Source organism: Diadema antillarum, unplaced genomic scaffold, assembly GCF_040938485.1.
Source record: "Diadema antillarum isolate AM-2024a unplaced genomic scaffold, OU_Dant_1.0 seq00000765_RagTag, whole genome shotgun sequence".
NCBI lineage: Eukaryota > Metazoa > Echinodermata > Echinoidea > Diadematoida > Diadematidae > Diadema > Diadema antillarum.
This window is the reverse complement of record NW_027271655.1, coordinates 644533-716621: the sequence shown is the minus strand read 5'-3', so window position 1 is coordinate 716621 and position 72089 is coordinate 644533. Positions and strand designations below refer to the sequence as shown.

At 39.0% G+C, this 72089-nt stretch overlaps 1 protein-coding gene across 1 annotated transcript; it reads left to right on the top strand.

Annotated features, from left to right (window-relative positions):
• Positions 1 to 36196: 36196 nt before the first annotated feature.
• On the top strand, positions 36197 to 48926 carry LOC139738704 (transcriptional repressor scratch 2-like). The gene is made up of 2 exons (XM_071649339.1): positions 36197 to 36411; positions 48052 to 48926. The coding sequence occupies exons 1-2, from the start codon at positions 36270 to 36272 to the stop codon at positions 48924 to 48926; spliced, it is 1017 nt and encodes a 338-aa protein (XP_071505440.1). The 5' UTR covers positions 36197 to 36269.
• The last annotated feature ends 23163 nt before the right edge of the window (positions 48927 to 72089 follow it).

The following is a 72089-nucleotide window of genomic DNA, read 5'->3' as shown; positions in this document are numbered from 1 at the left end:
AGTAGTGCCAAATTACGCCAATTTCGGGATTTTACATCGCCGGTGCCAAGCTCCCCCCCCCCCCCCCCCCCTAAAAAAAAATAATAATAAAAAATGATAATGATAATGAAATAAAAAAGGAGACACTTTATTCTTTTGTTGCCATTTCCGTGTTACATCAACTAACATGCAAAAAAAAAAAATAATAGTAATAATCAAAAGGCCTTCAGCGGAGAAAAAAAAAGACTTATCACGCTCATACTTTGAGTTTCATCTTTTTTCTAGTTCCACTACCGTGGTAAAAAGAAAAAGAAAAAAAAAGAAGAAAAAAAGTAGGGGCATAGTTGTGACACCCTATGTACATGTATTCCTATGCATCGTCCAAATAAAAAAATAATAATAATGATAAAAGTGGAGTGGCATTTTTTTTTCTTAAAGAACAATTAGAAAATTTCCTAAAATTAGAAAAAACAAAACACGTATAATACTTACAAGTTATGGTGAGCATTCAGTTGCCACACCATTTACTTCATCTTTTAAGTGATCTCTTGTACGTTATCACTGCTAACAGTATGGAAAAATTGATAGAGACAACATAAAAGCAAACTCACTTTTTTTTACATTCAAAATCAATTCACATTAAACATGTATAGTGGTCAAGATATTTACTTGATCTCATCTTTAAAACAAGATGGTGTCTCTGACAAATCAAGATTTACAACCAGTTTGCAATACTGAAACTGTCTTATTGTTTATCTAGCAATCTGGATATTAGTGAATTAAAATGAGAATAAAATCTCCACATGACAACATGTGCGCTCATCCATCACACACATCTTTACACATGAAACACTGTACAATTTTTGTCTATTTTTTTTTTTATGAACACTTTTATTAACAGTAGCCGGTAGATACTAATACAAAGTTGTATACATAGTACAAATTGTGTGTCAACAATATTACTTAGGACTTACTATCATCAGAAAATACAATACAGAAACATGACTGACCTTCAATTGTAATTAAAATATAAGTGGGTAGATGAAGTACATGTATGAACAGAATTTCGTTAGAGGACACTACTATGAGCTTACAGCACAAATACATGACAAATTAATTTGTACAAACAAGAGTGATGATATAACGTGATTATGTTCCTAATCTAAAAACATTACCATTAACATGGGATAGCAATAGTGTGAGCAGCATGTATCTACTGTTACAGTAGCTAAAACGAATACAGTAGCAAAGAGTATGACAAGCAGAGTAGAAAAATGGAGAAAATCACAACTGCATTTAAAATAAGAAAAATGTGCGATAAATCTGTCAAGCAGTAGAAATCCAGCAAATGCAGCATCATTGCATTGCAAAAGCAAGTCTTAGCCACAGTACAACAGCATGTCACAACAAAAGCATGCAGTAGAGTCAAATAGAAGTGTCCATTTCAGCATGTGGTATCATGGCATATTTTGACTAAAAAAATAAAAAGGCAAATGCCAAGCAACATCTCACCTGCATGCTGCAGTTTGTGAGTTGAGTACATTTCAGCATAAGTTTATGGACCTTTGACCTTTAATGAGTTGACGATGATGACAACAACTACAGTGACACCTATGTCTTGCTTCCGCTGCGCAGGCAAGACAAAAACAACAACAACCACCACCACTTCTGGGCCCCATTGCATAAAAGTTACTATTATGGTAACTTTGCCATCCAGTGGAAACTCCCATGGAATTCTTGATTTTGATTGGCTGTTGAGCATTGTTGCCATGGTAGTTACCATTGGATGGCAAAGTTACCACAATAGTAACTTTTATGCAACGGGCCCCTGGTAATTAGTACATTCATGTCCAGGGAGCAAAAACACACTAGCTTCCCTTCCAGAATGAATTTTATAACACACAAATCTTTCAAGAGAACATAATGCACTCAACTGAAATCCACCAGTGGAATGTATTCCTTGATGGCCACAGAGTCACAAGAAATGAATTACTAAAGCTTCTAATTCCTACATGGATTTCTTAGAAATTTTTACAGTACTGAGCTGCAATGCATTTTACGTGTGTTCTTAGCCTTACTAGTATTTGGCTGTGTGCATGTTGGGAATAGGGAAATTTCACACACACAAAAAAATGAATAAAAAAAAACATGACGAGCCACAATAAGTTCAACAAGGCAAGGGTAGGGAAAGGAAAAGAAAGCAAGAATGTTGGGTTATATTGTATCTTAGCAACATTGACATTTGTACAATAGCACAGCCGTCAACATGAACCAATCAAAACAACACTGTACCAAATTCTAGGTAGAAATCCACTTGTACACTTTCAATTACAACGTACATTTCCTATTTAAAACAACATTATGATATTTACAGTAAAGGAGAAGCAGAATTATGTTTCCAGGCTCAACACTACTAATTAAAGAAAATTCTGGAAAGCTGGCAGCTATGCAGCAAATGAGAAATTAAAAGCATGGATGAAATTTTGGGGAAAAAAGTCAGGTGTGTTATGCTGAAATGGTAAATTGACAGGCATGGAATAGATGAAGATGAGAATCATTAAAGACAACTCAAGGGCTGGTTTGATATTCTCAACTTATTTTTTGGTTTCTGAGATTTATGGCAGATAAACAAAATGCTTATGCTGTGAGGGAAATACAAAATACAAAAATTTGAATGAAGAATAAGGCTAATAAAAATGTCACTGCATTGATCATAAGAATATTGACATGGATTCATGATGAGTGCATTCTTGTGAATTTGCCAATTAAGCCCTGCTGTTCACATCTGCTACACATCATATCTTGGCAATGTCATATTTGTCCATTCTCACTATAATTGCAATTGACCTATAACATGAAAAAAAAAAGTGAATGCAGGAACAGATGACACCTGACAATGTGGTATCCTTGGGTAGAGTGGTACCCTTGCAGTTCCTTTGGAGGGACAATTAAACTGTACAGCCACTTTATTAACATGGGGAGCAGTGATCAAAAAGAAATGCTCATTTTTTTTTGCTATTATCGCACATGTATGGTTTATTTGTGTCACGAAACCCCTTAGCAACAAAAGTTTTGCAACAAAACCACAAACAGGAGATAGTACTAATTTTCTCATTAAACTGCCACAGTGACGGTTTATTCTAGAAACGGTTTTTATTCAACTATTGTTAACTGTTTGTTTATCTTACAATACCCTGTACTTAACACTGATTGAATAGAGATTAATATTTTCATTCAACTCATAGTTAGAAACTACTTTGAGGCACGACAACAGTTTGTTTTCTTCATCTGCAAATGTTAGCAAGGTGTTTTAAGTGTTGCTGTAAGTGCCATTGAAGAGGTGCTCTGCACTTGAAAAAACAGTACCTGGGTGGATACCAAGTGGTACTGTTCCTGCCATTGAAGGGGTGCTCTGCCCTTGCAGACCAGTGCCGTGGTGGGGACCAAGTGGTGCTGTAGCTGCCATTGAAGGGGTTCTCTCCACATGAAGACCAGTACCTTGAGTGGGACAATCAAAGTCACTTTTTAACATTGGGCGCAGTGATTAAAAATATGCTAAAATCATCACATTTGATGCACATGTATGCTTCAGTTGCATTGCAAAACACCCTAGCATTTAAATAGTTTGCAAGATTGTCCCAGTGATGGTTTATTCTAGTAACAATTTTGATAAAACTATGGTCCACATTTTTTACATTTTACAATACCCAATACTTACCATGAAATAAATACAGATAAACATTTAATGTTCATGATTTTCATCCCTAGCTCACATTTAAGAATTCTTTTGAAGCACTAAACCATTTTTTTTTTCTTATCTGCAGTTGTTGCCATAGAATCTGGGTGGATACCTTTTGTGGTACTATTCCTGAAATTGAAGGGGTGCTCTGCCCTTGTAGACTAGTGCCATAGTAGAAATTACATGATGATGCTGTTGCTGTCATTGAAGGGGTGCTCTGCCTTTGAAGACTAATTGCTTGGGAACAAGTGGCATTGTCACTGCCAGTGGAGGGGTGCTGTGCCCTTGCAGAGTACCATGGTAGGGAGCAAGTGGCACTGTTCCTGCCATTGACGGGGTGCTGTGCCCTTGCAGACAAGTATCATGGTGGGGACCAAGTGTTGGTATTGAAGGAGCACTGTGGTCTTGAAAACCAGTGCCATGGCAGTTGCCGATTGGTGCTGTTGTTGCCTCTGACTGGCTGCTCTGCCCCTGGTCTGTTCGGCTTGCACAAGCTGTACAAATAGTATAATCCCATGCAGAAGAGCCTGAATGTTATACATGTACATGTAATTTATGATGTACGTGGATAACAATATCAAGAAAATATAAAGGGATTACTACAAAAAAATCATTTAAAAAATGAAAATAACACATTCCATCAACTTGACTGACATATGTTATGGGTAGCAATTATTCCCCCTGCTTTCTAAAAGTGGTTAGTCAAGTGGTCTTTCATTTTGATAGAAAAGTTGATTTTTGGCTCTAAGGCCCAAATTCACTAAGGTGGTTTAAATTTAGACCATGGTACAAAATAAGCGTAAAATGGGTGTACCTTTGACAAGTGCCGATCAACGAACGATTGTTAATGTTATTGAGCATCTGCCAGTGTATGCAAGCTGTCACATGCATTTACGCAGAGGGAATTGCATAAACCATGGTCTAAATTTAAACCACCTTCGTGAATTCATGCCTAAGAGTACAAGTTTTGTAATAATCTATATCCATTTATGTAAGTATACTGACACTAGAACAGCTCAAGATATCTAAAGATAAATACCTAACATCATCATCAAGATAAAACTCATTACTAAATCAAATTCTGATCGCTGATATTTGCTTCCTACATAAATTATTTGACTGTATGAACTACAAGGACACTGAAGTTGTAATCTACATATTTCTTATTCAAATGGACCTCTGTATTAAAAAAAATGTATGATCTTGAATGCAAACAAGTTAAATGACAATACCCTGATTGATTTTAAGGTCCAACCAGACCATCTATCTTTTCATACAACTTGATAACTCTAGAATCTGAACAATCTCAAGTCATGGTGAGTGGTTTTTTGCAATAACCACTCACCATGACTAGAGATACATTTCTTTTACACGCACTATTCTCTCTCTCTCTCTCTCTCTCTCCCGCTCTTGTTAGTATAGTAATGCACACACCAGATATCAGCTTCGCAAAAATCACTCTACCATAGACTTTGCACGTTTTCAAATGCCTCCATCAGATTTCCACGTGACAGCGAACAGCATTTCTTTGTATTGCTTGTTGAGGCAAGGTCCCAAGAAGAGCCATTTCAGTTCTAAAATCTGATTAATATGAGTGGATTTTTTTTTTTTTTTTTTGGGGGGGGGGGGGGCTTGGACTTGGAGGAAAAAAAACCAAAAAACAACATAGCCATAACATAGGCGTAGTACAAGTACTAGGCTCCTACCAACCTAGTAGAACTACTGCTACTACTACTATAGCCTAGGCTAGGCTGGACAGTGTTTTGATATCTAGAGTAGACGCCTATATCCTACATTGATACAAATAGAAAGTACAATTAAAATAATTGTATGTGTCTTTTGTAGATATCTACATGAACGGAAAATTTCTCTAACGCAATTAATAGGGGAGTTTTAGGGAATTCTGAAGCGAAAATAAGTTTTTAGTGAGAGGTGTTCAGATACAGAATCTTTTAGATAAAGGTTACAATGAACACAAAGAATTAAACTCGTGCTGATTGTTCTTACACGGTTACTAATGAATGGGACTACAATAATTGAGACGGCAACTAGGTTACATAAAACTATGAAAATTACAAACTTAGTTATATTTCCACGACATAGGCCTCCAAAAACAAATGTGAATGTGAAATAGGCTGTGATATACACCTCATAAGTGAATTTTAACAGAAATGTATTCTTCTTTACCTGTTTGTCATCTTGATCACTGACAATACGCCACTTCATCCATTCACTGAGGATTCGATGAAGAGCAGAAGACCGGCGTTTCACCCCGAAGTTACAACGTGCGATCCTATGCGATGCGTCGGTTCATTCACTCACATGCAAAATACGCGCTAGTTCATGAACAGACGCATGCGGATGCGTCACTTCATGCAGTCAGTGCGACAACAGCAGTGACAAAATAATGTACGGCGTGTGCGTAAATCATAGCTTTGGGCTGTAATTTGAAGTCCACAACTTGCTACGATGATAGATGCAAGTGAGAACAGTGGAATAAGGCAAAAATCTAATTTTCGATAAAATTGAAAAAATTTCTCAGATACGTCGGTTCATCTTTTCACCGACGATATATACAAGATACATAAAATGCTTCCATGACTTTCCTCTCGAAATTATTTGTCTTTTTTCATGATGATGAAATACGCCGACAGGTTGTTGTTCGTTATCATTCTTATGCTATCCCACATGAACCTGACCAAAAAACAGAGTTATCGTTTATTTGCGCTGTAATACGCCCTCGATCGTAATGCCACACAAACCGCTCACATGCAACCCAGCGGGCACAAAATTCTCCTACCGCCCAGTCGAAAATGGTATCGCCTAAGGCACGGCGTGTGCCGAGAGAGCAGCTCTGCGCGCGTACTTCCGCACGACGCGCTGTGTGGACTAAAGAGCACGACGCTATTCGTTGATTAACCCGCGTTGGAAGAACTTTGGTTCGGTCATCACATAAAAGTGAACGCTGAACCAAATTAAATCCAAAGTGGGATTCATCCTCTGCGGAAGAAAACATCTTCAGAACTCGACGTTTCATTTGGACAAGAAACCGCAACCAGAAATGAGCGCCAGTTGATTGAAATTATTGAATTGCCAAGGCACTGCAGAAAAGAAGCTAAAACCAGAGGTTGACGAAGAGCCATGTCCTTTCGTTATACTCTACGTCATTGATGGACTCGTGTGGCCATCTTGATTGTGCTTTATTTCGTTTGCTCAATCGCTTATCTAATTTTGCAGCATACGGTACAACTACCATTAGTTCCACTTCGAAGCCACACGATAATGACGCAAAACCTTTGTGATAACTTTAGACTCCTGTAAAAAAAAAATACAGGGGCAAGTAAAAAAAAAAAAACAACAACAACAACAACAAACAAACCCAAATGATATAGCAAAGTGAACAGTTCCACGGGCAAGCTCTGATTCGGCAGTGGATAATGAGAATATTTCATGAATCTTTCTCCTATGCTTTTTTTTTTTCATTCAAATTAATCAAACCATAGAGTAGAAGCTCATCTGTTTTTGGTCCTTTATCTGAACATGGTGTCATGAAGGCTGTGGTATATAGCTAAAGATTCCGGTGGTAAATAGAGTGTATTGAGAGATAAAGTTTTACACCAATATCAGTGTTTATGTTTTTTTGAGATAGCCTACCACTATCGTTACCTCCTGGATTGCCAGTTATCCATAAAATAATGATAATGATAATAATAATCATGATGATAATAGTAATAGTGATAATAATAATAATGATAATGATAATAATAATAATAATAATAATAATAATGATAATAATAATAATAATAATGACAATAATGATAACAATAATAATGATAATAATAATTAACAATTATTATTAACAATAATTACATAAACAATTACAATTACAATTAGCCTCAACAATTACATAAACAACAGTGAGGAAAAACTCCTTCGAGCCGTTCTGGTTGAAAGTGGAAATAATGTAAACGCCATTGATCCACTTACTTTCAAAAGCCAGAAACGAACAGAAAGATCTGCAAAGTGGAGAGAAAAGCAGCTGCACGGGCAGTTTTGCAGAGAGACGGAGAACATCAGCAGTAATGACACATGGTTATGGCTGAAGAAAGGAGAACTGAAGAAGGAGACAGAAGGACTGATCATCGCTGCCCAAGAGCAAGCACTGTCAACCAATGCTCTGAAAGCCAAGATACAGAAGAGAGATGTGGATGCCACATGCAGGATATGCCGAGAAAGAGACGAGACAGTGCAACATATCGTATGTGGCTGTAGTAAATTGGCGCAAAAGGAGTACAAAAGACGACATGACAAACTGGCACAAGTCCTTCACTGGGAGCTTTGCAGAAAACATGAAATACCATGTGAGAGCAAATGGTATATGCACGAACCACAGAAAGTTTCTGAAAATCCTGTGGGATTTCGATGTTCAAACTGACAATGTCATCCAGCACAGGCGCCCGGATATCATCGTCGTAGAAAGGGCTCGACAGATGTGCACAATCGTCGATGTCGCGGTACCGGGAGACAGCAGAGTAGCCGAGAAGGAGAAGGAAAAGATAGAGAAGTACCAAGACCTTGCCAGAGAGCTTCGCCGCCTGTGGAATATGAGAACGAAGGTGATCCCTATTGTCGTTGGAGCACTCGGAACATCGCCAAAGCAGCTGCGACGGCACTTGGACGATGTTGGTGTGCCAAATCGAGTGCAAACGCTCCAAAAAGCAGCATTGCTGGGGACGGCACGAATCCTGAGAAAAGTACTGGAAGTCTAAGGTTCCAGGATGGAACTTGACGTGATATTAATCTCCAAGAGATATCTTGTGAAGATAGAGATAACAATAATAATAATAATAATGTAGTTTTCGTTATTAAGAATACCTTCTTCAGTGTTGCTACTGCTCTATCACAAACCACGTAATGTGACGTCACAACTTACCAAATTCCTTTTTTCACGCATCATGGCTCTTTGGGAATGGAAATATCATTGCCGAAGTTTGTTTGGTTGTTTGTTTGTTTGTTTCATTTTCATCTGAGAAGATGGCTGGATAGCCCATATTCAGGTGCAATAGATGATATCTTCCATGGGGTCCAATTGGATGTGAGGCGGGACCACTTCCCCGGGTTGAATACCCTTCTCTTTGCGATGAATAAATGAAGCGGGGTCTTTTACTTGGATGAGTTGTGACTCTCTCGCAAACGGGACCTCCATTTTTATGTCCTATCCGAGGGACATAGTACTTTGACTTTTATTATAGAGGGGATGGTATGATTACACACAACATTCCTCAGTGGGACCCGGAGATCGAACCGGGGTCCTTCGGATCGTGAGGCAGATGCGCTACCGACAGAGCTTACACACCTCCCAAAAGTAAAACCAAAAGAATTGGAACGTGTATGGGGAAAAAAGAGGTATAGAAATTGATACAACTGGCCGAGTATAGTTTTGTGCTGAGACGACATTTTCAGTGAGAAACTTCTCGATCTTGTTTGAATGGATTGGCACGGGCTTGTGGAGGAAAGTCAACATCTTGCTCTTAATGTTGTCCTTAAAGAAGTTTCCTATACGAATGTCATTCGTCTTCTTTAAGATAATATGAAAAAAATACGAATCAGTAGCATATTCTAATTTCTTTTATAGTTTTCAACGCACAACACCAAGGTATATACTCCTAATTTTTTTTTTTTTTTTGTAATGGCAGACTAGAACTGTTTTCAACTCGATTAAGACAACTCTTAGCACGTACTATTTACAAAGTAATATTGTCACAGTAGGATTTGGGGGATACGTTTTTGCGTCATTGAAGGGGAACAGAAAATGCATTTTCTGCCTCGGTGAAGTCCTTCAGCCTTGACAAGTTAACAAATTTCCGATAATTCATTCAGGAGTTTACGTGTCAGCTTCGCTTAATATACAGTTTTCATCGAAAACATTGCATTTTTCGCCGCTTTACTTGTACGTGTAAAATGAGTGCTTCACACAAGTACATCCATGGTATCAGTAATTTATTAATGAATTGAAGATGCGAATACAACATGATCATTGTTCTAATGTCGGTTCATGAGGTCTACATTTTTGTTCCCCTTTCTAAGAGCTGCAAACGAGGACCTTAGGATCTATCTTAACTGGAATGGTCTGGGGAATCAGTCTATGACAATCGATGATAAATTGACAGATACTACCCTTCCACCACATGTTACAAGTTGATCCAACAGGTGGCCAGGAATCGATTGGCACGGGTAATTAATTGCTTGCATGTATTTCTGTCCGGCTTCTGCTTCTCGAGCACCGTTGAAATCGATTTCACGGCACAGAAACTAATGCTATCGATTACTTCGATTGCGATCGTGGTGAGGGTCGCGTGCCCATTGTGGCCGCGGTTTAGGGTTGGCGCACGCGTGCGTATGAAGTCATCGACAACAACGAATCCTGAAAGTGCCACATGTTAACTGTTTCGTACACGAGAACAATGCGTGGCTTTAACTAGCTACACTGTCTCTAAATTATGCTGCTTTGCCTCTCAAGTCAATGCCCAGCGAAAAGAAAACAAATTGGAGCAATCGTTGTGTCTTGAATAAATTTTCGAAATAGGAGGTGACCAAACTCTTTCTGTTAGGTTTTAAAACAAATTTCATGTCCCAATTCACCACCGCGGTTCGCTTTACTTGAGCCTCGCGGTTGATGTTCCTTGTCGTCTAGCAGTTTACAATCTTCTTGTGATGTAGAATTAAACATCTTTGAAAGTCCTATTAAATGAAAAAAAAGTCAAGCTTGCATTAATGATGAGGCATCAGGTACTCAGTTTATGTTAAAACATTGTCGTGTCTTGTATTTACTGCGTCGAGAATGGCGAGGAATATAAAGCTAGGATGTAAGCATGACCCTTACAGGTTTTGCCGTACAGTTCTCGTTCAAAAATACTCAGTCTAAATCAACAGGCAAGGGAATACAAAAATTGCTGTTAGATAATTGAAATCATGTCAAAACTGGTTTCCTTTTACCATCTACATTATTATGGTAATTGTCACTCCATTATAACTGCTGTTCTAACAAAAATTGACACACACAAAAAAAAAACTGCATTTGTATGCATTCTCCGGCTACCGCTTCCATCGTGGAGGAAAAAATATAAAATAATCCCTCCTGAATACATTCTTTGACATTCTGTTCTTTCTCTCCCTTACTCCCCCTTCCCTCTCCCACCTCTCTCTGTCTGTCTCTCTCCCTCTCTGTCTCTCTCTTGAACGATGTCTCGGCTTTGTTGCGTGGATAATTGCGTTTGCACGCCAAAATTTGAGCATAAGGTTAAAGAGGATTAACGATATACCGACAAACAATTATGATGGATTCCGCCGTGGAGAGACGCGTTAGTTAAGTATTCAACATGCGTCAGCATGGCAAATAGCTCGGTAGTGGGAGAACTCTCCGAGAGAATGAGACGGGTGAGGGAAGAAGATGAGGGAGGGAGAGAGATGGAGAAAGAGAGAAAGACGCAGAAAGGGAGAGATACAGAATATAGAGGAATATATATAGATAAATACACATACTTACATTATATTATAAGATAAAGATTGAAAGATAAACATGTTTAGGTGTATTGATAGTTAAATAGATAGATAGATAGATAGATAGATAGATAGATAGATAGATAAACAGATATATATATATATATATAGATAGATACATACATGCTACATATATACATACATACATACATACATATACATACATACTTACATACATATACATACATAGATTGATAGACAGATTCTATAGATAGAGAGATATATATAAACAGAAAGAGAGATATAGAGATTAGATACATAGATAAAGAGGTACACACATACTAACAATGTAAGCGAGAAGTGAGATAGAACGCTGGAGAAAATGAGAGAATGAGAGAATGGAGAAATGATAAAAAGATACTTTATCTGCAAGTGTTACAATAGACAGGAAAAAGAAAGAAATGGAAGCTGCACTCAGGTTAATAGAAAAAAATGAATTTGATTAATGTTATTAATCAAAATGGAGATCAGATATGTTCACTTTTGTTTGGACGAGTGTTACTTCGAACGCTATATGTGTCTTTTCTTAACACACGAAGTAGAAAAGTGGAAACATCTGCTCTCAGAAGCCTCTTCGGTGTTTATTAAATTTGGGAAACTGTTCATGGAGGAGGTATTTGCTAAATTCCACGTTGACATTCTGTAGTATTTGTTGTGTGATAAACGGTGTTCAAGATTGTTCCTCATTTAACTATTGGTTTCTAAGCAGGAGCTGCCCTGTGTACATTTCAGTGGATACACACAACATCACAGGTAAGGGGAGATGCTAAAAGAATGATGATTAAGTATATCAGTGCATGAGATTACGGATTTCAGAAATATGATAGAAGATGTGCCAGATATCGGTGATCAATTATCATGTCTTCAGAGGTGTACAGACAAAGTTTGGATATCTTGTTCTTAGCTCATCGTGTCAGTTACAAAGATTTCACTCCAAAGCAAAAAAAAAAAAACGAAACAAAAAGAAGCAAAGAAGTATCAAGAAGACATGAAAATACGAAAACCTTAGAATATGAGATTAAACGAAAAGAAGTTGGAAGGGATGTGACATTAAGATATAACTAAGTTGTATATATCTCACGGCATTTCCTTAATTTAATTTCATGATCATCGAGATAATTGCTCAAAATAACCCCCCTTGGACCCCTTTGTCTACGAGCGACTGAAAGATGTCACAGCCATTCAGACAAAACTATAAAGGAACACATAAAAGGATTTTAAGGAGAAACTCATCTGTCTCACTGCTTAAACCTAGTGTTGTTAATTGAGCTGAAAACTAATACATCTTATTTGCAGGCGAGAAATTTGCTGAAGAAGAATTTTTCGAGGTTGAATAACTTGACCTGATACAATGCCGCTTAAATTCACAGTACGCAGCTTCGAAGGTCTCCCTCAAGAGAGCTAACATTATTCTGATTGGTCAGTGAGATCGCTTACGCGTATAATCCTCGACCAATTGGGTATTGTAGAGTGCGGTGACCTTTACATCAAAACTTTTGCAAATTATATTTTAGGTGTGTCTTAAAATGTGAACAGGGTTGCCTCTCCTAGCAGTCCTGACTACAGCGACGTTTAAAAAAAGAGAACACTTTCGTATTTTCGTATTTTCTATCAAAGAGAGTCATTTTCATAAAACCAGTGCTGGAAAGAACACCAAATAAGGGGGGGGGGGGTGGAATAAGATTTAGAAGAAAAAAAAAGAAACCCTCTGGTGTAACACAAGTCAATCTGCAAAAATAGTATTGATGATGACAATGGAGATTGTGTATGCATTGTTTTCATTCATTTGTTGATATACACTGTACAAAAGATATGGTCCGCATTGCTTACAAATTGTAAACAATAATATGAATTATTAATGTATATACGTTGTATTTGTATTACCTTTCTGTTGGATGTAAAAAAAAACATTTGAATTAAACTGAATCGAATTGAATTGTACTGTTGTCGATGTTGACATTGTTGATTATCAGTTCTATACTCTGACAATCTCTACTGTCGCCGTCATATTTATTGCTCTATCATTAATTTGATTCTGCAAAGAACGTCTTGATTTTTTTTTTCAAATAATGAAAGCTCTTTGTCACGCTCTTAATAAGCTTGTTTTTTGTTCTGATTGATTTGATGCTCTATGTTTTGAAATGTCTTCGATAAGAAGAGAAGAAATATATAACACTTTACTGTTCTGCAAGATAAAAAGATTACTACAGAAGGATATATAGATCTTTGTAAATTTAGACACACATTATGGCGTGGCAGGGGCGAAGGGTTAGAATGGTGTACTTTTCTGAAAAGCAAAACAAAACAAAAAGCTCAATGGAGGGTTTCATGAAAGGTGCGTCGTAATCTTCCATTTTAACAAATCTCTCGCTCATTCTGTACCGAGTCAATGGGCCGGCACTCGCTCTTATGAGAAGAGAAGAAGGAATAAAAGTGTCGCAACGATCCTAAATGAGATAATGCGATTGATTTGTGGTTGACTGAAGATTCCCGAGCCCCAGAGCACTTAGCGCTAAAGAGTTTTCGCTTCTTCGCAGATTAGTAGAAACGGAGAAACAGCGCAAAATTTCGAAGATTGGAGAACAAATTGGGATATATTTCTGAGCTGAGAAAGGACGAGGAAAAATTGCTTGCGGCTTCGCTTGTAATCCAGACGCAAGACGGCAAGAAATTCAACAAATTAAATCAAAACGAAACGGTTGGTATTGAATCGTTTTTATTAATTTAATTGTGAGCATATGGGAATATGAGTAATTATGTCATATACACGTCTTTGTTGCTCGGAAAGAACACCGTGTTTTCCACAATTAACTCATTACGCGACGTAAGGTAGCTATAGCTCGCAGGTCGTGAGATTGCTGATTGCGAAGTAGAGTTTTTAGTAATTTTCTTATAGAAAATAATGCAGATTAGAAAGAAAGCATAGATATCATTCGGGCTAGACGCATACGACTTGTGGTAAGCAGATATAAATCAATGGGCATAATATCAACAATTTGGGGTTGATTAATGTTCATAAATAAAATTAATGGTAATGTATAAAATAAAGGAGAAAGTACATGATTTGACTGTTTTTGATGACGCATCTACTCACTTACGTTATATCTTGTTTTGCCTCTATGCCTACTTATGAAGTCAATATGGAGAGAAAAGCAAGAAATTGAACCCTCAAAATTGAAATCTCAAGTATACGATTTAAAGAAACTGAGAAACTTTGGATTCACAACACGATTGTGTCTTGACATGACTGTGATGTTCTTCGAAAAACATCAACAACAAAACCCTTTCACTGACATTATTGTTATTAAGTAAAATCCCCAGTTTTGATTGATAACAATATTTGAGTAGCGTCTTTATACGTATGATGTTAATGTCCCCATACTATATATATATGTATGTATATATATATATATATATATATATATATATATATATATAATGGTCACTGTATTTAGTGCATAACACGCTCACATATTACGTTCGCACACTTTTTTTTCAATAATCTTTATTTGATTTCTATAATTTCACATGATAAAACATTCATCTTGAATGTATGCACACAATACACAATCAAAAATGTTTGATCAACAAACAAAAAACACGCACACACACGCATACGCTCGACTTCAGTCAATTAAGTCAATAGACAGTATGCAAAATTATTGCATGAGTTAGATAGTATAGTTTCTGTAAATTGCATATCATGAGATAAGAGCCTGTTATGTGAATCAAAAAGTGTAAGATGTCCTTGAATTCAATTTAATCTAACCATTTCTTTAGACAGATTTTTATCCTGCCTGCGTCGAAAAATAATTCCTCATCGACTACTACTGATTTTGTTTAACTCGATAAACAATCAGTGATTGACAATGTAGGTTTACAATCCTCTGCATCTTCTGACCAACTTCCAAACCCCATTCATGAAACATGGTCTGTTATAAAATCCCTGAAGCTGTCCCTATGTACCAGTTTTGTTGCTCCGTTCATTTTTCACTGGTGACAAGGATCGGATTAGGGCCGATCAATACAGAACGCACGCGTATAATCGCTTCAGTTTATTGTGTTCAGTGTCGACCACTTTTTTTTCCCCCTCTCCTCATATCTTTCTTCTTTCATTTTACTCTTCTTTTCGAGGACACTTTGAGTCAAACAGTTGGTCATCGCATCTGTTCATGTTTCTGGTCTCAGAGAAGTACAGCAAAAAGTAGAGCTAAATTCTGGAATCATCCAGGGCCGAGCAAAATCTTGATTGGGCATGCATTCAGCGAGGAATTCGACAACATTGACGTTGTGTAAATGTATAATGCCAAGTGGTTGCATTCTCTCTGATACAATAGATGCAACGCCATGTATCACAGCTGTAAGTACCTATCAGCTCCTTGTGAACAAAGTGCATCCTCCTCCCCCCCCCCAAAAAAAAAAAGGTAGAAAGAAGTGAAAGTGCAAACAGGCTGAACTACGTAGAAGAAAGTGTGAAAAGACGATAACAAAGAAGTATCGGCAAACAAATTTTATATAGAATGAAAGGTCATGGCTAAACGATATTTAGCACGACCTTCAAAGATCTGCGTTGTTTACATAGTATGGCGCTATGGTTGTATCATTGTTTGAGTGACATGTTGTGTGCACTCATGTACAAAAAGGAGAAAAAGCAGGCGTCCTTTCTGTCCTGCTTTGAATCACTTTTTACTTTACTTTTGTAATTGAGACAGTCGGAGTTTTTACGTGATTACGTGAGTTGTCAACAGTATACAAGCACTGCTTTTAGTGATCCGTCATTTTTTTTTTCAGAACATAGATACTGCAACAAGTTTTGTTTGAAACTATGCACATATGCTTTCAATTCCTTGATCATTATTTATTTTTCACTGTGCAGTCAATCAATGTATTCCCAAGATCATTTGTAATTCTGTTGCATTATGTTTCGTGGAAGAAGAAAAAATGAACATAAATTGAATTGAATTGGATTGGATTTAATTGAAATGAATTGAATTAAATTAATAAGTTAAATTGAATTAAATTGAATTGAATTGAATTGAATTGAATGAAATTGAATCGAATTGAAAATCGAATTGAACTGAATTGAATTGAATTAGATTAAATTGAAAGATAGAGATAATGACAAAACAAGAATAACGAAAGAAAACGTATCGAAGCGGAAGAATAAGAAGTCAAGGAAGAGGAAGAGATGATGAATGGGGATGATAAAAAGTAGAAAGAGTTAAGAAGTGGAGGAGAAGAGAAGAACAACAACAATAACGACATGGTGCAAAGTCATGTTTGAATGGCAGAAGACATAGAACTAAAAGAGACAAAAGATCAACATGATGACGATTTTTATAATGACCCCCCCCCCAAAAAAAAAAGAAAAAAAAAGAAAAAAGAGGGAGAGATGGAGAGAGAAAGACACATCGAATTTACAGAGCCTCATGAAGAGGACAGGTGATAAAAGTTTAAAACGTAACAGCAAAACAAAGCACGATTGGTTAGAAGGGGACACTCAGGGGAGCATCCTATCCCCTATTGTGCCCAGTCCAGCTTCTCCATCGTGTCAAAATATTAGCGAGTGCTTAACAAACAAAGAATTCGATATCTCATCACCTAGCCAGCACATCGGCTCCATCCCCGACGAGATTTCTCTCGCGAGCGAGCGAGTGTTGAGGGAGCTAAAACAGAAAGGACCAAACCTGTCGATCAAAAGTGGCCAAAAGAGACCCCCCCCCCCCAAAAAAAAAAAAAATGGAGAGACGTTGAGAAAGCAAAGTGGAGGAAATACACACACATACACACACACACAGAGACACACAAACTGAAATCATGTCCGTGTTTGGGGAGTCACAACTCGGTCGAGATCGTATTACGTCTTAGCGATGGCCATCGACCAGGGTCCTGTTTGATGATAGACTTCTTTCTCCGTTGTCCCCTCTTTTCCCTGCAGTCTCACTCCGCGCTCTCCCCCCGCCATCGCTTCAGCTGAGCACTCGGTTCGACCCGAGGGGGGTTACCCGTCATCGCTCCGGTCACAGAGGGGGAAAAAGTGCACCTGTTCTCTTACAATTTTTCGCGCCCTCTCTCTCCCTAGTTTTCTCTCCCTCTCTCTTTCTATCTCTGTCGCTCACCATTCTCTCTAACATAGTATTTAAGTTATATATATATATATATATATATATATATATATATACATATATATATATATTATACATATATATTATATATATATATATATATATATATATATTATACATATGTATTTTAGTGAAATATATATATATATATATACTTCTAAGGAGAGTGTACCATCTTGTATCTTGTTTAGTGCTACATTCTGTCTACAAAGTATATAGATATAGATGTATGTATTTAAATTACATATATACGAAATGTTAACATTTCTGGATCTCGTTGATTTGATTTTTCTGTGTACGCCATAATGCATTAGAAAAAAAACGTAGTGTGATGAAGAAAACTGCGCTGTTTGTAATCTGGCGTTGACTATATTTCATGTAATTGATATAATGCATTCAGTTTCTCACAAAGTGATCGTTAATTTGCGCGCGTAATTGATGAAGCAAGCTGGGACAATTCGATTATGCACGAGAGGTAAATTCCACACAGATGGGTGAGAGGGCAGTACATATAAATTGAAATACAAAGACAAAGAAAAAAAGGAGAGAAAAAGTTCATGTAATTTAGCTCTGCTCAGCCAGGTAGGGATGAATCAGCGAGCGATGCATGTCCCTTTGTTGTAACATCTTAGATAAACAAAGGAAAATGTTTTGCGATCTTTTTTTTCCCTTTAGCTCACGCTGTTTCCTCCTCACAATAAACGCGTTGTCCAGTCTGCCATTAGAACAAAGACTTGATGCGCTTACAATATCAAATTAATAAAGTACCACCGCTCTTGCGCCCAGCTCACCAAGATTTATAATGGTTGTTCTGGAAGGAGAAAAAAAAAGTGAAGCCAACTAAAGCGAAAGAAGGTGAACGCCTCTTGTTTACTGCCCATCTTTCTCAGATCGTGCGGATACACTACAAGATTGATGAAATAATGAATGAATCATTTCAAAATCGCGTCGTTTTGCCCAATTTGGGGTTTATCCCTGTAAGTGGGGATGGAGCCCCGCACCCTAAGCCCACCTGAGGCTACGAAGAGAAGGTGAGGTTTAGCGCGATTCGTGAGTCACCCTACGCCTGAACTTCTCCGAGCTCTTTTGTCTGAGAGCGGCCACATCCACGCAAAATGTCTTCAAGGGGGTTTGTAGTTGACATGGCAACAAGAAGAACAGAAAATATCATGACAGTGTACGTCCCGTGCCATACGATGTAAATAAGATCACCCTAAAGTCAAGGGTTCCATTCATTTGTTATATTATTGTTTATTGTGAACGTCTGTAGTACGTCCTTGGTCAAATATAATCATAGTGCAAATATTGTCCCATCTCTCCATGTCGCTCCATGTGTAAACATTTTGAGTAGAAACATCCAAGAAACAATAGGAAAGTGTTTTGCTATTTCCTCTTCTTTTTTTTTCTAGGTAGAGACATATGAGGAGAGTGTGGCAGTATTGAACATGAAATTGAATGCTTTGTTGTTGTAGTTGTTTTCACACTGTCGTCTCATCATGGTTGATGTTCTGTCACGAGTAACCTTGCAGTCCTCATTCTGAAAAATCACTTATTTCATTCTCATAAAGAGGAATTCCTGACCAATCAAAAGTTAATCTGAAAGAGTAATATTTTACAAACCAACAATGAAAATTTGATCAAAATCGGATGAACGATTAGGGAAGTTATGAAATTGTGAAGTTTCTCTATTTTTTTTTTTTTTACAAAACAGATCTAGAAAAGTTGATATGAAAATGCAGATGACTTAGCTTGTAATCCTATTTCCTACAACTTTCTATTGATCGTGTATAAAACTTACGAAAATCATTTTTTCTGCTATGAGAGTGTAAAACACTTTCTTATTCCTGGCTGAATAAGTTCAAAATAATGATCAGATTTAGGCCCCCTTTGAGTACTTGAGACTGGGGCATGATTGCGTGTGAACAACCAACAAAAAAAAGAAGAAATTTCGAGATTTTGTGTACGAACTACATGGCAAGTTGTGAGGTGATGACATTACCACCTAAGGCATATTACGCATATTCATATCTATATTCATCTGAAAAGTAGCAGAACTTCACAATTAATTCTTATACGAATCTCATCAAATTGTCACTATTGTGCTTATAAGTTTTACTCTTTCTTGCAAGACTAACTTTTAACTGGTCCGGAATTCCCCTTTAATGTTCCCTGTCTCTTGTTGCACTTTAGGAATGCAGTAAAATTTAAAAAAAAAATACGTTTTTCTCATTCAAATGTCATAGAATTTTTTTCTCTCTCTCCACAGCCTGACAGTCGCTATGATGTAGACATTATGTTTCCGATGGTTCACCATTGTCCATGAGCTAATGTTTTGAAATCTTTTTTACATTGAATTTGAATTCTTCTTCAAACGTTGAGGAAGCAAACACACATTCTCATGATAACTGATTTCACGTCACGGAGCGAATATTATGCTAATTTCAGAACCATGGCGTGTAGCGCTGTCAACACATTTTATCTCCCTTGACGTTCCACGTCCAACAGATTATTATTATCTTGCCTTATTAATATAGTAACAGACTGATAAGCAATTTGCATAAGAAGGAACCAGATTTTAAAAATACTTCGTATGTCATATTTCCTTAGTCAACAACACTTACAAATGGTGTTATTAAATAGAAAAACAAAATATTAGTAATGGCTAGGAGATGAGAGCTCCGTATAGTGTCTCCCCGCTATATAATATCCGTTTCAGTCCTTAAGACAAGAGGGAAAAAAAGTACAAGAAATGAAATGAAACATGAATTAAATCAAAAGGTTTAATGATGTAGCCTCATTGCGCAATGTGTACACTATATATATCATACCATTGTGTATGTCTGCGGTGCTTAGCTGACTATTACAGTGTTTGGGTCATTGATTAATTGCATAGTGTACACATTGCGCAATGAGGCTACATCATTAAACTTTTACTTTAATTCATCTTTCATTTCATTATATATAATTATATATATGCATATGTATATAAATATATATATATATATTACATATATATTTAATACATATATATATATACTTTGTATATACATATGTACACTTTCCTTCTTCGCTTGCTCTCTTTTCAACAATCTTCCCAGTTTTATTCAATCGTCAAACTGCCTCGAAAGGTTTAAAAGACAAATTCGATCAGCAAATATAAACTCAGCTTTTTGATATGTTAAAATGATGAGCAAGTAAGAGTTTATACACATTAGTATGCATTTGTTTCTGTATCATTATGTTTCTCAATGCTCATTGTTTTTAGTACATTATGATATTATGATTTTTGACCTTTGCCTTTGGTACTATTTTTATATGCGCTACAATTTTTTATCCTTGCATCTTTAACTGTGTATGATAATGCATCTCTATTTTCTCACATTTTTCTTTTACCTTTCATATGTTTGTAATCGACTACTTTTTTCTTTTCTTTCTTTTTTTTTGCGTTGCACTGTGGTAACCTACCTGCAATATTTCATATTCTGAACAAAGTATGAAAGTGTACTTTTTATCGTTTTTTACTTATGTAGATATCACATCTTGTTTGTTTCTATGTGTTCATTTACTTTTTTTTTTGTTGCTGTTGTATTATGTGTTTTTACTCGCAATATGTATTATTTGTAACAGGGCTCACTTGAAAAGCAGGCCCTTGGGCCCTGAACGTGACTACCCTGTTCTTTTTTTAGATAAAACTGAATATAATTAGATATATATATATATATATATATATATATATATACATATATATATACATATATATATATATATATATATATATATATATATATATATATATATTCTTGTTCCAAACATTGTAGTTGCTCCGCGTATTGGCAGTACTAGAAATAGCAATGATAATGTCACAATAAAAACATGCATTAAATGCCAAATGCCTTGATTTTAATTCAAAATCCAAATTTTCGGGGGCCTCCCCCTTCGTCAGGGATGACAGTGCTAAAGCACAATTTAGCACTGTCATCCCTGACGAAGGGGGAGGCCCCTGAAAATTCGGATTTTGAATCAAAATCAAGGCAATTGGCATTTAATGCATTCCTCTATTGTGACATTATATAAATATATATATATATATATATATATATATATATATATGAAAGATAGCTTTCTTCTCTTATATACCATCGATGAACTGTACTATAGAATGAAATAATTTTAACAAAATCATAATTAGTCATTATATGTTTTAGCGTTCTTTTTACTTTGAAGACCTCACATTCTAGTTGTTTTTATAAGCTAAGACTAAGAAAATCGTAGAACGAGACTTAAAGGAATTCAAATACTAATAAATATAGCGTACATATCAAAGAGATAAAATGGAAAGATGCACATGATTGTATAGAATCAAGTTATGTAGATCATTTAAGGATAAAAACAAAACGAACGATCGAGATGATTAAACTAACACACACATACATAAAGAAAAACAAGAGACAGACGGTTTCAGGCAATACTGTACATTGACCAACGATGCCAGGGTAGCTATGGGTGCGCCTTAAGTATGGTATTCAAAGACTTAAGTGGTCAAGCGAAACATTGTAAGGATCTTATTTGGCGGCTAGGTACTGCGGCCCTCTAAAAGTTGCCTGAATCTATAGCCGCCCGCGAGAAGTGTTAGCAAGTCAGATCGCCAGAAGGCTTGAAATTCGTCACATGAAGAAAAATTTAAAGAAGAGGAAGAAGAAAAAAAGTATGATAAAAATAGTAAAATTGTTCTGAGCATTCGTCAATATGCTCCCGCCATGATGCGATTTCGATTCCTCATAATTAACCGTTTTCGACATCTTCTCACGCGCCTCTTCCTCTTAAGTCATCTTCTCATCTTGTTTCGACCACTCTTCTAACTGGTGCGGAACTGCACCAAATTAAGACCGTTTTAATATCTGTCCAATTAAATGGCAGCGCGAGGATTTCGCCCCCTTCCCGCCTGCCCTACATAGCTATAGATAGACACTTAGGCTAATAGTTCTACTGGTAACTGGATTCGCGCTGCGTCCTAAACGGATATGACCCGAAGAAAAACTTCCGTTCTGCCATGGAATAGGATTAAGCTATTTGATAATCAGATGGATTGATATTAATTTGTCAAATTTGTGGAGGGTACCTCTGCATCATGTCGCCACTTGTTTACTAAATAATTCTTTCTCTGAAGCTTTTTTTTTTCTGTCTCGAGAAAAAGCCTGGCGTTGACCTTTCAGTCACCTTTATTTAAAAAAAAAATTGCATTTTTCTTGCATTGCAACACAATATTTAAGACAAAAATATTATAAAAGTCGGGTCATTTTTTGAGGATAAGAAACTCCACACTTCTAATGTCGTTGCACAAAATTAAATCTTCATTGCACCAGATTCAAGGAGAATGCAGATAAGTCCGACGCAAGCGCACAAACCCCCGCCATAATATCGTGGATAAAGGCAAAAGTGGTAGAAGCTTGAATGTGTGAAAGAAGTAAGATAGCAAACAAAGCAAACAAAATAGGAGCAACAACTACTACCTGACTTATCATCCCAGTCGCCATTTTCCACCCCTCTCTCGTCAGCTCCATCATTGAGGGCGTTTGAACCTTTAACCGCCAAACGATCGTCCGATTGCCTCTTAGCTGTATATCGATTTTCCAGGAGCGAAAATGGAAATGGGGGAAGAATCGATGACGAGAGATGTTCAGGGTTTGGGGCTGGGAAAACAGGATGAAACCCATCAATAAAACACGAACGGCAAGGGTCCGTGAACCAGAGATAGGAGCCGCTCTACCTACAGAATGTTTTCCGTGCATTTGCCGCCAAAATATTGAGAAAAGGACGGGTTTTCAGACGGTGTTGATCCGGCGCCCACATTTAAGTTTGTTTATTTGTGTTGAGTTCGTTTCTGAGTCAATACCAGAATGAGAAGAGTGGGTTGTGCCACGCACACGGTTCGCTGTTGTGATGTGCCTACGAAAGTTAATGGAAAGACTTTATCAATACCAAGCGACTGTACGATTAAATTGCGATGCGTTTCATATGAATGGCAAAGTTCAACTGAACAAAAAAAACCGACAAAATAACATGTGAGTTTTGTTCTCCAAGATAAATCATTTGATATGGCGCGACTTCTCTCATATGAAAACAGGATTTATCGCTTTCTTCACAATAGGCCTACGTTATTCATGCTAATGACTGTTTATCCACAATGTTAATGATAATTTGTCCATTGTTTTTTTCATGTTTCAATTGTTGCTGAGTGTGATGAGCGCAGCCATGGCACAAGCACTTAGGCCTATACTCCAAATGTTATCCGGTTGAGATAGTCATGATATATCGTAAAACATGGAAGAAAATATTGCCAAAATTTCAGAAGAATATACAGATATTGCAATTCCTGTTTAAACACCACTGTCCTCATTACTATCGGCCGTGGCGTTATCGTGTTTCAGGCATAAGAAGGAAGGGGGGGGGGGGGTACGGTTAGGGGATGATGAAGAGGTAGAAAGAGAAGGATATATGTGGTTATTCTTTTACCCGATTTTGTATTTGAAATGTAATGTAAAATGAAACACTAACACGAATAATACAAACAGATTGGTGATAAACTCCACCCTTTTCAAACAATTCTCTTAGAGAATAACAAAGAACCACTGACACAACGACTAGAAGAGCGGCCACTGTACACTCGCCCAACCTTTGTTTGCATCAACTCGTCTCCGTGTGAGAACATTTCTCTTTTCTTCCCGTCACATCTACGTCAAAGGTATGAAGTCATGAATATTAATGGAAGGTGTGATACATATCTACAATGAATGAAAGTCATATCTTTATAAATGGCCAAATATGTCATTGATAAACTTATGGGACCAAGTAACACAAGCGACGGGACGAAACGCAATGCTTAAAAAGAAAACTGAAACCCTTTAAGAAATTATTTGTATTAGATTTCGTATGATATATGAATGAGACAATGTATGATTCATGATTCGAATTTGACTCGGTTTATAAAGAATGACAATAAAGGACATTTCTTTCGGCAGGTCTCGTATATTATGCATCAAATCCATTATTTTCAATTATTGGAACAAATTGAAACATATCCGTGGCTATATGAAATCACATGTACAAAATTCTCGGCGTTGAGTGGAAACATGCTCCCCTTGTTGCAAATCCTGTTATTCAATTTTCCTTTCAGGGGAAAAGAAATCAGTCCGAAACGTAACAAATGATTGCGAAACAACGGCTACAGAAAATGAGAGAAATCTCTTTTATATGCACTGAAACTGGGCTTCTGAGGAATAATAACATAATCCAACATAATCCACTTATACATCAAGCTCTTCCACGAGTACGGCAGGAAAAGAATCGCCAAGGGCGAAATAAAATGGGAGACAATCTTCGGAAACGCCGCTGACATTACATCAAAGAGGAACGCTCGCGTAAACCAAAAAAAGGTTACACACAAAAGAAGAGGAGTGCGCGCATCGAAATCATGGCTCGTCTTACAGTCCCTCCTGTTACAATTCCTGCTGGATAAGGGGGGGGGGGGATACATTTATTCTGAGCTAACAATACTATGCATTAGTCATTGCATTCATCAAAAACATTGTCATTTCAATCACAAACTCAATCTAGAAACGACGAGAAGAAGATTGTTCTTTTGATGATATTTGTCAGTGATAGATGACGAAGGATTTTATCTCTGTTTTTGCTTCGCATGTTCAGTCCCACGGGGCTTGTGCACCAGTTGCATACGAGATTGACGCGGTGCGAGGAGAGCTGCCCACGCTGAACAAACTTAAAGGCTGCTCAAATCGTGTTTTAACAGATCCTCTTCGATCGCCTTCATCCCACTCCACAGTCTTGTCGGGCTGGCGATGTCATACGATGACAAGAGACGCTAAACGCTCTCGACATTTCACGACGAATTCGTCTTTCTAGAGTACTCTCGTTCTGATGGTGTTGCTGCTGATAGTAAATGAATTTTAAATTTACCATCAAGCAGCAGAAATCCTTGTAAAAAACGCTAGCTCTCCTCAATGTTGCAAAATAATTATAATCATTTTCATGTTATTTTAAATGTGTTGGATTTCATATTCATGTATGCTTCCATGAAATCATACCTATTATTTATGTCAACGTATGCTTTTGTATAACGTGAACATCTGTGCAATTCGACCTTTGGTCGACAGTCAGATTTTGATAACTTATCTGCCTTTTCAATTTCAATTTCACAGTACAAAACCTACCTTGCATGTGCACCTAAGTTTTAAGTGTTTTCGACTTTTGTAGGAGGAATTCGTCTTACTGGTAATTTTATTCAGATGTTGCTGCGATTCCACTAAATTCCAAATTACCATCAAACTACTGAAATATATCAGACGCAATTTAAACATCTCCATGTTTGTTTGTTTGGGTTTTTTTTTTTTTTTGGGGGGGGGGGGGGGGTTGGGGGTCAAGGAAAGTACTAAACATAATGATGTTGTAAATCGATCTTAAAACAAAATAAGTTTTCAACTGGATACAGATGTGGTTGCATTAGACAAGCCAAGTCAAGGGCCACATACTAGTCATCATAATATGTAATATGAAATTACAAGATAAACCCAGGACACAAAACATTTGTCATGGTGTGACGTGATGCTTCTTTCTTTCTTCTTCTTGTTTGTCTCGAGTAGATATAGTGATACAATGAGCAAAATGTTCGCGAGGTATTGCAGCACCTGAAAGAGTGTGAAATAATCGAGATAGTCGCGGATAACAGAACCTAATAAAAGTTACTTCATGAGTCAAAAATGACAAGCAAACAAGGGAAAAGAAACACACGAACAAGAAAAAAAAAAATGGCGGGAAAATAATGAACATGCGAAATTCGGTACTGCCGAAGATTGGGTAACGCGGAGACGAATGACGGGGAGAGGCCTTTAATACCGAGCTCCACTTTCGGCTCTTTCTGAGGCGGTCCTGCGCATCTTCTTCCATCTTCTGCGACCGTGTATCTTCGACAACAATGACTTAATTGCCTCATTTTCAGCCCCCACGTGCCACGCGTGAGGGCGGAGAGAGGCTTCCGCCCCCATCAACCCAATCTTCCCCAGTTTGATCCCTTCCATCTTCTTGCCACTGTCCATTGTTTTGGTTCTTCTTCCCCCCCCCCCCAAAAAAAAAAGAGTCCAAAACTATCCTGCTCTCATTTCCCCATTTTTTTTTCTTATTCATAAAGGGAGAGGCTCATGTATGAGAAAGCACTGGTGTAGTTACTGTGACTCATTTATTATGCCTAGAGACTGCCACACTGCCACGGTCCTTAGGTGTACTACGCAGTGTAAGTCACACGAAATCTTTGTTTTGCTGTAACCCCCCCCCCCCCCCCCTTCCTCTTCCTCCTCCTCCTTTCAGTCTTGCATTATGTGTATGGGTGAAAATGGGTGTCATTAAGGAAGGGGTAAGAGAGGGTGCACGTTTGGAAGTAAATTAAAGTGAGCGGAGAGGGATCCTCGAGCGTGTGTATCCATGTTTGGTAAATTTATGGGGTAATTTTTGCCGATATCACAGACAAAGGATGTACTTGAAAGGAAACAAATACGCAACTGTAGCTTACAAGAACAGAATTTCATTGCTTATCGGAAGGGGCGTCGACCACTTATCAATTATTTCTCTGTCTATTCATTTTCTTTTTCTTTCTTTTTTTATTTCAAACAGGATATTCCACCCTCTTTTTCATAAATTTCCTCTTACGCATTCAAAACTTATGCGCTTTGTGTGTAAGCGGAATCAAACCTCATTAACCGACTTGAGACTTTGATTTCATCCGCCGAATGAAGCAAAAGCGAATGAAATAAGAGCTCATGGTAATGTTGAAAATCGTCTTTATTCATATATCTTGTTTCATGCCACGATTTTGCTCAGCAAGTGCTTAAAAAAAAGAATATTAAAGTGTACCCTTGTTACAAGTTCATAATATACAGTTGACCATAAGTCCCAAGTCGGTAAAAGAAGAATTGATGCGAATGATGTCTTGTTGTCACCTCATATTTCTATTTGCGTCTTCTTGTGCAGCACCAGGGAAATTAAAAAGCTAAAAGATTAAGAGAAAAGGAAAATATCAGTAAGCATGGTTTCAGAAAGGCTGTTACGGGAAGACGATAGTATAAAGACACTGTGAGCTGTCAGAATTTCTTAGCGGCAGATGGGTCGCGAAATGATAGCGGGTTGATTTGGCGGGAAGATACGTGATTGGCTTGTCGCTCTCAATTTGCTTTGTTCTTGTCCCTTTTCTCCTAATAAGTCTGTCGCGTTCGGATGCCCTCGAATCGCAGAGTGAGAAAAAAGAGAGAATAAACCTGAACGAAAATCATGGTTACACAAGCAAAGAGAAAATGGAGCTGTAAACCACTTTTACCATGATTGGAAATTATTCCTCTTTAATCTAACGCCTCGTAGTATAAAACAGATATGATTCTTGTAGAAATATGTAGGCTATTTGATGGGATCCTGAATATGTATATGAGTATCCGAGAAAGCGACTTCTTAATCATTGTGCAGTTTATTGCCTTTTCTAGGTGACACGTAAATGGTAGTCTTCAATCAATATCTAGGCCTGTATAGTTTAACAAATATTTGACATTCTACTTTTTTCATTTTTTACATTTTTCTTTGGTGAGGCTCAATGTCCGTGTAAAGAGTGAAGCAATTACAAAAAGACAGTAAATAACTGAACCATAGTGTATATGTATGTATGTGTATATACAGTATGTATGTATATATGTATGTAGGTATATATATATATATGTATATGTATATATATATATATATATATATATATATATATATATATATATATATATATACATACATGTATATATGAGTGAGCAACAGTTCTCCTTTACAGAGATGCGACAGTGTTTCTATCATAGTGTAGGGTTCAAACGGTCACTCATTTTGGTAATGCAGCGTTACCATGGTTACGGTGAAATGCTACGCCAACGAATAGGATGGGACCCAGTTTTAACTTGAATCGGATATAATCTAATGCAAAGCTAAAGTATGACATCTTCCCCTAACACGTTGGATGTTGTTTACATAAACATTTGCAAAGCTTTGAATTGAATTTGAATTGAAAGTGAAAGTTGATGAAGTTGTGACGTCATCGTCTCCCAAGTTGTAATTGGCATGCACACAAATGTTTTTTAGAATGTAATATTTTGAAATGAAATCTAAAAGTATAAAACTTGTCTCTATCGAGTTATCTATGTGATGAGTTGATATGACCTCGCGCTCATGTCGGTTTTCTTGGAACAGAAAGTGGTTGCAGTTGATGAATATCAGCCAGAACATGGCTCTTATTATCTATAAAAAAAAAGAGAGAGAGAAAACGGACAATTTGAAAGTAATGACGGGTTGGCTTTATTTACTGTAATTTGCGTATTACAGGTGGTTGCACTGTATGTTTAATTTCGACAAGTGAAACTTTTGATTGTCATACTATTATCTCATGACTGGCTGTTGTTGTTTTTTTAAGAAACTTATTTGCAGGGCCCCTTGGTAGAGCAGTTCCGAGTGAGCTAAAAGGGCTACCCTGCTAAAAGAAAACGGAATGAATGAATAAATAAATAAATAAATAAATATATAGATAAATAGATAAATAAATAAATAAATAAATAAATAGATAAATAAATAAACAAGTAAATAAATAAAAAAGAAATAAAGAAATAAATTTCGTTCTATTCGTTTGGTTTGTCTCTCCTTCACAAAGCCAACACGTACATGGAGTGTTGTTTGACTTAAACTTCATCTTTTTCAACTACTTAATGCTAACAATTTTAAAGTAAATCTCTTCATTATCAGGTGCTCATAATTTTCTTACAGATATTACACAGCGGACATTTCGTTCAATTCTTAAGCTCGCCAGCGTTCTTCTCCGCTTCGTCCACCCGAGGCCACGCAGCACAGCCTGATATACTGTTTTTAGAATCGCATCAACATATCATGCATTTGTTCAGTAAACACTCCTCCTTTATCTCTATCCATCCCTTTTCTTCTTCTCTCTTTTATCCTCCTACACTTTCAGCTTTCTTCCGCTCAATCATGTCATCACCCCCCCCCCCCCACCCCCTGTAGTTCCTCTTGTATTCTTCATGCTTTTTTCTCTTTGTTCTTTTTATTTTTCTTTTTTTCTTGCGTTTACCATAAGAATTACGGAATTAGCCTGGGGCGAACATATTCAGCGGGCGCTTGCACTGTGTGTGCAGGAATCATTAGGGTACGATCGGAGCGCACGAGATGCGTGTCCGCCCCGCGCGACCCGAGGGCTGCGTATAATAGACGGATTATTCCCGCGCCTGACAATAACCGTTCACACTTAACGTCTTTCTGCTAATTACGACAGCTATATCATCGCCAACATTTCTACACGGCAATGAGTATCAGTCTCATCTGTGAACAAAAGGAGTCCATGCCTAGCTATTTCCAGCCGAGGCGGTGTATGATATAGATTTCTAGAAAGATTTCCCTACACAATATACAAAAAAAAGAATCAACGTAAAAAAGGGGGGAAAATATTGAAGGGCTTTTTAGCACTACAACGTCAAGCTCGAGATCCCATTACCGAATCACGAGCAGACATTTATCAGCCAACTGTTAAGTGTGACCTTTATGTATATATTTTCCCCCGCATGATGGCGAGGTGCGGACCATGTTTTGGCATAAACTTGGGGAAGGCAATTGGTGCTACACAAGACCACTCCATCTCCACATATAAATAGTTTACACCTGCTTTACTTTATTTGCATACATTGTTCAAACATGACATATGCATGCACACGCAAAAAAACACCCAACAACCCCAAAACAATATCTATTTAGAAAGAGGGAGGGAAAAAGAGAGCAAGTGAAGAACTTGAGAGCCTTAAAATTATCATGTGAAAGGGTCATGGATAAGAAGTACTTTACTTGAACACATTCTACCATATCGTCAGACGTTTGTTAGATAGCAGACTGAGAATACGGCACAAGCAAGTATACTGGGGATTCGAGTTGTCAAAATGCAACAAAAATAAACCCATTAGATACTTTGCACAATAAAAGTAACATGAATGTGGACAAAATAATGAATTGAGGCAGCAAAGCAAACCGATTATCTTCATACTGCACATTTATGAAATTTCATTCGCAAGAGCTAGAAAGTTACATGAACATCCTGTTCTTGTTTCTAAAGCGCCCTCTGGTTTAGATACCTGATTAGGTCGAGCAATTTATAGGTAGAGCATTACGCCAATAAATGCTTGTGGGCCCAGTCCACAAAACCAAATAAATGTCCTCTCTCTTCTGATGGAAATTGTCTTTGTTTATTTATGCCTCTGCTTCCCCTTTAACGTGTCTGTATTTTTCTTCTTTCTTTTCTGGCCAATTTGCTTGTAATCGAATCGGCACAAAGATAGTATCCAAGTTTAGGTTCTCATTTTCTTTCGTCCATAGTTTTGACGACGGTGATGTTAATATAAAACAACACGCTTCACTGATATCAGTCCTTCGTACAATTATCATTGCAAAGTAATGATAGATGCATTCACCGTATTTTTTTTTAAATTCCTATTCTTAGTTGTCCTCGGCTTGCTTTTGCTGTTGTTGTTATCATAATAGTGTCGATGGTTATCTTTATTATTATATCATAGTTATATCATTATAATTTTTATCAATTTAAAAAGGTTGTTCATTAATTCAAATGCGATGTGAAGCACTATGATTATTATAGTCTTGCGCTGACTTTCGTCGACATATTCTACTATAGTGTTTACAAGCAAAAACAGACTTTCACCTAATCATCAATAGTACAGGTATATTTTCAGCTTTAAAAATGTATGATGATTACGGGTTTCCATTCTCAGGCACATACTGTATATCATCAGCACGTCTGCACACATAGACACGAACATCGTGAATGATATATATATGTGTGTGTGGGGGGGGGGGTAGAAAGAAACCTATAGGGCTGGAACCGCCATACATATTTTCCTATTTTACAAGCAATTTAGGTTTTTCGTTTGAACCTGAGAAAGATTTATAAAATGGTATGTTAACTAGTAGTCCGGATCAATATACTAGTACAAATATGTAACATAAACCCTATACAATACGACACATAACATACCTGTGTATACAGCATGTATGTGTATATTATGTATTCATTTATATAAATATATATTTATCTATATTTGCCCACATGACAGCTTAACTAGTTCAATTAAACATTTACATTTTCTCACAAGTAAGATAGAACAATACATTGTAACCAAAGCAGTTCATCTTGGTGCAATTCTTTATTTACGTAATAATGTGATATACATGAGGCAATGTGTTCTTATTGTGACGAGACATATCGAAATAATACTCACGATAATGCAGATGATTTTAATAATCACAATGAAAATAATCATAAAAACAATTTGATAATCATGAAACACTAACAATAGTATTTACACATATTTTCAATGGGTATTACAGCTGCAAGCATATCGGTCACATAACTGTAAATTCATAGTGCTACGTGTGTTTATGCCAGTGACGGACGTTATTGTGTTTAAGTACAGTTTCATTACGCGCAGAAATACAGCGTCAGCTTGCACATCACAAAGTTATGTAGACATTATCTTACACAATATATTTTAATGTCAGTGATTGAAGCAATATCATGTGAATTCAGTTCAGGTCTGCTTGTTTGAACTCGGTATGTGAATATTGTGGCTCTTTCAACTTTCAACTTTCAACTTTATTTTTCACCTCCATCAAAATGAACAAAGAAATTATGTACATTGCATATACACGGGGTATTTGTGATACAGAACAAAATTTGAAAAGGTACATAAGAAAATTATGAAAATGAAAAGTAGATGCGATTACATCTTTGTTAAATATCATGTTTATTAGCGCGTGTGTCTCTGCGTATCTCTTATGCATATTTTAATATCCATAAGTGTGACGAGATCGCGTTTCCGGCTAGAAAGCTTGCTTAGAAGAACTCTTGAAAAAAAAAGCAGCGATAACAAAATGCCGCCAAACTCGTAGGTTGTGTTAGGATAATGCCGTCTTTGACCAGTGTGAACGCGTTGCTTAAAATGTCTTAACAGTCAGGAGATGAGCGTCCCTGTCCTGAAGTAGCAGTGTTTCTCTAAATTAATTACAAGATTATTTCCCCGTGTCGGTCGCCATCTTCTCCTCCTCTGACGTATGGCTCCTGAGATACCCTCGTATGTCCCTCCCGAATGCCATTAGCGGAGGCCTACGTTGCTAATTGCCGCAATGTCTCCACTGAATTAATCAATACGTCCACCGGACCCTGTTTACACATCGGTTTTTATGATGTGCTCATTTCAAGATTTCGCCCATTGGCCAAGCCTGTTGCACATGTCGAAATAACCTCCGTCGATGTTTGCATAGAATTGCTACGCCGCCGCAGCCTCCGACACCGCCGTCTTCTGAGAAGCAGAAAACGTTCGTCGCTCGGATCCTCGTAGCGTAGGTGATCTGAGGCGGCCGTGCTAAAAAATACATCATCGATGTCATGGGAACAGCATTCTTCACATGAATAAAGCATACCTCTGGCGAATCGAGTTATGATTTTGAAAGTGGCATAAAGCTCAGGAGAGAGTCACGTAGAGCCTCAGAAGATAGGATTGATACAGGGTATTCATAGGTATGGGATTTGAGTGCAGACAGGGTCGAATCTGTGAAAAACAAACATGTTATACAGCACCAGAAATTGATGCGATCGTATTCAAAGGGTGGCATACTTTTGGCGAGCCATACCACTAGAATGCCCTATGTCTATGCATGTGGGAGGAAAGGAACTCTACGCAAATAAAGCTTAACTGAAGCGGCATACATCAACATTACTTGTTCTACCATTCCTTGTTCGAGTCCTCGCCGGGCAGTACACACGAGGACGTGGGAGGGAAGTCGTGAGATAGCTTACATGATGAGAGCTGTTGGTCATAAACACTACTTGAGTTAGGACGGCGTTTATTTCACGGGCGAAAGGTACAGTCTAATAACGCATGTAAGGCTTACCTATATGCAGTCCTTGTTTTCGCCGTAACAAACTAACGAACCCTCATTTATCTTGCATTGGACGCAAATTGACGATATCCACTGCTTGTACCTGTTGGATCGATTAATGACAGGCAGGGACGCTTTGCTCTCATCCACTACTTTGCTTTGTCGCGTGGCTTTTGGAAATGGCGGAAATTTTGACAGCAGCTAAAAGAATCATAAGGGGAAAAGTGACGGTCATTGTCCAAACATCTGGACATTATCTAGCGCGTTAAGAAAATCGATCGCAATGTGTAATACAGTAAACAGACGCCCGAGGTCTGTATCGATGTGTGATCGATAGAAGTTACGGTCGCGCAACAGTAAAATTATTCCCGCATCCGACCTACTGCATAACAGTCATTGAATTGTTGACGAAGCCGAACTGGAAAAAAAAATAGTCGTAGCTAATCGTTACTGATTGCTCTCTTTTTCTCTGTTCGAGACTAAACAAGATCAACTCGGCACGAGGCTTTGGCACTTTGGCATCGGCGTACACTACGGCCAATTCACTCTTTTAAAGATCATATTTCATAACAAACGAACGTGACATGCTATCTCCGCATATTCTGGCAAAATCATTCAACAGAAAATATCGGAGTGAAGTCATGGTTCTCAAATGTATCTCTCAGGAAAAAACAAAAATCTAAAGACAACCGAATACAAAATCACTAATTTCTCTTCCAGTGTCATCAATATGTTGTCGTTATGCCGTCTTTGATTCCATGCAGCATTACTTGGGACTTTGGGTGAAATTACGAGGTGACATGAAATACCATTATGCCGTAAACTGTCAATTAAAACGACATTCTTGTTGCTCGATGGTGTGCGTTAGCACGAAGTGCAATCATCTTCTCCTTGTGATGCTGGATGTCTTAAAAGACCTTGAAACACGTACAAAAACCAGAGAAATGTTAGGGGAAAGACATAGAAGCGACTCTATTTGCCTTATCAAGGTGATGAATGAAGCTAAAGCCACGCCTACTCAGAGGGGAAAGACAAATGGTCTTCTACCAATCAGCGACCACGAATCATCGGTACGGCGAACGGGCGCGATCGCAGGTTCTTATCGACCCGGTCTAATCTCATTAGCCGACGAAGGGGGTCTGTATTGTCGCGTGCGGTGCTCGTGCCCTAACAATGAGACAAAATGGAGTGCCTCGCCTTTGTCGTCCTGTTTCACCCTCAAGGGCTATATAAGTGATGTCATTCTCAAACAGCGCACTTACTTAAAGGTTGTGCGTGTGTACAACTCCTTCAAGCACCACTTCTCCGTCTGTTGGCCCTTCTCATCGAAGGAGCAGCGCGGCATCGCTTGAACTTGACGACTCCAAACGGTAAAGGAGAGTGTGCGCACACACGTTATAACGTTATACACCTTGTGAATCGCTCAAACGTCTTGCTTCTCGATTAGCCTACGTTACCCGTGTCATCTCGTTTCCCGCCAATTCACGCCGCGGAGTGGCCGGCCTCTTTTCAACCCCTGTTGTCTCTTTCGCTGCCCGGCACTCGCCAACAAGTGTACCACAAATTGGCTGTTCTCACCTCGCTTTGTATTAGTAGGCACCTCGGAATGAGGTAAGATATGAACAAACATCAGTTGAGACTAAGGAAATTATGAGATGATCCTCGCATTTCTGCAGTGATTTTTCGTTTTAAACGCACTATCTGTGACCCGTGGTCCATATATTTCCTCCAGCAGTCAGTTCTAGTTATCTGTCTGTGAGTGATAGCCTGTTACTGTCACCTAAAGTCAGGCGATGTATTATATTTCCTACACCTTCATCTCGATTACCTCAGTCATTTTATCTCCGTCGAATGTTCCCTTCTACGTATGAGAAAAAAAGACAGCGGCTCTGCTTACCGAGGAGACGGCCAATTTTGTCCACGCCGATGACTCGGGCTCTCCGTTCTCGCGGGACGCCGTACATCTTGATGGATTAGCGAAGACGCATTCTCATCGTCGCTCGCCACCTGCCGCTATCTTCCGCTCATCTCTACATTCCTTGGATCAACCCTCCGTCGTGTGGTGTACCTTGCACCCAACGTACACACACAGCGATCGCCCGAGTTACTGCGGCCGCAATTCATAAGCAGGCCCGTCTTTCACGTGCTTCCCATACCGGTTTGGTTGACAGTAATGGACAACCTAAGTGTGTCTGCGATACTCGGCGGTCACTCCATGTCAGTGATAATACTAGTCGTCATTAGGTAGCAATTCAAGCTCAGGTAGTCCAAATAAGCATTCTTTTCCGCGTTTATGTTCCTCATGTTCTTTCGCTCGAAATTTCTTATAATCCGTATCAGTCTCTCCTTGACGGACCGAGTGGATAGCTAGCTACGGTAGATATCAACGTACTATTCACGTGCGTATGACTTGTAACTCATTTTCTGGTGAACGGATGTCGAATGAACGGATGAACGAATTCTCGTACATCTGGTAGCTAGTAACGTAAGGGTATGTTGACACCACCAGCTAACATAGATCAGACTGACTTTTTCTTATGAAATCGAAGCTCTTCCTGAACCAGTTAACTCTCTTCACAGTGCCTCGGTGATATCCCAATTTGTCCTATTGTATCAATAACAGCGATCGATCTTATCAGTTTCTCGGAGAAGGCTTTTTACCAATCAGATAGCAGGACGAATTTCTCTCATCTAATTCGCCAGCAAAGCAGGCGTCAGAATTTTCCACCACCAAACAGCAAGACATACAAACAATCCATTCAAAGCCTGTCACTTCTTTGCTACATGATAACTCCAGCGATCATTCGTGTGGTACTGGAAACAACTGGACCGACATGCCGCGCTCTTTCCTCGTGAAGAAGACCAAATTTTCGTCCTGCACAGCCCTCTGCCCTCGGGACCTCGATGCATACTACACACCAGCCCCCGGGAGCCCCACCCTGCCCCACCATGGTGTCAGCGTTACTGTCAACAATGGTGAGTAGTGTGATCACAATATTACACCATTGGCACAATGTACCTATCTCTTATTCTAATATACTAGCACTCATCGTCTGACCATCAAGTTTATAAGATGGTATGATCTCTCCAATCTGAAAAGAACTTGAATAATTCAATTCAGCATAACCCACATCCAAGATGGGACGACGAGGAAATTTGGTGTCTTACTGGCGCGACTAAAATTTCAGCCGAAAATTTTGGGACAGTCTATATGAGAGCACAAATTTGATAAGAAGTTGACACAAAATGGCACGCATAAACTTTCAGCTCAATTTACAGACGTCCTTTGCATTGAATATGACATCATTTCTACAAAGGATGAGTATTTTTTTGTTAAAATTATTTTGGAATGCTTGAATATTCGACCAGCCATCTTAAGATGTAACGTTCACGTTATCAGATAAGTGTTATTCTGTGACAAAGTCTAAACTATCGAATGATTTAAGACATTTTAAGCGAAAAGTGGATCCATTTCTATCCAATGTACACAGGTGTAAGTGGATGCTTTGTAACCGTAGATTCATGCCTTCGTCGTCCTTTCAAAATGATATACATTGTACATCAGCCACTGATTGCAGACACGTTGGACGCAGAGATCAACGTTTATTGGTCATTGTTTCAGATCTCCCATAGTATTCATTCTTCTGATTCAAGTGTCATCGACAACCACCCCTCTCGATTTTTTTTTTAATGAATGAAAACATGAAAAAGCGCCTCTGTTTATAAGAAGATAATTACAACCGTTCCTCTGACGTGCTGATATCTGATATAATCCTCTCTGTTATCATCACCCGTCCCTTTCAAATCAAATGATGTTCAATGTTTGCGTGCCAGCAAGCGAATTTGTATGCCTTTACTATTATTTCGTCACCCAACATGAGCTTGTAAAACAGGGTATACACTTCCCTCACGGTTTTCATTCATTTAATTCTATACGCGAAGCACAAACTTAATGTGAAATTCCATTTATTCAAAATTGAATCGCTCGCAAATATCAGAATGAGACGAGCACTTTGTTGTTAGGGATATGAAACAATAATGCTTTCTTAACATTGCTTGTGAAGCATGTGAAATCTGTTATTTTGTGAAATTGGTGACAGCAAGATTTTTTTCTTGTTTCTATTGAGACGAAAACTGCATGTTATGTAGCCATTGTCGGAGTACATCAACCTTCTAGACTCTTTGGGACTTCAGACATATAGCTGGTCTTTTTCTATCAAGATAACCTTTTAACTCTCTTATATCTTCTCAGTAGTGGCAAGGAAATTGTGGTAAGATAGAATGATGATTCAGCCGCATAGATTCTTCGTGCATGATTTCCATTATCATTTTATGGAGTTTTCGCCTGTACTATTATCTCTGAAACGTAATTCTTCGTCGTCCAGAAAATTATTTCTTTCGACATTCGGCATTCATTATTTTTTATGCATTTATCTGTGAACAGAAACATTCACTTCCGAATCTGAAGACAAGCTTTTACAATTAACATAGTTTCAAACGGCACAATTATCATCATATCTATGTCATCTCTTATCATACATTATCTAAGTTTGATCACATCAGTAGTAATAATACACACTACCGCTAAAGAATCATAGCAGTGACAATGTAGCCTGCACATACATCTGTTACTTATAGCGATTCTGTAGCAGCCCTGGCATCTGGATAATGTGCGAAATGGGTTGATATGGGCAACAAGTTGTCAGTTGCGGATCAAAGTCTGGACGATGGCTCAAAATGTGAAAGATACCCTCTTTCGCCCAAACTACCTCACCTACCTACCCCACCCCATTAACATGAAAGTCTCCACTTTTGGAAGATATTCAGTCCCTTGAAAGCAGACAGACGTTCATTTTGTAGTAATTCGTAGTGAGGCTGCCGGCTTCTATTCATGTTCTTACCGAAGGAAGAAAATGTGAAAGAATGAAAAATAGCCATCGTTGTCTAACATTATGACGAAACCACCTTATACTGTCAGCAATCAAGATTAACTATGAAACAACTTCTCTTTTCTCTCCTAATCGATTTATCTCGGTGGAAATCAGGTGAACTCTCACTTGACTGCATGAATATTGAGTTTATACTTCTGTGGTTTATACATTTTGAAGTACAGCGCAACATGTTTTCACAAGTTGAGAACTACGTGCCTTGTTGATACGAGACAGGCATTGGCATTAAGCGTTAAATCGATTGACTGCTCGCTGTCCATTACGTGCCCTTCTCTTAATTACGAGCTACAAACTTATCATTACACGCTACAAAGCACTGTCTGACGGCATATAGCAGCGAGCGGTGTACAACATCCCTACTGCCGGACAAGAGAGCACACGACCATCAATCTCATTCATAATATGCACCGAATTCGTGCCAAATCGCACTATCTGGCTCTGAAACAGCGAATTAACGAAAACACAATTTGGCACGTACGATCTCTGAGCAAACATTGACAAGAATGTGTGGAGATGGAAAGGTTGCGAGCAGAGAAGGAAAAATGGAAATGCATTATTAATCAAAAATTAGCACCCAACACAATACACCTGTTCATTCGCTGGGGGAGAAAGAGGAAAGAAAAGGGGGAGGGGAGGCGAACCCAAAGAAATGCTCACTGCCCTTTGTACCTCGTGGGCAAGAGTGGTAATCAAATTTCATAATCAAGAGAAGTTTACCTGAATAGAATTTGGAGTTAGTGTACCTTGCGGGTGAGAGTAAGAGAAAGAGAGAAGGAGATGGAGAGAGGTGAGGGGGAGAGGAGGGAGCTAGTAAAGTGAGATCGCTGCCAACGATAATGACCGCCAACGCTGCCCCAGATTCGGGCCAAGTCACGATCGTTGCTCCGGCGATTAGCGACAGAACAAACACTAATCCTTTAACATTTTGACTCGATAAGACCGATTTGACCCTCGTGTAGAGCAATTCAATACATTCCGGCTTGGTTGGTGTGGCGTCCAAGTAGTGGCGCAAACAAAGTATTACAATCCAAGGAATTGCACTTTATGGAGAGAGTTAGGGTCCCCCCCCCCCACATCTTTCTGTGATGGTAAATGATGGCATTTCATACAAAAAAGTTGATTTTTTTCTGCCTTTGTCAGAATAGCATTCGCCTGTGGCTTGTTACACACTGATATCTCATATTATCCTTATCAGTAATAACTACGTGAGCACGAATCATTCTTTTTATGACGTGAAAAAGTATCAGATGCCGCGGAATACTTTCTCCAAAAAAAAAAAAAATATGGGGGGGGGGCCTGACACCCATATTTTTATGACGAAGTTCATAGAGACTGTATCGTACCCCTCCAAAAACATAACAAAAACAGGTAAAAATGGCAAAAGGGAAAATGCATTATACAATGTTATAGATCTTACGTGTTCTTATCAAACGTGGACCTTTCCTTTTACCCAAATGATGCGTCTTGATTGAGTGTAGTCAGTATACCAGACGTTAAGATATTTTTCTTCTTGTTTTGTGAGTGACCAATAGAGATTTCAATCACTGTCTTATATATCAATTCAAGTAGGTTTTATTTCTAATGTCTGAATTATATCCACATTTCCAACTCATAATCAAAATGTGCATATCTCAGAAAACCACGCGGGGGAAGATATGTTATTTCTTTCGCCAAAGTACCACTTGGAAATCGATAACGAAAACAAAGACGCTCAGGAGTGATCGGGAACCTGTACTTTGGATGTCGATGGGCCGGAAAGTGGGTCCTAGAGTGGTCAAAGAATGGATTGAGAGTGATCTACTTTTCTGGCAGTGAGAAAACACTCAGAAAACACCACGGCGCAATCAAACCCACAAACTTGTTTGTGTTCATGAATCGGGAAGGCATCTTTATGATGGTGGTGGTGATGGAGGGGGGGGGGGGGGGGGAGGGTGGGATGAGAAAGGGAGTGAATGAGATAAAGAGGGAGAGTGAGGATTCCAACGTGTGTAACACCTGAAGAATGCGTACTCGCGAAGGCCTATGACGTGTGTCAGCGAGACATTATCACTCAGATACTCAGAAGAAATGCAATGTCATACAATGAATCATACATTGTTTTATACGTGTATGTATATGATGTGAATTACATATATATATATATATATGTATATATATATATATATATATATATATATATATATATATTTGTTTTACATATAACCATTGATTAAATGAATAAAGAAATGAATAGACAGTAAATAAACACATACACGGAGATTATGTACAGTTACATTCATAATTGTAAAGTCCATGCTTATGTTTTAACATATATACAGTACATGTATATATATATATATACATACATATGTATATACATTTGTTGTGCAGACCATTGATTAAATGAATAAAAAATGAATAGACAGAAACAACACATATACACGGAGATTATGTACAGTTACATTCATGATTGTAAAGTCCATGCTTATGTTTACGTATAATTATGATTTTATATATATATGTATATATATATATATATATATATATATATATATATATATATATATATTGGATTCTGTGCGCAAAAGTATCATTATAGTATCGCGATCATATAGCAAACATACATTTTTGTTCTCTCACTGTCGCAGCCGTAGTTTTGAAGGATGTTCTCACTCTCTCTTGCAAATCCTGAGCACAGACACTGTAGACGAGATATGTCTTCAAAACGTTCAAGTGGTGCTAGTATTTTCTTCTTCTTCTTCTCCTCCTTCTTCTTGTTCTTCTTACTTTTTTTTGTTGGTCTTTTTATCTGAACCTGCCGGAAAAGCGATCCAGGCGACCCGCTTGAAGAGGGGTTGAACACACACTCGTGGGCTCGCGATTCTCGCTCTGCTGTCTGTGTGTATAACGATTCTAGTACGTCCTTCAACTTGGTGTCAAAAATGGCGCCGTTAGAGTCGTGTGTGGGGGCTAGGGTCGACCTTTCAAGAGGCTGCCTCTGGTGTTGTCGTTGTTGTTGTTTACTGACTGATGGTGAAGAGATAGAAAGAGACCTGCTTTTTCCCCCGAAAGATAGATCCGTTATTTATACAGGCAAATTGCGTCAGTATCATCTGTTTACAACCTTAAAACAAAACAGAAACAACAAAAAAAAAATGTGAAAGTGTCATGATCCTAAGAAAAAATTTCGAAGAAATGAGTGTCATTATCATTTCCATTTTTGTCATCATAATTGTGGCTGTTTTATTACAATTGCTAATATCGATCATCATTACTGTTTTATTTCAATGCTCATTTTCTTTAATTTTAATTGGGGTACTTATATAAAGAATCAGTCAGTATGCATCCCGTATGTATTGTTGTCAAGACTGAACATGGAAACTGCAATCGTTGTTACCAGAGATACTAACCATCGAATTGAATCATCTTGTTACAGATAGTTATAACTGGGGAAAAAAAGAAATGCAAAGCGGGAGCAAAGTGTGTTTGTATAGCAAATGTGATATGGCAATCTATGTGATGATTAGATTGTAGAGAATCTGTATCCGAATCAATTCCCTCTGTTTTCCTCCTTCCCCTTCACTCATATTTTTACTCCACCCCCCCCCCCCCCCCCTCTTTCTTTCCATGTTCTTCCTCCTCCTCCTCCCTTTCGACACATCTTCCTTACCGGCGCATGCAAATCATCCCCCCTCATACGCGCGGCAGCGACACGGGACGGTTGAATTCAACAAGTAGTCTGCCTTAATGGCTCTTCACTACCTTCATTTGAGCTTTCTCCTTTCCCGCCAGAAAATCGCCCCAAGTCAAATCAGTCGAGAGATATGTAACCCAAGACGAGACTTCTTTTTTCCGCCGCGCCAAAACCAGGGAAACCCTTTTGCGCACTCATCAACCACATACTCCGCCGTAAGGCGCGATTTTTATCGTGATTCCCTTCTTCTTGTTTTTGGTTACCATCTTTCTTTTCGCCTTTCCTCGGAACTTGCCCCCTACCTCCTTCTGAGAGACAGGATCGAATGACGTTGCCAAGTTCAACTGCTTCACTCGTGCGAGAACGAAAGTTGCCGCGAACAATGTCGATCGAGAAATGAAAAAGGGGGAGGGAAATGGGCGAAATGATATAAAATGGGAACCATCTGCATTCCCTCGCGGGGTTCCATCGAATGAATCGGGGAGGAATGGTATGTGGCATATTGCAAATCGAGGAGAAGAGTGTTGGGAAAAGACGACATATAATAATGGCCCTGAGAAACGGAATTGATTAGAAATGTCACATTTGCATCGCGCTCGAGATTTCTCACGCATGCTGTGGTATAGAAACAGCCCAATAATGGGATTTTAGAGAACACGTAAACAACAACGGTAAGTCATATCACTATATTGGTTTATCAAATCTGGGGCAAGCAAAAGTGTACGAAATGCCGTCCACCTGTCCGCAATGAACAACAGGTTGCTAAGTAGCCCGGTCTATATCCACCATTAGATGCCATTAAAATGGTGGAGCCGAGGAGCTGTAGACACCTTAGCAATCTTCGTTAGATCTCGCTGGAATACTTACAGTTTGATATTGCATGACACTCGGTTTATTTTTTTTTTCTGGCGGGAGAGGCACGCTTGATGGTCGTTAATCTGACGATAGATTCACACTGATATTCCGTCTGGGCAAATACAACTCTCACACGCCGGAAATTGGTTCCCAAAGAATCGCTGTATGGAAGAGCGGCAAGAACAAACGCATTCAGGATACGTGAAGGCAACACCAGCAGCACAAAGACATGTTGTCTAATATGGGTTTTTTTTTCTTCCTCGAAATGCCATTCTGCAAAAAAAAAAAAAAAAAGAAGAAGTCAGAGACAAAAACAAAAACTGATCATTAAATAAACAGGTAATTGTTCCTTTGCTCATGATAACTCACTATTTATTTTTGGAAACTTCTGAACCTTCCAATTTGATTGCTGTTGATATGAAATTGTGAAAGGAGGGGATAACTTAGTTGCCGACATTTTGCCAATGAACAGGATAGATGCGGCATGTAATTTTCTCAGTACTCCGCCATCCATCTCGTGCAATCCTCGCCCAAGTCAGCCAGACAAGGGGTACACATTAAACTAGCTGGGCACACACCTGCGTGCAAGAATGACGTCACTGAATCGCGACAATCCGTCAAGCTTTGCTTAATTCTGTCCCCGAAGAGCTAGAGTGGGATACACTCGCCAAGGGTTGAGCGGGGAAGACAGGGATAGACAGATAGGAAGACGAGGGAGAAGGACGACTCAGTACAATGTAGACCAATGAGCTTAGGTGTGAACATATCTTGTCAGATGATGATAGGGGAAAAAGGGAAAGAAGTAAATACTCGGTGAGACTGACAGACTGAAAACTAGAACAAAATGTGCATGAAAAACATTTGAAAGATGCATAGGCCCTAATGCTGTATAACATATTCGATCTATTTCTGCAGTGTATCATAAATACAAAAAGACAAACACATGTGTATACGAATTTATATATATATATATATATATATATATATATATATATATACACGTGTTTATATATGTAGGCGTATATATATGCATATATATATATACATATATATATATATATATATATATATATATATATGCGTGTGTGTGTGTGTGTGTGTGTGTGTAGAAAGAGAGATAGAAAGTGAAATGAGATAATAGGAGAGACAGAGAGAAGTGAGAGATGAAGGAAGACATGATTTGTTGTAGTTTCCCTTGCTCGTAAAGCCCATTGAACATGAACTCATATCTACAAGTCCTTGGTGTCACCCGCTGACGTAAGGCACGACCCGGGGAATTGCGGAGAATGAATAAGGGTATGTGCATGATGTCATGTCTTGGGCAAGTGTTTCTTGACCTTTGAAGTATCCATGACCTTCTTCCAATCTAAATGCAAACGAGACACTGTGAATCTCTGAATGTAGATTACCCTGCTCAGCAAACAAATGTAAATGAATAAAAACAGGAAGAAGAAGAAAAAAAATCATTTCAGCGTACCTAGGCATGACAGACAATTACTTTGAAGAAAACACATCTGCGGAATTTACTCCAATTTGCGTTTTTGCTTAGCATTTGCAGATCGAAGCATTAATCGCATCTTTTGTGGAGAGACAACATTGATGGATATCACACGAATCTATTTTCAGGGGTGTGTGACCGATTGATGGGTTGATGTGTCTCTGCGGCTACCAGAAGACATCAGGCTGCGTACATCGAGGGGCCAGATCTACGAAAGAACTGATTACCTCGATCGCATTCATTTCTTCCCTGTTCTTATTATATTTCGATATTTCTCGAACGCGTGTAAAGTGACGCGCTGCCAAATCATCCGCCCGAAACGGCGAATGGTGTCGTTTCGGAGATGACACCTGTACTTAACGAGGCCCTGGTATCGCTGTCCGAATAACCTTTTCTTAATGACAAAACGGGATATCGTTCGGGCTCATCTTAAAAGATCACTTGGCCCATATTTATAAATGGGGACACACTCTCTTGTCGCTATTTCATTTGATGAGTCGAGGAGTTTATTAGTCTGATTTCTCTTTTCTTTGTTTTCGATTTTCGATTTTTTTTTTTACATCAAGACGCAGACACAACGACTAGCTATAATCAGGCGTACTTTGTAGAGCACAACCAACTGTCGAGTAATTATACGTCCTACATGCTAGACTGATTCCAAGCCACTCGCAAAAGGTTATGGTCGTCATGATTTTGACTTGTGTCATGCCAATTACCTTATACAATTCCACAGACCATGGACTTCCTAATTGTAGCAGAGAAGAGTACGCAAACTAATAATTGACGAAAAATAATAATCACAAATCCATCGCTATTTTCATTGATGACATTAATTTAAAACACCCTATCAGTAAACAGATATGATAGTACAAAGAGAAAAAGCCACGACGATAACACGGCTCTGAGTTCATCGAATTATCTCAACCGACTTTTCGGGTTGGAGTCACCTCGCAGTAAATGCACTTTTTTTTTTTTTTTGCGAGACCAGATTAGACTCTTGTACCTGACGCCAGCCAGCAATATTTCAACATTGCCATTTTCATTTTGTCGTTAGCAGTAGGTATGCATCTGTGGGGCTGATGATGAAGACCAAAGTAGAGACACGATGCTCAGCACCATAGTCTAAGTCAATGGATATAGTACCTCCAAGGACAATTTGGAAATATGTGCCCATATGAATTAAAGTGAACATTCAGTGACCGCTTATTCAATACATCATCCAGAGAACAGCAATTGGCAATGGCTGTATTAGCTCTAATAATGAGGGTATTGGCAAACTTTGAGAGTTAAGCTCTGGTAAGCACGCTCTCTGTGAGCAGTCAGCTCGTACACCAGCTATAAACAAGAGACGGTGATTACTACCGATTACCGCTCCGACAAAGTGGCAATTAAAACATATCTTCGCTCGCTTTGCGCCATTAATTTTGAATTGCGCGCGGATGTGCGTGAATGCGCGTCTGCAGGGGCGAACGCAGAACGTTGTCTGCCGCGGGGATTAAATGTCGTCCTTGTGGCTTGAACGTGTCGTGTGGTTTCTAGTCGGCCAAAGGGCCAGTTGACTTTGCTCACGAAGAACATGAGGGGTTATCCCAGATTGTGGTCAAGAGTATCAAAAGACCACTCCTCTCACAAAGTGAACAAAAATACGCAAGGCTCAGAGACCAAACCGGGGAGCAAACGGGGGCCGAGAGGTCCTTGTTTGCAAACAATGGTGAGACCAGCAATTGCTGGAAAGCGTGACGTTTGAGAATCGCCCATGCGAAAATGTCCAACGACAACAGACGTGTTTTGCGGCTGACAAAGGAAGTGTCGTGACTACGAGGTGAATAACCTTGATGGGGAATATGCCATATTTCAATCGTGAACACATTGCATTTTGTTTTGTCATCATGGGAGAACAATTCTCGTATGTACATCAGTAATGACTTGTGACGTTCTGTTTGTCGCTGATAGAGGTATACTACTACAGTGATATTTAATACATTGCCGGCAATATGTCACGTGAATCCATCTTTGAGCATGTTTTTCATGGTTATGACGAAATCCCTCTCCCAAAAAAAGGGGGTTTAGTTATAATATTGCACCTCCTCTTCTTTTTATTCCTGGTAATGATTAGAATCAGTAAATTCTATGACCAGCACAAGCTTAATGATACAACATGATAATAAAATGCAACCTCACATATATCTATCACGTTGTGTATAAAGAGCAGGAAAACTCGAAGTCTGTGTGTAAGGCAAAATATAAGCTCCGTCGATCGCATCTCCATAATTCTCCATCCGAGCGAAACAAGCCTGGAAGGCAAGCACCATCTTAAGTTTGGTGAACATGTTTGAAGCGCGCTTCTCAAATTGGCTGGAGAAGGCATTACCCGTCCCTAACCGCACGGCAAACGCCGGGGCTTGTTTGCACGGCGCTACAAGCACGCGCAACAAGTCTGCTGAATAATAAAAGAAGGAAGTAGGCAGCTCGTTCATCAAGTCGCATGCTCGGGCGATCTCAAATTGAAGCAAAAAAGGTTACCGTCCCACTCGCATCCATCATTTCGTCTTCACATCTTTCCTCCATCGCCAACATCTTTCCCCCTATCTTCCCCGGACTCTGGTGCACCATCCGTAACTGCGCACGCAGGGAATTGATGGCGGGCCATTCTTTACCTCCAGGAGGTGAAAGTCAGAGCGCTGGCAGTGGAATGTGCTCGCGCGTGCAAAGTGAACATATGCTCTGAAAAAGGGAAAGGGAAGGGGGCTCGGATGGGACTGTAAATAACTATTCTATTCATAAATAATGCTCTCCCGTCTTTCTGCTAAGAAAAAGAGAGTGACAAGTCATTTGCAGAACACGAAGTAAACCAAAAGACACTTTCTCATATCCTCTTTGTCGTTTCCTATCCCTGGCAATCACACTTCGTTTCTCGTCTTCTTTTTTTTTTTTTTTATTTCAATGAGATGAAATAAGTTTATAGCCAGAGAAGCGCTTTAAATGGCGCCCTCTTGCGAGAGAACGTCAAAAACTGCATCATCATCTCTTAATGTATTCATCCCTGTGTTATCCTTTGCCACATGTTATCCGGAAGACGTACACAGAGTACGCCAATGTATTCGGTCATTTTGGAATGGAAATGGAAAGCGCAAACTAATCACCATTATCAGTTGTTAATTATTGTGAGCCCAAGCCACCTTAAGATCCCCAGACAATCCACTTAATCACACTAGTGAAGTAGGGTGGGTTGTTTTAATTTCAAAACATTCTGAGCAATCTTAATATCACTCTATGTGTTTGTCTTGTTTGTAATTCGCCGCTCGTCTTTAATACGAATATTTTGTGTCAATCACACTTTGGAAATGAATAAGAATTAAATCTCGGTATGCTGTTTCCTTCAACTGGAGGCAATAGTGGACAAGCGAAGAAATGATAATCAATCATCATGTGAACTGGAATCATCAAAAATCCGAATTTAATCTATAATATTACTGATAATCACTTCTGTAAGCTTTCGAATTTTACCACATTACCAATTATTTTAATCTTCTCTCTCCATGTTTTCTGTTTAGTACGTGTAGAAATAAGAAGACGTTAATATTGATTATGTTTGATGTATTGCTTGAAGAATTTCAGCCTTTTTGTTTGCTCTTCTGCAGGCTACATCCATGACATCACTCCTTCACCGTCTTCCCCGCCCAGCGAACCGCTGATGATCACCAACCTGATCAACCACCACAACGATGATAGATCCTCATCAACCGGTTCGCCCGAGCCGATCACGCTCTCCACCGAATCCAGTCCAGGCGACATCGGTGTCGAAGGAGATCTGCTGAGCCTGCAGAGCCAAAAGGGACAGCTGTTTTTGTCCTACGAGGCGTTCCTGATAACCGATGGACGGTCACGACGCCGCGCTTTGCAAGCGGGTGGCGGCGGTGGGATAAAGGGCACGAGTATTGATCAGCACAACAAACTCGGTGGCTCGCTATCTGACCTGTCCGCGGCAAACCGACCCAAGTACAAGTGTAATGAATGCGGGAAGCAGTACGCAACTTCGTCCAACCTGTCCAGACACAAGCAGACCCATCGCAGCCTCGACAGCCATTTTGCCAAGAAGTGCGAGGTCTGCGGCAAGGTGTACGTCAGCATGCCCGCCCTAGCCATGCACGTGCTCACGCACAACCTCAAACACAAGTGCACTGTCTGCCAAAAGTCCTTCAGCCGCCCATGGTTGCTCCAGGGCCATATGCGCTCGCACACGGGCGAAAAGCCCTTCGGCTGTGCGCATTGCGGCAAGGCATTCGCCGATCGTTCCAACCTCCGCGCGCATATGCAGACACACTCGGCCTACAAGAACTACAAGTGCAAGCGGTGCGACAAGTCCTTTGCCCTGAAGTCGTATCTGAACAAACATTACGAGTCGGCCTGCTTCAAACTTGACGGCGAGATCCGAGATGACGACATGATGACGAGCACGCCATCACCGTTGTCTGATGCAGAAAACATCTCTGTCGATAGCAACATATCGGCGTGAGGGATTTCAAGCCACAACTGGTGTCTGAGACAATTGACAACGCCTCAGAGAAAGAAACAGAAAGGCCTTTAACGTACACGAACTGGTAACAAAGAGGAACAAAAGTGGCCAACGAGGGAGCTTAGAACAGCAAGTATTATCATTGCGAAGAACAAAAAGACAAACATGTCGAAATACTGACTTCTTTCTTAGCCGGTCACAATTTGAGTATTAATGGAAAACATTATATCAAGGACTTCATACCATGCCAAATACTCATTCTCTGATGATAGCATATAAATGATTATATATATCAAAACAAACTGGAACTCGTTTTCCGAAACACGTTGTATTCAAGCAATAATACTAGTAGAAGTAGAAACCTATTCTATAAGTTTGAATCAAGTGCAATAAAAACAAGATTTTAGAATAAAATCATTATGAGTTATGGCATTGCTACAGAAGAACTCTTTATTCTTTGTTTCTTTACGACACAGGAGGTGTTATATTTAAGTTCGATGAAAAGTAGAGGCAAGCCTAATTATCCCCTATGTGAATTGTAACTTACTCAGGCGGTGTTATCCTAACTTGGTAGGTTTTTTGTTGTTGTTGTCGATGGTCTTGTCAGAGGCATACATTTTTGAAATTTTCACTTGGAATTATGATATGGCTTTGCTCGCTGTGACTGTACTAGGTGGAAGCAATTTCTCCCAATTGCCTTGTAGCTGAAGCTGACAAATACTTGTACGAAATTATTGCGATCCATGAGTCCTAAAGCATAAAGTCCTTTTTACACGAAGGTGCTCTTTAATAATGTCTTAGTTTAGCATTCAGTAAAGAACGAGCAAATAACGATATCTTATAAGTATGTCAAAATTATGTGTGTGTGTCTTAGGAAATGAATTAACATCTCATTCGTTCAATATCTTTCCGTAGTAGACTCAGCAAACCTCAAATGCACAAATACCTGAATTTATAAAAATAAAGAGGGAAATGTTACAAGAGCCTTAAATCAGGGAATACATTTTATGTTCGGAAAAAGGGGTTTTCATGATCACTCTTTAGAAATGAGTATCGACCATTCTTGTGTTTAGCTTTGATTCAGCAACTTAGAAGCAACACATAATAGTAAGAAGATGGAGATTAAAAACACACACCAAATAACTCTACTCACACGGAATACATCTCATGAACACAACTTCGTTTCCATAGCAACTCAATGACGCAATCTTTAAAGAAACCTATGCATTCGAAAATCTGCAATATCATTAATGTTGATCAGTGATCGTTGTTCACTTTTGATTATAATGCAATGTTAATCACTGATTTATAGTAAGTGTTATGTCTATAAAACTTTCTACATGTTTTTTTGGGCGATGTGGAAGATGAAAAAGTAAAAACTACTGCCAGTAAGTGAGAAGAAACAGAAGCAGCAAGACCATCTCGTTGAATGTGTGATGTTGTCGTATTGTTCTGAAATTTGCAAAATATTTTGTACATAATTTGTAGTATATTTGATATTTGGTACTTTTGATACAACGAAATGGCAAGGACAAAAAAAGTTCAATAATGATGTAAATAATCGTATTCGCAAACAAACATAAAAAAGATCTTGATATATTTGCTGTAGAGAAGCAAAAGTCACTATTTTATGAGACTAATTCAAAAGAGTGCAAGGGAACCACCCTCTAACTCTTCATTGTTGTTTCTTTTTTTCATCTAAAAATCTGATATCTTCCAGACGAATGTAAGTGCACGTTTTAGGGACCATAGAAAAAATACAGACACTTCAAGAACAAACATGTGCAATACAGCTATTACCTGATGTGTAATATATTTCGAAAGTTTGCGGAGCATAAAGCTTAATGTTTCGAAAGAAATCTTGAAAATTGCGTCCTCTCTTTCTCTTCTTCTCGGCTTCTTTTTGTTCGTTTGTTTGTTTGTTTTCAGCAGAATCAATTGTATTGACCTGTTAAGGCGTGATCGGATTGGTTGAAAAAGTGTGATCACTGAGCCTGAGTGTGTGTGCGTGTGTGTGTGTGTGTGTGAAGGTGTGTGCATGTGCTTGCGTGTGTGCGTGTGTGTGTTTGTGTGTGTGAAGGTGTGTGCATGCACTTACCCATGGTGTACAACGAGGACACACATACGAACTTTACATTTAAACCGAGGACACACAGAACCGAGGACGTCCTCGGTACGCAGACCATTCCAAACGGTCTGCTTTTGCATGTTTTTGCATGTAGGGGTACATGTTAGTAGGTCCTCGATTAGCATTATTGTAATAAATCCTCGGTTGGATGGTAATATACGAATGAGTCCTCGGTTGACAAAGTCCTACTGACACACAGGTCCTCGGTTATGTGGTAAAATTCTTATGGGTAAAACAGGTCCTCGGTTTCCACCATAGACGCGTATGTGTGTGCTTGCGTGTGTGCGTGCGTCTGTTTAGATCACTACTTAAACCTCATTATGAATACTCGATCCCGAGTTCTGAACCTTGTTGACCTATTGTTATATTTCTCCTTTTCCCCTATATTTGTCCATCCTTTTTGGATTCCAATCTAGTCAAAGTTCGAGATTATTTGTTTGTTTGTTTGTGTGCGTGTTTGTGCGCGCGCGTGTGTGTGTGTTTTGCCCTGTTAAAGCTCAGGATACCTAACGTGAAATGAATGAATTCATTCATTCTGGCCTGAAAGTTAAATGAGCAAAACACTTGACATGATGTAGAAAAGAAAGATGGGAAAAACGAAAAAGAAATTCAGAAATCAAATCAAAATCAAATCACTCAAAGAGATCAAAAACAAACAAAATGAACAAAGAAATTGAGAAATCAACAAAATCCTACGAAACAAAGGCTTAAATTTGTACACACACACACACACACACACACACATACACACAAACACATACGCACACTCACACACACACACACATACACACACACACACACACACACACACACACACACACACACACACACACAAACAGAGCAAATGACGAGTCCTGTTTTCTAGGCAGTTACATACCAAGTATATGATAATGTATATGTGAAACAAGGAGAAAGAGAATGACACTAAGACTGAGCATAAAACAACCGGCAGGAATGAATGACACAGACATTGAAAAGTAACAGCAAATGAATAAAGAAGGGTGATCCGAAGAAAACTACTTCAATGTCCTTTTTTAAGTAATTCTCTGTCTTATCAATTCAATTCAATTCAATTCAATTCAATTCAGTTCTATTTACATCAGTAAAAGGAAAGGCGGATAAAGGTGATAAATTTATCAATTCAACAGTTAAACAATTTGAAAGGACAAATTATTGAGTATAATACAAAATATATGTATGTTCAATAAGCGTGGAAGTATTGTTAGTAGACGAGGCCTTAGATTCTAGGAAGGGGAAATATCGGTTCGAATCCTTTCCGGTATGTTCATTAACTACACAAAGTATGTAGAGACAATACTGGTAACCTTGATAACGCTGGCATAATGATAACAAGCCAGTTTGGGGTTATAGCTCATGGCACATTGGTACGAATGACCTTTCTTTTTCTCAGTCGGTTAGGGGCACTTCATTCGTTTTCAGAGCGACATAATGCATAAGCTTTACGTAACAATTTATGGGATTCATCAATCCTGTTCAAACAAAGAATGAACTTGCGTAGCGACCAGATGACCAGAATGATTCGTCAATTAACACCTGTGGAAGCATCCATTTAATTATTTGGCATTGAATGTATTAACACTCTCTTTCCATTGATATTGCCAAATAGCACTTTTGCTGTCAGGTGGATGTGCTGGCAAGCAATATTTATGAGGATTACGTGAATAATCATTACATCACAGACTGATGCTTATCCCAGTGAATTTAAAAACCCACATGCCTGTTGGTACGAATGACCTTTTTTCTGCTCATGCGCAAAGTGGAACTGCGAACTGGCTTATAGCGCGGCCCTTTTGGGAGAGCAGTGTTTAATACAGTGAACAGGCACCCTGGTTAGATTATACCTTATCATTATCATTGTTGTTCCCAATGTCATAATTAGTTTCAGTATAGTAGAAGTAACATCAGTAGTAGTACTTTGTAAAGTTGTTGTTTTGTTGTAATATCATCATCATATCAATTATTATCATCATTACCATGATCATCATCAACATCCTCCTCCTCCTCCTCCTCCTCATCATCATCATCATCATCATCGTCATCATCATCTCATCAGCAATTCTATTCTAGTCAAAATTAATGCTTGTGTGTGTGTTTTTTTTGTACTATGCATACGTATTGTTTGATATCTATTTTCATAAGCATTTCAAATGATGAGTAGATGACTGTGAATAAACAATCTGACAGTATAATTCCAAATAATATACAATTTTTTTTACAGCATCTGATCAACATAATCATATCATTATCACCCGACACGCAAGGAAGTATTATCAAAACATGCAGGAATCGGTTTGTTTGCCTTATTTTAACCCATTATTTACTAGAAACGGATTTAACATGTAGTAATTCATATTCTAAGGGGATTTACCGCGTCCCTGTTGGAAACTGGCTAGGTTGGAATGTGCGCGGCCAGGCGGCTATTATTACTACAGCTTGGCTGAATTGTACCAAATACGGGGCTTATTCTTGGACTTGACTGGCCCATCATTATCTGTTTTGCGGGCCAGTAGTGATGCTTTCTTCGCTAATATTTTCTCTTCCTTTCTCATCCTGTCTCTCATCGAGGGACGTTAAACTTTGGCGATAAGTTTCTCTTTAGTCACATAACACCCGAGTTGGACTTTTGCCTCTTGGACTTCAATACATATAAGGATAATGTTGACATGTTGAGTGTTGTTACACACAACAGAGAGGTTCACCCCAACTGCGCTCCTTCTACAAGGAGTACGATAAAGATTTAACTCGTTTCGTCGTTACCATGGAGACATCGAACTTGAACGCCAATTACACTCATGGCACTTGTCATCTGTTGTTTATCTGATTATCTTTTGTTTGCTAGGTACCATATAGGACATAACTCCAAGGAATGTTAATAAGGGGTGGGTGACTATATCAGCAGATACAGAGACGCGTTATTTGTTTTGTTGGGTTGCTGAAATGCCAGGGATCTTCATAATTTCATTCTTTGGCTCCTGCGTCAAGGGAATTGTCGAACAAATTGCTTTAAGTTTACAATGTGTCCAGCAAACGAACCATGAATGAAATAATAGATGACAAAATAGCGGCGACATTCTCTTATTACTGTATTAGTCTTATACGCTCTTGCACTGCATATATTACAGCAGCAACAAAGTTTAGAAAAGTTCTTTGACCCGGTGATTGTATGCTGATATCTTGAAACTAATTGTGAAATACTCTGAAATTGGATGTAACAGTCCCTTCACCTGTCAAACAATGAAAATTTACATCGAAATACCTCTTCCACTGCAGCATCTTATCCAATCTGAGAGAGGTACCGAGTGGGTGGAAACTCAAATGTTGTCATGATACGGCTGCGTTGATCAGCGATCAGTGATATATATCCGTGTCTTTACACTTCTAAAGGTCCGTCAAGAGCCTGCTAAATATCGACGACATCTTAAAGCCACAATGGGAATCATTACAGTATGGAATGACTCTGTCGTGTGAGTGACGTACTGCTTATGTGTATGACGGGGTTAAAGGTTCGACCCCCAAAACGGGACTTGTGTCTGTGGTCAATATGCATTATCTATATGGGGCACAGGGCACCTCGCTTATGTGACCAAACTGTATCTCAAACGGGTATCTGGTTGAGAGTTGGGAGAAAAATGTAGAATTGGATGTAGCGTGTGTGAGCCAGAGACAGGCAGCTACGCGGGAATGCTCCAAAAGGGAATGGAAGGTGTGCAATTTATGTGCCTAGTTGACGCCATGCAGTGACATTGCATGACGTTGTCAAGTATAATGAAGATCACAAGACGGAAAGGCATTATCTACATGAAATGATGATGGTGGTGGTGTGGTGTTGGCACTGGTGGTCGTGGTAGTCATGGTGGTGGGGGTAATGGTGGTGGTGATTTTGGTGGTGGTGGTGGTGGTGATGATGGTGGTGGTAGTGCTAGTGGTTTTGGTGATGATGGTGGTGGTGGTGGTGGTGGCAATGGTGGTGGTGGTGGTAATGGTGGTGATGATGGTTGTAGTAATGGTAATGGTGGGATGGTCGTGATGGTGGTGGCGGTAGTGGTGGTGATGGTGTTGGTGGTGGTAGTGGTGGTGGTGGTGATAGTGATGGTGGTGATGGTGGTAGTGGTGGCATTGATGGTGGTGACTATTATCATTATTATCTTTATTATTGTCTTATAACCTATCAGTCTACTGAACACGCTAAATCGAACATCGAGATGATTATTTTTGTCTTTGAATTATTGTATCAGAATTTATGTGGCTGATATTGTGCGACACAGTCAAGTTTCAAATATCATACTAGTGGTTGTTTTGGTCGTTACAGTTTTCATGGAGTGTGTCGCTTATTTATTACATTTGATACTAGTTTCCTCACCTTCATAGTCCATGGGCCAAGACCCGAAAAATGGGTTGTTGGTACCATCTGAGGTGGCACAACCTTTTTGGTGTCAGTTTGTTTGTCGGGCATAGATATGCTTATCAAGCTCTGATAGCATTTCCAAATGAGTAGCTTAGTCATAATAAATGAATTTTTAACCAATTTGGTCTCGTTTTTATATCCCTATACTTCTGAATCGAAACTAAACCGCTATACAAAGAAGAGCACTGCCTTCTGTATGTCCACAGGTGTTCTGTTGTAAACGCGGTGCGCTTAGTTTTTATTCAAGGCAGCGAAGGGAATATCCAAAAGGTTATGATGTCCACAGCTGTCACGCGGTGCGCTTAGTCTTTATCTAGACCAATGTACCGTTATCATATCAAACGTTCCTCATAAAAGGGATTATCTATACTGTTTTTATACTGCCCTATCAACAAATACATCAGTTTTAAGCAAAAATTACTCTGTTCATTTACAATATCATTCATTATAATGTATTGTAGTGTACCGGTACATTGTTTTTGCATATCTTATATTGTTGGAGGGAAATAAAGCGACATTGGCGTGGTATCAGCGTTTTCACCGTAGCGTTTTCGCCGGAAAATGATAAATAATTGAAAGATACGGTAAAATTCACGAGGAATTGCTTTTGTTGTTGTTGTTGTTTTTAGATAAAAGGATATACACTGTATCATACGCTTTGAATATTCCCTTCGCCGTCTAGAATAAAGACTAAGCGCTGTGGACATCATAACCTTTGGATATTCCCTTCGCTGCCTTGAATAAAGACTAAGCGCACCGCGTTTACAAGATAACACCTGTGAACATACCATAGAGCTGCATTTTACAGCTCTATGGAACATACAGAAGACAGTGCTCTTCTTTGTATAGCGGTTAGTTTCGATTCAGAAGTATAGGGATATAACAACGAGACCAAATTGGTTAAAAATTCATTTACTATGACTATTCAAAAGCTACTCATTTGGAAATGCTATCATAGCTTAATAAGCATATCTATGCCCGACAAACAAAATGACACCAAAAAGGTTTTGCCACCTTCAGATGGTACCAATATCTGGCCTGGCCCATGGACTATCAGTTTCATCATGAGAAAGAAGGAAGACTCGACGATATAAAACAACTTTCTTTCATTTTCGACAAGATTCATCTGCTTTGACCAGGTCACTGTAGTTCACTATTCAGAGCACGGGCGTTGGATTGGGCCTCATTCGCGTTAGTGTGGAACTCGACAATGGGTTTCGAAGTCACCAATTGAAAGCTTGAAATCACAATAGTTTGACCATGGAACTAATACACATATGGACTACGAACGAAGGCTGTCTGTCGGTGGTGATGATCGGATCAAAGCAAAAAAAAAGCATGTTTTAAATGTTTTTGTGACGCTTTTGACTGAAACAGGTGCATGAATTAATTAACGAGCGCTGAATGTCCATGTGTAGTAGGTCCATGGTTTGATTCGCATGTCTGTAGCAACACCGTTGTTTACTCTTAGTGTCATCTCTTTTTCCCGCTCATTAAAAACGACGATGCAGTGACAGGAATAAGGCGCAAGATTTAAGACATGGTATGAATGCTGATTGTGGTTTATGTTGCTGTTGTGTAACGCACACATACAGTAATATAGACATTCACTTTGAGAGAGTAGAATCATATTGTTGCCCAAATTTTATCGTCTTTCTCTCATTCATTCATTCATTCATTCATTCATTCATTCGTCTCTCCATCCCTCCATTCATTCACTGACAACTCGTTAGCCAAAAACTCTGTCTCAACATCAGCACTGGTTTACTACCTTCTTCTTCTTCTTCTTCTGGTTAAGTCTGCCTCATTCAATAAGCTGAAGATTCTTGCAGACTGTCTTATTTACATGAAATAACATAAAGAGTAGTAACCGATTTCTGCGATGCGTCGATTATGCATTGTTTTCCTATAACCAATCGTTGTTCTTCATTCTCTAGGAGTGCAGAATTATCGTCTGTCACGGATTTCTTTGTACTTGTGGAACTTATTTACGAACAGCTGGGGTATTCGCGCTACTCTACTTGCGTCGGCAATATTCGATTTGTGCAAAAAATTCTTTACAATTGTTAGACTGATCTAAAAGTAAGGAGATAGTGAGGCTGGCATTCTACCATGTCGCATTCAGGACACAAAAGGTTATTTCTGCAGGACCACTCCGGCAGACCAGTGACGATATCTCGACGTTTCTTTGTCCGTCGGAAAGCAGTTCAAATCAAAGCGAAAATACTCACCCAACAAACGATTGTGCATGACTTGACCAGTTGTATCCAGGGAGAGCAGTGCTTTGCCGCGTTTCTGTTTTCTTTTTTATTCATCGGTATATTAGGTTCACTTAAGAGGCGTTTAAGGCGTAAGAAATTGGGGTGATGTTTTGTGAGTCAACACGTTTAAGGAGAAAATCTGGTGACGCGGGTCACTCGATACCCGATGACAAAACAACGAAGGAAATCGGGTTCTAATCCCGGCCAGGGGTGGTACATAGCACCGACCATTTCAGATCTGTTTTCATTCTATAATGTCTAATTTCTGCCAGTGTGCACGCTCGTGTGTAGTTCTGACGGCTTGACATTTCTCTCTTTCTCTCTCTTTTTAAGATTTAATTCACTAAAAACTGCAGCCAATTTTACCCCAAAATGCTTTAATGAACGCAGAGTGATTAGCCTACTATTGAATTACAGGAGCAGAGAAAAGGGCAGAACGTTCGACATTACACCGAGGGTCGACAAAGGCAAGATGTCAGGATAGTTTAGAAACATGCTCCCTATCAGGAACAACTGTGGAATTACCTCGCCATCTCGAATAAACTCCTACAAAGATAAATTTGAATATATTCTCCGCCATCCCGAGTCACTCCTTGTTAGGAATGGGACGACCAAAGGTTGATTATTACCGGAAATTCGACATTATCTCTCCATATTGTGGAACAGCATTCTCCATATCGAACTTGACATACCAGTCACTTATTGACGAGTGGAATAAAACGAGCCCCATTTTGTCAAGCGTTCGTGACGTGTATCAGCGACGCCTACTGTCGCACTAACTTCTGCACAACTCTGTGAAACTCCAAGCTTTACTCCATCACCAAGACAGTTTATTTTACGGTAGCTGAAACCAAAGCCATTCATTCATGTCACTTTCATTTCTTAATACTGACATGCACCCACAAGCCTGCGCAATTTTAGAGAGAGACATTCGATCACCTTGTCTGCGAAACGAAGACGGATGCCAGAGTAGGAAATTAACATGTTTCCATTCAAGCTCAATCGGGACAAATTTACATAAAAGTTATCCAGTCGTGAACTCGCACGCACCCACACGAATACTCATTCTTCTATTGCCTGGTGGTTAGATACATTCGCCTGTTAATGTAAACGAACAAGTGGTCTTTGTTGAATGGGTGGAGGAGGAGGTTGCTTCTTCTGAGAAAGGGAGATGCAGTCTCGCGGATATTAATCTTGACGCCATTAGTAAACGCATCATCGATCTCAACCGGCAACTGCGCGCCAGTCAGAGCGCGCCGGTCAGAACTCGCAAGTCAAAACCACGTTGGAGTGTGCACGTCTGGTTCGGTTCTATTTCAAGTTCAGTCTATCTGTCCTTGCAGAAAATAAGGCCAAACACGAAATCAATGCTGCTTTCTACGCCACTTGTGATCATAATCAATATGTCACTTTCAACCTAGCTAGTCATGCTGTGCAGAATAAGTAATACAGACAGCAAGGATGGAGAATGAATACATTTCAGGTTAGTAAGTAAGCTATATAAAATACAACAAAACAAAAATCATACAGCCACATTCGTCAAAAGACGCCTTTTACAACCCATAGTAAATAAAATAGGGCGGTGGCATATAACTAGGGGAAAACCGCAAAAGAGACACCATGAATGAAAACTATGTAGAATTGAGTAATTATAACCTTTCTCTTCTAAAAAAAAAAGATTAGAAAATAAACATAACTAGGAAAGGAAAAATCACATGAGAGTATGATAAACATGCAAAGATTACCCAAGTTATGAAGAGGAATAAGGTCTAAAGATATTCTTATAACCCATATAATTCTTATTTCATGTCATACGAACATTGCTCATCTTTTACGACAGCAACAACGACAATAAAAGAAGAACTCGCATTTGGTAAGACAGAGCAACAAACTGATAGATACAAAGATAGAAACGAGTTTGTTGCTTTTCTGAAACACACACACGCACGCGCGCACACACACACATACACTCACATGCAGACAGTCGAGATGGATCGTGGTTTTATTTCATAATATATCTGCGGAATATGTTTTTCATCGCATCCTGCTGCGAAGGCAGCGCTGTAATTGGGGCTGATGAAAGCGGCGACAAGTCTACCGCGCCAATTTAGACATGATCTTCTCTGAATCCATTATGTCTGAAATCATACAAATCAGGCACTTGAAAGTTTCAATAAACATTGCACATGTTTCAAAGGAGTAGCCAAGAAAGGAACTAAGGAGTGGGTTATTTCTTGTCAATTTTACCGCCTGTCGAGAAATTGCGCGACATTTCCAGTCGCTTCTCCTTGATATTTCAGTGATTCATGTCGACAGATAATAAATTAACTTGATTACTGCATGTTGCGTCATCATTGTCTCTCAAAAGAAAGATTGTTCGGCTGTATAGCGATTACGTTGATAAGTCATCGGCTCTATGTCTGTCAGATCATGACCTGAATAGAGTTTTTATATCAAATCAATTGGTTCTTCTTCATGCACAGGGTATTGAAAAATCAACAATTCTAGTTACATTTATTCACCGCAATATAGGAATATTCTTCTCCAAATTGTCTCTACAAAACATCTCCAGTGTATAAATTGACGCCAAGGAACTTGTTGAACGCAACTCCGACTGATCCTAGATCAGGCTCCCGTTCCAACTTTAGTATATAAAATACAAAGATATGCAATACACAACATTTTGATATTAGTCCTGTAATTTACTCTGCCAACAGTTTTTTCAGCTGTGCAAGTTGATTTTCGGCCTGAACCTTGTTTAAACTTTAGTCAAATTACATGCTTACAGTTGCCATTCTTCTGATTATTATCAGTACACTGTTCCGTTATCTCCAATTTCGGGACTTAAAGCAGTTGCTGTACTTTTTCTTTTCAAGCTACAAACTTTGTGGATGTATTGTCCGATACTTCTAAACATTGTCGATGAAAGAGTATTTGCTTTAGATACCATCAGGAGAAACAACATGATTTAATTACGCTCCCTGGCCGCAGGCTTGTGCACATGTGACCCTGCATGTGCGGCGTTTTGTTCTCTTTCGGCTGTTACACCACCAACCATTGACATGGACGTGTAGAGGTCTCACCTTCCCCGTTGCTCTACCAATAATGTTAGCGGCTCATGTTACAATGCGCGCGTCGTCCGACAAAGCGCGTGCCCGGTGTCCCATACCAGCGAGTGAATACCACCCATTGTTCGGCGTGTGCCCGATTCAATAAAAATCCCCAACAACCTGTAACTTTTTGAGGCTTCCTACGAACACAACGGCAGCAACAGCTTCATTCTTTTGTGACTGGGCCTGTTCGTCACTCAGTATAATTTCATCAGTTCTCCCCTCATACACTCGCCGGCGCGATAAATGTTGCCGTGAGCGTTCACGGTTATTAATCTTTACGGATAGAAAAACGATACGTCGAGATTACAGCTCGTGTGGATAGCCGTGTGTAAGAACGTGCGCACGGGTGGGCGAGAGCCGTGCACGCCACGTTTTACCTCGTGCGCGCTGCATGCTCGTTCGCGTACGTGATGCGGCTTGGCTCGCCTCACCTTTAGGGCAACAAATCAGGGAGGGGGCCGAAGAGAACCGTAAACGCATGAGAGGGCAAAGAGGAAGGAAACGGGGAGAAAAGCGAGTGGACAGGGAAGAAATGAGAACTCAGAAATTAATATCGTCTCCAGTGCTGCCTATGCTTCGTCTCAAGCGCTTGAGGTCAACACGAACTACGATTCCCCGGACGCAACACAAAAGAAACTTGGCTACTTGGTTGCAGGCTTGCAGGAAAGGCTTGTCAAACGAAGGTTCTTCCTGCATATTAGGTCTACTCTTATCTGGGGCCCACCGCTCCGGAATCTTGCTGGTCGGCTTGAGTCGATTCCTAACACGCCAGTGCGTCAGTTTTTTGAACGACTATTAGCGCGAGTGAATAATTAAGAGGCACCAAATTGAGGCGCCGCCACCTGACAGCTAAACCAACATCCGTTGGCGTGGATTTTCTCCCGTAGTGCGCCGCGCGTTGCAACCTCGGATACTCGTGCGCGGATTCCGGGACCTGTAACACGGACATTAACATAATGAATATAGCAAAGTATAATAGATTAACAACAAATCTTAAGATTGCATCAAGTCCTTGATAAAAATGAACCATGGCAGAAAAAGGAGAATAAGATTGCCATGATACCAAATGACGCTGTAAGTCTTCCACCTCGCACCAATGCTGGCTTAGATCATTATTACCAGGTTCTGTTTTCCTGATACTCACACAACCTGGCTACAGGTTGGTAGCAATGAAGAGATGACTTTGAATGGAGCTGTATACCAGCTATGAGCCATTAAAATAACCTTATTCTAAACTCGCTCTTTTCGTCTGTCATTGCTTACTCTTTCTCTCTTTTGTACAAAATGCTACAAGATTAGGACAAGTTATTAGGGGGTTTCTCTACTTGCTAATGGTCACGTGATCATTGGAATGAATAGTCATCAATAAAAAGCGACAACGAGAAAGAAATATAGTAAGATAATCTCTTTCAACAGTCTTTCCAGATGTTAGTCATCATGATGTCTCAATGGGAATGACACCATGGCATATCTATCATTATTCGATGTACTGAATTAGAACAGTGTTTTGGAAACTCATAACCAACAGAAGAAAATGAGAACTAGGTGTGCAATTAAAAAATGACCCCAAAACAAAATAGAACCCGACGTTTCGAGGAAAGGGAAGCCTGTTGCCATCGTAGCAATAAAACTGGCGATGCAGCCAGAAGACAAACGTGATAATGCTTCCACATTTTCAGTAATAATTCCTCATCAAGGGTCATTGAATATTTTGAATTGTGTGTGTTTTGATGTGTATGTATGTTTCTGTATATGGCTGTGTGTGTGTACACTTACAGGTTATGGTTTGCCGGTTTGGAGCTGTTGCTTGTATTGATATTGTCAGTTGTACACTCAAAAGACAGTTACCCTTAGTCAATTACATTATGCATGCTCATAAGATTTAGTATGATTTTTTTTTCTTTTCCGTGAGGCAGGGTGAGGAATTGTATCATTGATTTAATCACCTGAATAACCGCATATGACAATTACAAAAAAAAAACCCAACAACAATCGCCAAACAAAAACAACGATATCATCTTTTGACAGTCATTAAGTCTATAGGATTTATCGATTGCTATACAATTTATTTGCACAAGTGATCTCACATTCTGTACAAATCATTTGCACACTTTAATGTTTACAAAGATATCCGACGCATGCGCATGAAATCGGTTACATTTCGTTGTTCCAAAGGTTCGTAATTCCGAAAATGCCATAAGGTTCTTTATTCCAAAAGTTTATTGATTCGAAAATGAAAAAAACAAAACAAAAACAAAGAAGGTTCGTCATTCTAAAGGTTCGTTAATACGCACTTTTATTTTCATCTTCGGATTAACGAACCTTCGGAATATTAAACTTTTTTCATTTTCAGATCAACGAACCTCGGGAATAGCGAACATCATCCCATGAAGTAATTGGTCATAAAAATAGCGCCACTCATTTCGAAAATGATCTATATCTTCCTCTATCACTTACTTTGTTAACTGTTCAGAGGTGAAACAGTTATTGAATTCGGCCATTTTCTGTGAAGATTATGTGTGCAACACTGTCTGTGTGCACATTATATTTAGACACAGCGCCTGAAGAAGTTTGAAACCAACGACACAAACAGCTTCCAGCCTATAATCTGCATCATGGTTACGATGCTAGTTTTTCCAGTTTTGCTACTGCTTGGGTATAAAAGAAATGTTTTCCTGAAAGGCATATGCCCGGTGTTTTTTTTTTTTTTTACAAATGAGCACAATTCCCCATTCAACACACACACATATAAATCATATGTATGTATGTATATATATATATATATATATATATATATATATATATATATGTATATATGTATATATATATACATTATGATTCATCTATGTGTTTATGCATAACCATGCAAACATATACATCCACTTCAATTCAATTCAATTTAAATCAAACATAATGGTTTAGGTTTGACATACAGACGGACATATAATTTATATATCATATAAATATCTTAAACTATATATAACTTATTCAATAAGTAGACAATGATATAACACAGAACATTTAGTCAACAAGACAGAAACTCATTGAAAGAGAGAGAGGGAGAGAGAGGGAGATTGGCACAGTTTGTACCAAGAGTGTTTTGAACCCGTACTAATGATGTTTGGTAAGTTGTGAGAAAGATTTCCTCCCTCCCAGTGCCCTGTTTTACTATAGAACATGATCTTTCCGGCCTCCCTCCCCCCCCCCCCCCCCTCCTTTATGACGCAACATAGTACATCTGGAAATGATATGATATCTAACGACATCGCTGATGAATTGGATCATGCGATCTTTCGTCCTATTTATCAGCCGAAGTACTTCCCGAAGTTGCCCATGAATGAAACCTTTCTGGAGGGACTGCAAGCCGGAGAACTAGACCTAAGTTTGGGAGACGATCTCTGACTGGAAAAATGATCCAAACAGGATTAATAAGATAATTTATCAAATCTCACTCGGCATACATTAACATTTAACTTCAAAAAGAAGGCTGCGGCCCTTGGAGTTTCGTTGAAACCAAAAGGAGTAATTGTTGTCTACCTTCATTCTCCATTTAAGTCACGTGGATCCTTTCGAATGACTGAAGACGCCGACTAATTCATTAGGGTAAATGCATTCAAGATGGCCGAAATCTTCTTTGTGCTGTGCCCACACTGATATGAATGATGCCGGTACATAATGCCTCCGCAATTTATCCCCCAACTCCACAAGTTGAATCTACCCAGTAATTGCATTCCCATTTTCAAAATCCTTATTTGGTGTATGCTCTGTTCAATTGAAGAAAACGTTTTGAATGAAGTAAACTTGATCCAATTACTGATTAGGGTATGGCAGTCGTTCTGCGACGCAGAGGAGAACGACAGAAAAAAGACAAAACAAGCTGATACGCATACAGTCAAATACGGGCGATCATGGAGTCACAATCAAAATTCATTTGTATTTAGTTCCATCTCTCTGTTCCTTACTTTTCCACTAAAGCCCCTTGTTCTATTCGTAGTTACGTAGTTTTCTACAGGAAAGATGGGGCATATGTAGGTATCATGTAATGGGGTCTCCTGCACACTATTAATCGTTTCGTAGACGAAGACTGCAATACGTGATATGATTTTAGGGCATTTTTTTTTTTCGCTGAGCGAGTAAGATTGGCATTTCTATTTTCAGACCTTGTCAGTTTAGCTGTTTGTCTTGACATGAACTCTTGTATATTGTGAAATCGACGAATTCCAGTGAAAATTGCCGACTATGAAATGGCTGGCCTTAAAGGCAGCAAAAAGCTAAACATAACATGATATCATAATGAAATTTGTCATAAGATAGAGTTAGATAAGGTACGCTGGAATGACAATCTAGCAAAATCTAATAAGATGCATACTTTCATTTTTTGATTAAATGTAATAGAATTTATAAGATGTGGAACGTTATGCTGCCCTTGTGGTACAGGTAAATGCTACGCAATTTTGATTGGAGGTGTGTGTTAGATCACTACAGTTTGTGTAAATATGTCGCTTAAACGCTTGGTAGGATGCAATTTGCAATTCAATAATGATGCTTTCCTTTGCAAAATGGCCTTTCTTTCAAAGTTCTTTAACGTAGCAGTACCTCTATACTTTTCTGCTTAAGCTCGTGCTCTATTTATGTCCAATACAACAGTTACTCCAATAATAATGACGATGGTATAGTGATAATGATAATGATAATGATAATGATAATATATCTTTGTAGCCCACACATCTGCCGAGTAAAACACTTTCATCGCAGACGTGAGGGGATAATATACAAAATCAGAGAGCTGAATAAACGCATTGTTAATGACATGATAAACAGACCATGTTCCTCCAAAATTGTGTCAAACAGCTTAATTTTGCATTCACTTGTTTCCGCATTTATGGTTTGTCGGTATAACCTTGTCTTGTAGCTGGCGAAGTTTGAAACTGCGCTTCTTCACTAGTACCCGGTATACATTCTCAATATACACACTTTCACTATTCTCTCTTTGTTCTTCGTTATAGATGTTAAAGCCAAATGTGATATGTTCATATTTACGTAATTTACCTAACCGCTTTGATTGGAATTATTGTGTCGTAGATAGGAGAAAAGTCATAAGAAATCACAGTAATGACAGGTTCTTACTTAAATGAGCAAAAAGGTTCTCTTTACTATACTAGTATACTTTTCAATTGTTGATCTTTGGAGCGACAATCAAGAGCCAGCTAAAACGACAATTTCTTTCCTGAATCAACGACAGAGCTCTCTCCAGTTGCCTCGCTTTCTGGTTAAAAATAGAATGTTATATGTATTAGTTAAAACTTTTCTCACTATAGAATTCTTTCTCCTTGTCAAACAGAATTTCAATCCCACTGGCTTTTCAGCGCAGAAATGATTACCATAGCAACTGCCGTACCTTACGGGACACCTCTCCCATGGGACGAGTTTAACTCTCCCTTGCTCTCCCTCTCTCCATACCTTTCCTTCTTTATCTCTTTGTATTCCATTTTTTAAAAATATTTCCCCTGTTCTCTCTGTTCCTGTATATATCTCTCAGTTCCTTCTTGGCATGTTCTACCACCTCCGTCTTTTGTCACGAGCAACGTCACAGCGTAATCATGATAAAATCTGGCAAATTACGGCAAAATGCTGCGGAATTGATCAGGATACCTGCTGCTAAGCCATCGACAATAGCAGCGTGCTCAGTCATATCTCATTATGGAGTATCTCCCTCTTCTCCTTCTCCTCCTCCTGCTCCCTTCCTCCTCCGCCCCCGCCTCCTCCTTCTCCCCCTTTTCATTGCTCTCCTCCATCAATGGCACGATAAGGAATAGAGAGGGGGACGTCTCTTACCCGCCTCTAGGAGGTGCTTCCAAATAAGGACAAAGTCTGGAGAAGCGATGACCAACCGATGCTTTCATGTCTGGTCTGTTTTCTTCTCCTCAATGAAAGGATGTATATGAGCCCAATTCCAGGAATCGCAATTACATTTCCTAGTGCTGGGGTTCATTCAAGTTTCTGCGTCTCAGTTGTTATGACACGTATTGTCAAAATGAGGCGCCCTGTTTCTCACTCTCTCACTGTATATCCCCCCCCCCCCTCTCTCTCCGTCTTCCACGTGTTTTATTGCTTTTTATTGTAACCTTACAGTCTTAAGAATCGAAGAAGCCTTTCTTCCTTCGACTATGCTGGCGATTATCGTTCTGATCATGTACATAATATTTCCGATCAAAATGATGATATTTATCGATAATCTGAATACGGTCTGATACCAGGATAGTGACCAGTGTAAAGTTCGTTTCTCACTTCAGCTCTCGCTATTTCTGGACAGAACAGTATTGTCATTTTGATGAAAATAAAAATGTTCATTACAGGTGCAGGGGTTTAAATATATTGCCAGTTTCTCGACTAAGCAACTGCCCAGCTAAAAATATCTTTTCCCACATGCATCTCATGGCAACTTCGTTTCTCTGAAATGACATTACCACAGTCACGAAATGAATCGAAGTCGAATACAATACTCGTTTAAGAGATTAAATAAGGGTCTGCGTTATCAATTTTCGGTGATGGAATAACCATCTTATCTTATATTCAGTGTATAACAAAGAAGGAGGTATATTTAGCAAAGCTGTTCCTCCAGTAACCGGGGCTGGGTGCTAATGAATCAGTATATAATTTCGCAGAAATAGATAGAAATAACAGAGCTGATTCATGGCCTATTTGTTAACAGGATCTGCTTTTTTTTAATGAAAGAGTGATTAATCGAACTGAAGACAATGGCTTAGCTCCATGAATGAGTCACTGCGATAGGCTCGAAATGTTCTTATTCTTTTCTGGCCATTTCAAGAATTATATACATCACATACAGTTTAGAAGGTATAAAGTATATACAATTTAGCAATCAAGGGACTTTTGAAAAATCTAAAGTTCAAAACAAATATATATATATATATATATATACTATATATAATATATATATATATAATATATTATATATATATATATATATATAAACTTTTGATAAGTTTGATAAGTTGAGACACAAAAAGGAGACTTTAAAGATTACAGATGTATACTGGAAGGCATGATAGAGGTGACTGATGATAGGGGTGATAATATTGGTTGCTTCGAACTCCTACTACTTAATTTTCTCTACTTTGGAAACATATCTATGAGAGTATGGAGTGGTATAAAGTGTCTCTGTGTGTGTGTATGGGGGGGGGTTGAGGAGAATAAGAGACCCATCACAGCTAAAATTGATGATTCACGAGATAAACATGTTGGAGCGATGTATTTATATGTGATAATCTTATCAACCATGTCATGATCGTCCCATTGTCTTAGAGTTATTTCATAAGCGGTCGGAGATTTTTTTTTTCTAAGGGGATGGTTCATTGCAAAACCTTTGGATGAATCTAGCTAAAATGGAAAGGACACTTATTGTCTGTTTTCTAATTGCAAAATGACATAATCAAAATTACAACTTGCAAAAGGGGTTAAAATGGGATACTTGTTTGATGTCATCAATCACGAAAAAACACACACAGACACAGACACACATTTACATTATTTCATTAATGTTCACTCATTTCTTTAATATATAGTCACAATCATTTGTGTTATACAATACGCATATAATTATACATTGTATATCTATTCCAGTATAATACAGCACCTGCCTGTTGCATTGCGAACCCTTTGTGCTTTTCTTCTTTTCTTTTTTCTTTTCATTGTTGGTATATAGTGCACTTACTCAGAGTATTGATGGTAGCAAGCGTACGATCTTGTTTTGAGGGCCCGGAGTGTTTATTCCTCGCTGGCTGGATCGGTCACTTCATCGGCCTAAAAACCAGCTGAGTGACCAGCTGATGACTAAAGCGGCGTACGAAAGATCCCTCCACTCGCAATAGCCTCACTACGTGGTTACGTCAACGAAAAAAAGGCAGCAAAGAACAACGACTGAGCCATGTAGTAAGTTGTAGCTTCACTTCGCTTTTCAGCGTTGTGTCGGCTGGTCGGGATCGTCCAGTCTCCTCCAACCCTTGGTGATTAGATTAAGCCTTGGAATTTCTTTCATACCTACTGAATTTCTCATTTGAAACTTTTTTTAAATATGACTGAAAAAAAAACCACACCACTTCGTATGCCCTGTGTTTGAAAGCTACGTCTTGAGTTTGCATATATTCATAAAGTAACATCTTCTCGTCTTCATTTTGCATTATCATGGAATAATGTTTTATAGTTGAATCAATCACTTACCTTTTTCAACGGTTACATTCAAATGATATTGCAATCAATTAGTTTGTTCAATTGACTTTGTATTACATTTATGTATGAAAAAGAAATACAGAAACTAAATCAACTAATAAATCAATCAATCAATACCAATAACGATAAATGAAACTAATACTGATAATGACGACAGAAGTCATTGTCATCTAGGAATGATAGTGTTGATAATGATAGTTAAAAAAATGATGATGACAGCAAAGAAAATAATTGTATCGATATTTCTATCATAACCAGGGTTTCCATTTCAACAAATCTCATTGCTTTCAACATTTTAGATATGAACACATAAAACATCAAAAAACATCATAGATAAATCAAACTTTGAGAGGACAGAGCAGAGTTTTTGAAGTCCAGTCCCACCAGGAAATCCTTTCAGCTCATGAAATAAGGTGTCAATGGGTCCTACAATATGTCCTTCCATAGTTGGTATCTAAGTCGGGATCATCCCACTAGACCGACACCCACGAGTCATACAGCCCACGAGTTCGACATTGACAACAGGTTCATGAGCCATACAGCTCACGAGTCATACAGCCCATGAGTTCGACACTACGCAAATAAAGCCCATGAGTTCGACACTAGGTAAAAACAGCCCAAGAGTTCGACAGATACAACACTGGGCTTGTGTCAGTCTCGAGGGTCTTGTTAGCTTAGTGACGAACTAATGGGCTGTATGACTCGTGAGCTGTATAACTCATGGGCTGTATGACTCGTGAGCTGTATAACTCATGGGCTGTACGACTCGTGAGCTGTATGACTCGTGGACTGTATGACTCCTGGGTGTCGGTCTCATGACGTGCACCCGTTTAAACGGCTTTTATGATGCAACTGTGCAAGGTATCGATTCAACCAGCATCGGTACTCCAAGCTTTCAATTATTGTTGTTCACTCTGTTCAATTCATATTATCTTGTTTGCATTATTCTTATCACTTAACAAAGAGAAAATGATGCATATCATGTTACTGTTTAAAAAAAAAAAACACACGAAAATTAGTTTAAACTTAAACTTAAACTTGAACTTGAACCATGCAGCTAGTGTCACCCAGGCGGCCTACCATGTTGATAGTGAAGCGTCTCTTTGTCGTCTTGTCAATCTGGTAGATTAAATAGAGGCAATGTGAAGAGACCGAATGATGTTTGTGAAATTGGACTTTAAACTGTCTTGATCAGTTTTACTAACATTATCGGAAATTGTTATCGCAATACTGTTGTATAATGATTATTCTTCACCTGTCTCCACATTAAGTTCATCTTTTAATTGTTGTTATAACGTTGTTACTACCACTGTATTGTCATTAAGCTTATCATTATCTTCACAATCCTTATGCTGTCATTGATTGACTAAAGTGGTGATTAAGGTGTATAGAACATATAAAAAATTGCATTGTCTCTTCTGAGATTTAACCCTTTGTAAAGAAACAGATTGTCTCCTATCAGATGGGAATAGATGGTCGAAAACTATGAAGACTTTAAGAGAAGGAGAGGGAGTGAGAGCGAGGAGAGAGTGAGAGAGAGTTTGAGTGTAGTTGAGAGGACCGAGTTGTGCATGAATAGCGCCACGATACGTGACCGACCAGGCTGCTCGGCCACCGATGCTAGCTGTGATTAAGCACCAGGGGTGAGGTCGGGAAGGCGTATTAGATTCGCTCCGCTTCTTGCTGTAATTTGGAAATGCAACAGAGTGTGGCTTTTTCATCACGGAACGCCGTGAACTTTCCTACTCTCCTGGGAATCCAGGACCAGGGTTCGTCGACTGGATTAATCCCTTTCGTTCTCTTGAAGATTTTACAGCAAATTTCATCTGTCCAAACAGCACAATATTGACTCATCCGTCTACGACGTTGAGTGCGCAATACCCTCTTTCTTCTGAAGCTTTGCCATTACATGAAGTAGAAGAAGTTGGAGAAAGTGACACCTACAGAGGTCGGAAAATGAGTCATGGTTTTAAACTAGAGCAAGATCCCCCTTTAACGTCGATTAACACAGTTTGGACATTGGTAAATCTTTCGTGTGGGTGCTTAGAATGTTCGCCGAAATGTCTTTTATTAGCGCTGTAAACAGTCGCCGCGATTTAAGAACGAGCGTCGGTACTTCCCACGAAAGGTTGCTGCGAGCGATACGGCGGGTTTATGGACGATTTACAGGAGTCTCCTTCTGCGCCTAACATTTCGATAAACTTCCCAGCATGCAAAACTGCCATAATTTGGAGTGCCCTTTTAGTCACACACGGTTGCCCAAATAACATTTCGTCAGAAGCGGCCACTTCGCCGCGGAGGAATCAAGAAGAATCCTAACACAAACGCCACTTACGATCTGCCAGACACGCTCCTAAATGACGACAATGTACGGCGTATTTTCCTTCTGCCGACGAGCTTTATTCCCTAAGACCAATTTCACGTTGTCCGTTATTTGAGACAGGAAATAACAGGTTGTCTTTGATGTGAAGGGAGCGCGACCAACCTTGGATTTTTTCCCTCCTCTCTCTTCCTCTCTTTCTGGTCTTGACAACGTGGTTCCCTTGGCGCGTAAATTATTCACCAACAAATTACTTTACCGTCTGCCGTAGATAGCTCACTGGTATGACGCGGCAGACATTGCTTCCCGTAGGAAAGCACCACGGCTCTATCACACAAATGCATGTGAGATGTTTATTTTGGGCTAAGAAAACACACACACACTCACTCACATACATGAGTAAAGACGCAGACACACGCACACGCGCACACAACAACACACACACACACACACACACACACATCCACCCACCCACACACACGCAAGAAAAAGAAATGACCCGGCGTCTGATATCATGCATGAAAAACTTTTAATGAAGACAGAGAGAAAACAAACCAATAAAACTGTATAAAAAAATACACAATAATTCAATTGCGTTAATACGTAAATATTGTTGTCATCCTAGGTGTACACCATATTTTGATTGAGAAGATATTTCGAGGAAA

Bases quoted from the DNA above. Each gene is read 5' to 3' on its own strand.
- LOC139738704 (XM_071649339.1), top strand. From the start codon at position 36,270: ATGCCGCGCTCTTTCCTCGTGAAGAAGACCAAATTTTCGTCCTGCACA. The intron at 36,412-48,051 runs GTGAGTAGTGTG...GCTCTTCTGCAG, and splicing joins CAGCGTTACTGTCAACAATG to GCTACATCCATGACATCACT.